This window comes from Amblyomma mixtum, chromosome 6 (assembly GCF_055824585.1).
Source record: "Amblyomma mixtum isolate Tamu chromosome 6, ASM5582458v1, whole genome shotgun sequence".
In the NCBI taxonomy this organism is placed as follows: Eukaryota; Metazoa; Arthropoda; class Arachnida; order Ixodida; family Ixodidae; genus Amblyomma; species Amblyomma mixtum.
The window spans coordinates 76,310,576-76,378,432 of record NC_143017.1 but is presented as its reverse complement, the minus strand read 5'-3'; the positions used below and the strand labels follow the sequence as shown (position 1 = coordinate 76,378,432).

Genomic DNA, 67,857 nt, shown 5'->3' with positions numbered 1-67,857 from the left:
GATACTCCGATACTTTCATTTTTGGGGCAAGCGATACCTAACAACGATACACTAAATTTATCGAAAGATAATGTGTGCCCATGCCTAAGGTTTATACATTAGCAGCCGTACTTGATATATGTTGAAATAATTGGATCAAGACAAAATCTGAAAGCCAGCTCTGATACGCAACGAGGCCCCGCAAGCCAACCCACAGGAGCCGCTCCACTTGCAAGCGCTGTCTTTATCGGGCGGTCGCACACATTGACTGTCTCCAGATGCCCTCCAGGAGTGCATGTAGAGCACACACGTGCGGTGTTCGTCCCATTCCGTTCTGTTCGTGACGCGTTGTAACGCTCTAGCTAGCGGATTGTTATTTTATTGCACAGCTCGGGTGCCGCGTGAAGGTTAATTATAACAATTCTTTCTCGACAATGAAAGCCCTGAAGACAAGACGCGGTCGCTAACTACTGGGTTCCTTCCGACTTGGCGCGAGCCGTCGGTGGCCGCTTGAATCAATAAATTGTGCCGGTGGCCCACCAGAACAGTCGGCATACGCGACGCAAGCAGTACTACGCACGCGACGTGCTGTCGTATACAGTTGATGCTACCGTGGTTACCTATAGCGCTTTCTCAGCGTGCTGGACTCGAGGACCCTTGCACCTTGGGGTGAATCCGTCTTTTGCATGCTTCTGGTTATCACATATATTGCATCATCTTTTCTGTTTTTTGTATGGTTGCTTTTTTTCGCAGGCCGTATGTACACCCTTGCTTGGGCAGCACCTAGTCTTTCCTGTTCTACTGGCGCCGCTTAACTGACGGGCACTGGATCATCATCTCCGTTTCGTCGCCATGACTTCCATCAGATGCTTCCGCTGGGGGCACTCAACACTCTCTGACGTCGCTTGAGAAACCTGTGCTACCGTGGCCCCGATTTACTGTTTCCGAACTGCTTTCTTTATCTAAATTTTCCGCTTGGGGTACGTTCGGTGCGGGCTCTCTACACTTTTATTTTTTTTTTCTGTTTTTGTCGGAGGGTCCTGAACACGGTGTTATGCACCCAAGCGATCATCACGCATCCGGCTGAGAATCGATCTGCAACTTGAGCTCTTAACATCTGGTCACCAAAGGACAGCATCAGAAGAGTCCCTGTTCTTGGATGCCTCCACAAAAACTTCAAGCTGTCAAGCAATCCACTAGTGTGGTGCGTGCGGACGTTTTGCTCGAGGCACTCGTAACACTTGCAGTGGGGTTACCCATGACAGTTGTCTCATCCACAACCATCAGCTGCGTCGACGTCTAAGAACGCGAGATGACACTTCTCACCGTTTCATCTTCAACGTGCACCACTCCACCTGGGTGCAACGTGTCAAACTGAAACACTGCCCGCTGCCACTTCCTTCGTAGTGGTTGAAGCCAGCGTCGTACAAGAACGACAGTCGACAGCATCACTAGGAGCAGGCCAACAAAGTCTCCGTCAAGACGCCTCAACCACGCTTGAAATTTAGGCGCAAGGTGTTTTAAATCGGAGTCGGGAGGCACTTAGCACGAGAAACATTGTGAGTACGCGATCAATGCGCACGGCGATATTTTCCGACAATACTTTAGACTTCAGTTGCATCGCATGAGAGACGGTAGTAAAATAATGGCCCTGAGCGCTATAACGGTACTACTGCTATTATGCGGAGCCTTCGAAGGTGCATCTGGATCAAACAGTCTGTCAAAGAATGAAAGTGGGTTTATCATCACTACGCTGTCTTCACACATGTTGTCTACAGATCAGATCGCGCTCGCTTCTTGTGAACGTCAGTACTTAGACTATTCCTTGCTGCGCAAGCTTCCGTGGCCGGTTACCTTGTGGACATTTCCAAGTACGGGATTGCAGAAAGTTATCAGAAAAAATTTTCTCTGCAGCGTCAGGACAAACTTGCTCGTAACGAATCTTGGGCCCAATGTGTCGACGTGCCTGGCTAGCACCTTCCGTTCGCCAATTTTTCTCTATTTAGTAGATTGGATACTCATTCGGGGAAGTCCTCGAGAGAAGGCTGCAATGAATCTCTATGTGTCATCGTCTGCTGTGAGAAATTTTCATTGTGCCTTCCCTAAATCTAAGAGAATTGATTATAACACGTCTCTCAATGGTGAACCAGGATTGCTATCAGTGTACTCCAGGGGCTGCACCTCAAGGCCTCCTGAGAATCGCTCTTCAGGACCAAGACGAGCTAAGCTAAAAAACACCGAGATACACGTCGGGTGCATCGGCAGCGCTCAGAGAACCCGAGGGCGATTGAGCTGTAATCCTTGGCAGTCTGACTTTATTTGGCGCGCATTGAGCTCCTACAACGTGACAGTGATTCACAAGTTTTATAGAGATTCGCGGCGTCTCCCTATTGACCTCATCAGCGCCAAAGTTGACGTGCACGGAGATTTATCCGCCGCAAACGTGAAAGGCGTCGATTATTACGCGTTTCCCGGGATTGTGAGCTATATGCATGAGACCTTCTATGCCAAACGCAACCACTCTGTACTGGTGTCCTTGTTTAAAGTCCTGGTGAGCTCTATGACGGGAATATCGATCGGGGCGGCGGCGTTGCTTTGTTCCTGCCTGGTTCTAAGCCTTGCAGACTTGCGACTCTTAAGAGCCAGGTCTTTTGGAACAATGCTTGATGGTCTCGCGTTCCTCCTAGCTTCTTCTTACGCAACGTCGTCTCCTCTTCCCCGCTCCAGGCGCTGGTCGTTCGCTCGCGGAGTCATGTACAGCATTTGGCTGATGGGAATTCTTCCGCTCTCAAACTATTTCAGAAGCGAGCTGATATCTAGACTGAGCCTGCGCGCCTGCCCTCACGTCATCGACACCATCGACGAACTTCGGATCGCACTCGAACAAAAGAAAATCGCACCCTGCGTCCCAAGAGGCAGCCTGATGCATCAGGTTCTAGAGGACAAGGTTCCGTCAGGAAGCGTTTACGATAATCTTCGCGAGGCTTTTGAGATGAGCAGAGGCAGAGAAGCGCTCGTGACCAAAGATGTAAAGCATTGCCTATTATGCGCGTATCGACAAGACCGCGTCTGCGTTTTCTACAGGCTTCCGCCTTGGAACGCAGTTGAGGAGAGGCGCCATATCGCAGAATCCCGAGAGATCCTGAAACCGAGGTTTCTTACACTGGCTGTCCGAAAGAATTATCCGTACATTGGCGCGCTCCGTCACTTTGTCAGGACGATCACCGAAAACTCGCTGCTTCGACCCCCGAAAGAGTTTGCGTTACTTGAAGTGTTAAAGGGACACGCTGAACGCAATGACGTCAGAGTAAAACCCGTGGAACTAATTGAGCTAGAATCATTTTTTTACCTTTTCGTTGCATCGCTGAGCGTCTCCATTGTTGTAGGCTGCCTGGAACTCTACATCAGACGAATATAAACAATCGTATAATTAGGCGCTCGCAGGTTTTCGCAAATATTATGGAGGGGCACGTGTCATCAGACACTAATATGCTGCTTACTGTCGAGATTTAAAGTGCTCACAAATGTTCTGTTGGTGTTTAGCTGTCTCTTATTTTCTCTTCCGTAAATGCACATGTGCACCGTTCGGTTTCTGTATTGTATAAGCCCATACATTAGGCTCTGCAACACATATTTTCCGTTGTGCAGTGGAGCTCAAAAGGGACACACCATAACACAGGAATCTATATTTGTTACTTTGTTTAATGTCGTGGAGTTCAGAAGGAACACATAGTCTGTCCATTGTCGCTATCGAGAATTCCACAACATTGAGTAGATAGAAACCAATAATTTACACAGGGTGAATGAGCTTGATCGATACGATGACTTCCGTTTTTTTCCCCATTTCAGAGAAAGAGGTACATTCGTTACTCTAACGCTAGATGATTCCGTCTGGTTAAACCAAACGAACTGAGAACGTAAGAGCAAGTAATCAGTTAACCAGCCAATTATGTTAGACTCATAATAAAAGCTTTCAATTTAATAACAAGCTTTTGGTGACATATAGTGTCAAATGCTTTTCAATAATCTATAAAAATGGCATTGACCTGTATTCACATGTTAATAGTTGGAGCGATATCATATGTGAATTCGATGAGTTGCGACATAGTGGAAAAACCTGCGCGGAAATCATGCTGTCCATTTCACAAGATGTGCGGTTAGGCACTGTAGAATGTATTTATCAGCGATTCGCTCTAAGAGTTTAGAGGATGTGGGTATTTAGGAAATCGTCCTGTAATTGAATATCATTAGCTTGTGACCACCCTCATGTATTGCGATAACGTTCGTATTTCAGAGTGATGATACAGTCGCATATTCTTACGATTTTATAAAAAATAGAGTGAGATGGCGAGAGATCCATTAGGAATACAGTTACAAAAATATGTTGGGCACGCAGCCAGGCCCAGCACTTTTACTTGAGTACAAGTTTAATAAGAGATGTGTACATCGGTAACATTTATGTCAATAGTGAGAAAAGGGGCGAGGGAAGTATTAGAGCTAATTGCTGGAGTGGTACTGCCATCACTAGTAATTGCCGATTGGAAATGATTTCTAGAAGCTTCAAATGTGATGGAGGAATCAGCGCAGAACTTACCATTGCTGATGAATTGAGACGGATTACAGGCTTGGGGAGGTATTCATTTCCAAAATTTAGCTGGATTCTATATCAAAAATGCCGCTAAAGTATTGCTAAAATAAAAATTTCTAGCTTTTGTTATTTTCGTTGTAAGGGTGATATTCAGGGAACTAAACGAGGAGGAAATGACGCTACAGATTCGCCTGATGCGCCATTTTAGATGGATCATTTTCCCTTAGCATTAGTATCAGTATTAGGTTAGTATTAGGTTCGCTAGTTTTAGTATTAGTTAGGCTTAGTATTAGGTTCGCTAGTTTTAGAAGGTACGAAAGTGAAATTCATCTCTGACAATATCATGGAACCTGTCGAGCAGTATGTGAACTGTACAAGAGCTACTGCCCAATAAAAATGTATCAAAAGAGGATTGAAGCGCGTCAGTATTTGCGTTGTCATCAGCACGCGAAAAGTCAAGAACAGTGTAATGGATGCGCGGTTTTACACATGATAAATGTAATCAATACTCCATTGTCGTCAGACACTCCTTCCACTACTCTGGAACTATCAACACTGCGTAGCAGTTCTTAACAAATTCAAGATCTAGTATGAAGGCTTCACGGGTAACCGTGATGACAGCTTGGTTGAGGTCTAAAGAAAGAATCGTATTGGTCAATGAACTGCAAAGTGCCCTTTCGAAGGTTGGAACAAGATGCAGCCTGAACAATGGCACTAAAAAAATTTCACTGCATAGTGTCAGTACGTGATAAAGCAGGCGTTCCGATTCACCGTGTGTATTTCTAAACTGAGCCTTCAAGAGCGGTCAGATGCAACGCTGTCGACACCGAGCGCATCTAGCGGGGAGGAATGGTCGCGGCACTGGATAATATTCTGGTACATTGTATGCTCGTTGAGATAACGGAAATAAGTTGATTAGCACCTAGCCACGGTGGTCACCATTTACTACCCATATGCTCTGGCAGCTGCGCTCACATCGACAACAGCCCAGACATCCTGATGGACATGAGACGTCAGTGTAGTACCAAGTGCTCTCTGTGGCCGTCTACGTGTCTCCCGACGCCTCGAAGGCTAGCTAACACAAGCTGGTCAAGTCCTTCATCTTACATAAACGGCACTCTGTTCCAGCGGTATCTTTGAAAACTTTAAACATAAACTCCGACAAACATAGTTCATTGCAGACGTAGCCACGAAAATGTCATCCTTGGAACAAACCCCACACTACCTACCACGCCTAGCGACACATGTTGATTTGGTGTTCACTAGCTGTACAGCTGTCCGCTAAGTTACACAGGGGTTCACATTTTTCATATCACAAAGGGGTGAGCAAAGGGGTGACCTTGTCAAAATAAACACAGTCATCCACAAACTTGTCATGCACTTGCGAATTAGCGGCACCATGTGTCATCTTTGCACGAACTGGCTGATCCTGGTCACTATAGCACCAACAAGCATTTGTCTCAAGGATAAGCGCACCTGTAAAGGTTTTGACTTGATCGCTGGAGGGATGCGGTCATAAAAATGAGGGATCATCACTGCCGCTTCGTGGGAGCGATAACTCGAGATCGAATTGGAGGCTTCATATGCGATTTTCTCAGCAACGCAGTCATTTTCTGACACAGTAGAAATGGTGCTAGGTTTCCCGAACGGTACCTTCTCAGTCCAGCGCAACTTCTTGTTTCCGTTCATTTGCCCTTTAGCGTGCCGTTAAGGAATAATTGACAGCGCTGGTCGACCACTTGGAGAGGGGCTTTAGCGCGAGAGAAACAAGGACATGAGAGGGACACAGGACGAGCCCTCCAAATCACGCCTTACCAACTAGCCCAAACTTTGGTTTATCGTTAAAAATAAACATGGTTGTAATATCTTGCCCTAAACTTTATTATACTGATTAACTTATGACTACAAAACAACATCACCAATATATTTCAACCATTGTATCCCAGAACTTTTCTCACTGTTCCTACAGCAGCTCTTCGCTATACATCGCTCAAATTTTGCCTGCCATAGATCGCATGCACAACCCCATTATTTTGTTAGAATACGTTGCTTATTACCCATACCCCACTTTCGCTCACAGAACACCCTTCAATAATGGCTATGTAAAATTGTTTCCATGGTATCCGTTCGGAGGCGAATGAATTGAATGTATTGGTTTGTGTATACTGCAGAACTCAAGTGACGCCTTCATTATTGAACCTTGCAAAGCACTGATTAAGTTGTGCACTTTCAAAACTGGCGGGCCGACATGCTCTTGTAAGTTTACCATTTTAGAGAAAGGTGTATTTTTTGTTTGACATGTTTAATTAAGTTCAGGGCAAGGTTATTCCAACGTTTATAAGCAACTTTCAGAAAAGTTAGAAAAATGGACATTAAGAGCAATATATCAATGGTTGTCCGAAACAAAAAAATCAATGTCGTTGTAACGTTTCGGTACTGCCTAGGAAGGTTATAGCACCTAACGATGCTGTGAGCGACAGCTGCATCTCTTGCGCACGGCTTTAGCGGCGACTGCGATGCGAGAGCGCAGTAACCACGGCTAACACGGCCAGCAACAAAGAACAATGCCTCGTGACAAGAGCCACGATCTTCTGGCCGGATGTGGGAACCAGATATTGCGCGACTGCTCTCGACATCAGAGTCGCGTACACTTTGTCACCGTGCTGCGATAGGGTGACTGCGGCGCAGATTCTACTACCATGGATACAACTCAAGAATGAAGCGGCAAATGCTCCTCAAAGGAAGCTCGCAAGCCAATGGCGTAAACCGATTCTCAAGAAACCGCGGTTAATCTGATTAAACCGTGGTTAATCCCATTTTATCCGCCGCCGGCTACGATTTCATCCTGGCAGGTCCGATGGGATTAAACACGGCGTCATGATAATCTTAAGGAAAGTATATACAGCGCAAAAAAACAGGGACAGCAGAGAAGGCACAAACAACAGGACTGGCGCTGTCTTCTCTGCTGTCCCTGTTTTTTGCGCTGTTTATTACTTTTCTTAAGATGAGCCACCGACTAGTCCATCCAACAATTTTGATCATGAGAATCAGTCGACGCCAATTGATTGAAGGGTCTGCTATGAGTGGCATGTGCTGCTCCGTTCTCGAGTTATCCGACAATAGCGCGTAAGCGCGTAACGGAACTTTTGACGCACTTCATATATGTGCCCTCCAGTGCTTTTTAGAGCTGGGTGGGAATAAAGCTTCCCCCTATATATAGACAGATTGTTGCATCTGGCTTGTGTACTGGCTTGCAAAAACATTCTGCGTAAGGGATGGTAAACCACACATTCAGCCTATTTTTTTTTTTGTTCTATACGGGTTCCAAGCGATTTACTCCGTTTACAGTGCGCGTAGAAGAGACTCATTCATTCAGCCCGCGGCCGTATAAACAGTTAATACAACATACATGACATGGAAGAGTGCAGGGAATTATGTGATAGCGTGTAGGCAGGTTGAAGGTTTTTGAAACTGCACTTCTGCTAACAGTCAACGTGCATTCGTCAGAAGTTCATAACCACTTTTCTTTGGGCGGCACACGACAGTCACATTTTCGAGCGTTCTTTAATAGAAACAACCAACTGCAGTGCATCTACAATTGTAGTGCATTTACAATCCCAGGTTTCTTAACAAATGATGCTCAGTATTTTTAATATCTCAGTCATTATGTGAAATTGCGTATTCGATGAAAATTCGGTTTCCGTACAACAAAGCACAATTGCGCTCGTATACGGTGAGCATTTCAATGTGGCTCAACGTACTATCGCGCTAAATATGAGCTGCAACGTGCGGTCATCGACCGGGGCTCGTTCCGTGGTGTGCCTCCTCTAAACAGTCGCTCGGAATTCTGGGAGAAACTTTTTCCTGAGCGGGGGTGCTGTTGTTTCCTGGAACAGCAGTTTCTCCCAGAATTGCGAGCGACTGTTTCGAGGAGCCACACCACGGAACGAGCCCCGGTCGATGACCGCGCGTTGCAGCTCATATTGAGCGCGATAGTACAGGTTCATAGTTTCTGAGCAACATTGCTTTTCCTTCTTGCTTTACAGCTTACCCTACTTCCCTGTCGGTAATGGCAAAGGCACGTCTTAAAAAGTTTGGACTCCTCACTTATGGAGGATACCATAGAAATTATGGGCTGTTCGCTCAGTTGTTACGGTACTCATTACGGTACGGTCAGCGAAAAAGCCCCGCAATCTGTAACGCAGTATTCCACATGACCACATTTGCGTGGAAATTTTCATCTCGTGTGATGCAGAACAAATCAAAATGAGTTCAGGTAATTTACAACTTTGAAAAGAAGTTATCGCCTCCATAAATAATGTCATTATTTCACTGACTCTGTGCCTTATTTTATATAGGCCATGGCCTTTTGACAGCCTGATCAACCCTTCATTAATAATGATTTTATTTAATTCTGGCAAGTTTTGGTTTCTACCTGTTCTATTTCTTTCTCTTTCTCTAAAAAAATATTAAAGTATATCGAACAGCAGGTACCACACGAAAGCAGTTTTGTTGGAGCAAGAACCGTAAAATCACAATCTATACTTACCCCTATACTTACCGCCATTCGTTTTGATTTCTTATTTTGACGAAAACACCGAAAAGAAACTAATTGAAAGTAATCTGCACGGTGCTGTACGGCTGTCCTCTGCCATTATGCGGTTAACGTTCGATGGGCTCCTGAAATGAGCACTACGCACTTGGAATCCTTGTTAAACGGTTTTCAGGCTCTGGCTTGTACTGGTGCGTGGCACTATCCACAAATTTCGGCAGTTTTGAAAAAAGTGCCTGCTCCTGCATACGCACACCCTGAAATTACGAAAGTCTGTCTATGTGCGTTGTCGTTTACGGAGGCTACGCGAAGCTGAAATTCGAATGGGTGTGCTGTGCAGCGCATAGCAAAAAAAAAAAAAAGAAAGAAAATCTGCTTCGCGAATGTAAACACGGAACGGCTGATGTAGCCATTCGGCGCTCGCAAGCCGCCTGGGACATCATCGCCGTTCTCCCCCTACCTAAATAAGATCTCGCAGTACATTAAAAGGTTCGTGCAAACAGCGGGAGTTCAGATCGTTTTCAGCGCTGCCAACAAAGTCTTGCCAGTCTTTGCGTCACGCTTGAGGCGGAAATGCGGATTCCTGTCTTTTCTTGCATTTTTACAGTGTTCGTGCGTATATGTCCGCATAATAACCATAATTTTATCTTCAGTTAAGCGTCTTGTCCCTTTTGCCCCCATTCTGTCTTGCATTTCAGAGCGCATTTTTCCACACCAACCGGCCCACGCAAATAGTGCTTTAAGGTTTATGATTTACACCCTACATCACGTAGCCTAAGGACCACTAAGAATGGCATATTGTTCTGACACGTAATCGGTTATTCAGTGTTCCAGCTCCACAGCGGGTTCGTTGCCACATTTTCGTCAGCGAAATATCTGATGTTTTTGTTTTTCGTCCTTCTGCCTTGAAAATCACTTGAGCACGTGCTGGCGTTGGTAGGCTCACGGTTCAATCGGTCTTGGATTGGGCAGGTTGGCAGTTCGTTTGCTGAATCCACTACTAGTGCGTAATTTTCTTTGTTTCATCCTCCGTCAATCGCCAACGGCGCATATTTTGGTAGAAACTATACGAGAGCCACAAGAGTTCGAAAGAGATTGGCTGAAAGGTATAGCTCATGCACAACTGCGAAAAACGCTCATTCGAAAGCGCAGCACCACCATACTTCTGTCCACGTATTTGCCAAATGCCAGTACAACCAGCTCAGACAGCTGTGCTTTCTAAATAACAGAGCGCTCTGATAAGCACCTCAGTATCAAACGGTTGTGACCTAAACGATAAAACAAACGCAGGGGAATGCGTAACAGAAGGAAGAAAAACCTTAATGACCAAATGGTGAATCTAACAGCTGTCTTCGGCGTCCATAACGCGCGCAGTACTAATGCACAGTACCATAGAACTTTCTTTCTTCAGCGCCAGACTGGAATCACAGTGCCATGAATCAGAGAAGATGACACTTAGGTAAAAAGCACCATCCTAGGTGGGATAACACAGAAACGCAAACTCTGCCACAGCACCTGTCAGACCAACGGCTTCTAATAATAGCGTTGTCCGCTCTCATAAAATGTCTCCTTTCGCCGCTGAGTGGCACTACCTAGCCGGGAGTTGTGGCGCTGTGCGTGCCTTCTTGGGAGATGAATCTCGCCTGTAAAGTAATAGCAGCAGGAAGTCGGGCTTGCAATTAATTCACTGCCAAGATGAAACACTATCGCCCTTTAGAGAGTTTAAACCTGCTCTGCGCCTCAAAAATGCCTGGACGAGGAGAGATGCAGCCGTCATTACTTATTCAAGGAGAACAGGAAATTGGGCGGGGTAGTCGGCGATTCATCTTCATGCGGTGTATAAAACACGGACAAGCGGCAGGAAAGTACACAACGCAAGCGCTAAATTCTATTTCTTTGTCACTCCGAAGCACGCCATTCACCCCCGTTCAACGTGCGCACGCTATCTCGCGCAATACGCTCAGCGAAAGGGGTTGCTCCACTTTCGCACACAGCGTATGCAGCCTACGCGACACATTTCCGACGATATGGACGCATATGGCCTCCTTTCTAGTGTCGATGTATAGAAGCGCACCCCTATCAACGCGGCCTTCCGATATTTTATCGCTGGTTGTTTCGTTTCAATGCAAGGTTGTCTGTGCCTCGTTGTGCTCCCTTTGAGAGCAGCTGTGAAGGCCCTGTATACAAGCAGATGCTCGGGTCGTGTCATGTGAGGTTAGGAAGCAATTGTGAAGATGAAGTAAACAAGGGTGGCGCAGGGCTCGGTAAAGGAGTTCAGAGGGAGAAGCCTCTGCCTGAGAAAGATGTGGCAGAGCAAACGATTAAGGGACGTGCGAGAAGAAGCATGTAAGGCGTACGTGGCAAGACATGCAAAGGAAGACACAAAGCGCTTCTGACCGTTTCCTCTCCCGTGCCCTTTGCGTAGCCGTTCATAACTCACCAAGATGTATTAATTCGTGACCTTCGCACAGGAGAGAATTTAACGTCCCGTGCAGTGGCGATGATGGTGAGGAAAGTTTGGACACAAATTGGAGTGCAAAGCTCTCTTTGTCGTACGCACTATTTGGGTAGGCCGAGATCCGTAGCACTATGGTTGGTTGGTTGGTTGGTTTATGGGGTTTAACGGCCCAAAGCGACTAAGGCTATGAGAGACGCCGTAGTGGAGGGCTCCGGAAATATCGACCACCTGGGGTTCTTTAACGTGCACTGACATCGCACAGTACACGGGCCTCTAGAATTTCTCCTCCAAAGAAATTCAACCGCCGCGGCCGGGATCGAACCCGCGTCTTTCGGGTCAGCAGTCGAGCACCATAACCACTGTGCCACCGCGGCGGCGTCCGTAGCACTATGCTGGCGGCACAAGGCGCTGTATAGATTTCGTGCCCAGCGTCGAAGATAACTGCAATTTTATGCCTAGTGTCAGGACACTGTTATTTGATCAGCTATAACGCGGTATACTTTGTCTCTAATTGTAAGTTGCGTTTGAGATGGAAATGTTCTTTTTGGGCGGCGTCTATATGTCTTGCTCCGTGAGGCACTGTTTTCTTGTTGCATGGTGCACTGCGTTTTTTGCTCTTTTATTTATGTTTCTGTCCATGTTTACTGCAATAAGCAACGTGCTGTGAAATCAGACACCTGCCGTGCAGTGTTGCGAAGCCGAACGGAGACACTTAAGTGCTTTGTTCATGGAACGGCCCCAAAAAGAGGCCTTGTCGGACTTTACAAAAGTCGTGAAAAAGCAAGGCCGTCATTTGTTTACAAACCTACGTGCTTTTGGGTCATTTTTTATAAAGCTCTCTCTTGTGTATGTCGGCGACGTATACCGTTTCATGTGGGAAATACGTTACGGAAAGATGCGGTGGACACCACGTTGTCGATGCTCGGGCAGGCCTTGGAAGCGGAAAGTCACTGGGTCCAAACGGCAAACGACACGGTAAGGACCCCGGAAGACGTGACAGGAGCTTTGTGACACGTCCGGTAGCGCGAAACGGGCGCCGGACAAGGACGAGGTCGCCAGAGTGGAAAGAGGAACGTAGCAGGGGCGGGCGTTCTCGCTTGCCGCTTGGACACGCGCACGATCCCTGAGAATGTTGTAATGGGCCTCAAGGCGCGCGATACGAAGTTGGCGGGCAAAGTAGTGTGGGCACTTGTTTGGCCGGGACAGGCACAGCTGTGCGTCAGGTGGGAGTGAGGCTTCCTGGCGTAGATAATTAGAACGGCATAACATTTTTTTTATGCCTTGCTTTGAAATGTTCACGGTGAAAGCGGCAGCTGGTACAAACCTGTATCAGTATCTCTTGGAGTGGACAGGCGTAAAAGCATGTCTATCAGATCGCGGTTAACACGTTAGCAGGTCTATTACAGCGCAGCAGAAAGAGTGGATGACTCACTCAAACCTCCATGCATAAAACTACTGCCGCGGGCAGTGATTAGGCGATTAGGAGTGCTGTGCGGGAGTACTAGATGCCTCGCGGAGATGTACCATATATCGGGAACAGGCAACGTAACAACTGCCACCAGCGCATATCTATTTTTGTCATGAATTTTCTGGAACTGGCCTTAGTATTCCAAAGGTGAGTTCATAAGAAGAACAGTGCGGCGGAAAGCTCTGCAGCGGGGCATTTGGTGATAGAGTGCAAGCACTTTCTGGTGCTGGCACGTTGCGCCATGCCGGATGCAATGTGTTCTTTGACGTCGGTTAGCATGTTAGGCCAAAAAAATCTCTCCAACACACATGCGTAAGTTTTCCTCTGACCTGGGTAGCGCCGTAAAAGCGTTGTGCAAGCTGCGCAAGACGTGCTTTCGCAGCGTTAACAGAACCATTGTCAACCAAGAGGAAAGTCGACCGCGGAAGTGCATTGCGCGCAACAAGAGGGTATCCTCCTCCATGTGGCTTCGCCGCAGCTTGCGGTAGCGCGTCCTACAAATGATGCGAGGTTGGGTTCGCGGGCCTGCGCACGCTTCACGTCGGTCACAGGTGTAACGGTCTGAAGGCAGCGGAAATATGATCCTTGGTGGGGCAGAGCCACGCCTGTGAACAATGGCAAATTCGTGCTCTTAGCCGAAGAGGTTAGCACCTCAGCCTCGCTTTCAAGTGTTGCGGCGGCTGCAGTCAAGTCAGGGCGCTGCTGACTATGACTTCTCGTCTTCCCAGACGACGGCGAGGTCGTCGAGCTCTGAAGATTGGTGGCGTCACTCAACATGCGAGAGCTGGCGGCTGGCGTAGGGCAGGATTCTCTGGTTGCCAGATTCGTCTTTCTTTCGTAGGACTGTCGCAATTCTATAGACCAGATTTTTTTGCCCTCGCACGCAGGCTGCGGGCGCGCTCTTACTCTCGACACCAGTCGCCATCTGTCGGCGCGCGCGGCCCGAGGGACTGCGGGTCGCGCCGGCGCCGCGCGTAGAACGCATGTTTACGTGTTCGCTTCGGTCGTTGTTGTGCTCCATCAGCTAACGTATGAGGGTGTGTGCTGTGCGTCACTACTCACATTTTCCCTCTTCCAGACAGTACTGCCGTTATCTTGTGCGCAGTTACTCGTTAACGTGACATTCGAGGGTAGTCGACCAGGTAGTGTACGGACTGGAAACCGGCACTTTTAAGCAGATTTCTGCGCTGTCATGTCGTTTGTTGTCGCCTTTTACGTGCGATATCTTCTATGATACTTTTATGCATCAGATTGTAGATCTATTGATTTGATTCAGTGGAGTAGTAACTCGATAGGCAAGCTGCAGACTGAAGGTTGTCCCGACGGAGCGCGTGTTTTCGATCACCAGTACGTGTTCGGCATCCTTGCGCTGAGCTTGCTCTTGTTCCCATTAAACACATTTCATGTACAGGATTGTAAGCACGACCGCTACCGATTTCAGCTGCTTTTTCCGCACGCATGTCAGAGGGATCTGGGGGGTAAAGGTTTATCTATAGTATCTTTCTGCTGTTGGTATCTACCTTAGCTTGGTTTGGTTTATTAAGGTTTTACGTCCCAAAGCGACTCAAGCTATGAGGGACGCCGTAGTGAAGGGCTCCGGAAATTTCGACCACCTGGGGTTTTTTAACGTGCACTGACATCGCACAGTACACGGGCCTCTAGAATTTCTACTCAAAAGAAATTCTAGCCGCCGCGGCCGGGATCGAACCCGCGTCTTTTGCGTCAGCAGCCCAGCACCATAACCGCTGAGCCACCGCGGCGGCTGAAAGCGCTCCTGTGTCTTTTACTCTTTCTGTTCCTGTGTGTTGTGCCTTGCGCTGTATATTTGCCATCTGAATGGACGGTGTTACATTCTAAAAAAATATATAGGCTACCATATCTTCAGAGCTACTCTATACTGCGCATGAATCATAAACTTGGCCATACTTTAGTTTGGTGCACTTTCGAAGCAACATAAGGATTTGTACACCCCTAAATAGAGGTTTGGTTTGGTTCATTAAAGCGACTCAGGCTATGAGGGACGTCGTAGCGGAGGGCTGCGGAAATTCCGACCACCTGGGGTTCTTTAACATGCACTGACATCGTACGGTACACGGGCCTCTATAATTTTTCCTCCATCGAAAGGGCTCCTGTGTCAGCGTCTCTTCCATCAACCTTCTGTAGAAGGGGATTTGAAATCTTTTACCTCCTCACGGCCCCATTTGACGTAGCGCCCCTCTCTCTTTCTTTTTTAAGGCGAAATCCTTTAATGCCTCATACTGTCGTTAGCAGCCGTGTCGGCAGCCGTGTTGACAGCTGCACTCCCTTCCTAGCCTTTCGAATCTACCAAAATTGCATAAGGGTTTGGTTTGGTTTATTAGGGTTTAACGTCCCGAAGCAACTCAGGCTATGAGGGACGCCGTAGTGAAGGGCTCCGGAAATTTCGACCACTTGGGGTTCTTTAACGTGCACTGACATCGCACAGTACACGGGCCTCTAGAATTTCGCCTCCATCGAAATTCGACCGCCGCGGCCGGGATCGACCTCGCGTCTTTTGGGCCAGAGCCGTAACCACTGAGCCACCGCAGCGGTGCGGTATCTGCCTTATTCACAGGAAAATACTATGCGCGATTTCATTACATTTTCCACACTTAGCCAAACAACTACGCAACGCTCTCACACGCGGCGAGAGCTCCTGAATAAAATAACGCGACTTCGGACGTCAGAATTAGTGAAAGCTGGATTAGCTGCTCATATCTATTCAAGCTTTGATAAATTAAGCGAAAGTACGTTTTTATGCACCAGGTTGCATAAACCATGACAAAATTTGTTTTCTGTTGGCGCTGCGACTCAGCTGAGCTCACAGCGGTAATTTGTTGATAAAGTGGCGCGGCGACAAGAAAGCCCTGTTTGTGGAGGGGTGCCTTATGGCCGGCCGGCAGGAAGGAATAAGAGTGCATGGGAATTGGAACTGCATGCTAGCCGCACACCTAATGCTTGATATTGAACAAAAAGTTTCTTTGCGGTGGAGCACTAAGACGGAATTCGATATAAGCATGAGCGCGTTCTAAGCGCCGTCACAATTAACTTGAATGTCAAACTAAATGTCGTTAAAACGCGTCAATGTTATCGCTTTGATAACGTAAATACTTCGTGCAACACAGCCACGCAGCGGAAGTATGCTCGACAATGTTTTTTTAGCGCCCGAAGCGCGGCTATATGCATGCGCGGCCGCGGAACTGCCGCAGCCCCGCAGTCCCCAAAGAAACGCCCGCACCGCGGCGCGCCAGTCGGTGCAAAATGGCCGCGCCCAGGAGAGGCTCAAAATTCTGGTCTATATTGGCTAGCGTCAGTATGGAGAATCGCTGGGGCTGACTCATCGCTGAGGGCGAAAGTGGGTGGCTCAAGGAGGACATCTTTGATGTCGGCGAAGGCTCTCTGTTGTTCATATGTCGAAACCCGCCCAGCTTCTTTAGTGGTGCTATCAAAGGCACCACTGCTCTATGCAGTTTATTCTTCAGTCGTGCCATTAGAGGCAGGCTACGTTTTGTGAAGTCCGGGATAAGGTGATTGAAGTAAGAGGTGAAGCCAAGAATATTTGTAGCTGCCTTTGGCGTAATGTGCGTCCCGCAAGCCGTCAGTGCCAGCAGCGTTATGGGATCGGGGCGAAGGCCATGTTGGTTGACGACATGACCCAAATACGCCAATTCATCAAACGCGCAGAAGCATCTTTTGGGTTTCAAGCAAAGCCCAGCAGCTGAAAGTGCTTGGGGGGCAAACTCAAGGCGTCGTTGGTGCTCCTCAAATGCAGACGCGTAGGCAAACCCGTCGTGAAGATTTACCAAGACCATAGAGTACTTCTTGTGGCTCAATACTAGGCACATGAGGCGCTGTATAGTGCCCGGAGTGTTTGAGAAACCAAATGGCATGCGGCTGCATTGGTAAGGTCCATCATGAGTTACAAAATCTTCTTCGTCCCACCCTTTTCCCTCCTGTGCCTCCCCCTACCTCCTAGTGTGAGCGTGTGACGGCGAATACTAAACTCGCGCGACAAGAGAACAGGTGTGCTTGTGGGGCAGACAGGCTTTTCGACTGAGGTGTTGTAAAAGAAAAAAATATGATCCCTTCTGTGTAATGATAAGCATATTCCACTGGATTACGTCGTAGTGAAGACGGGATGTTCAGTGCGTTGCACTGGAGATTTCTCCGTTAAGCATGGAGGCTAGGGGGTGCCTAAGCTGCACAGTCATAAATAAAAGTATGCGGGATGCGGTCGGGGGGGGGTGGGGGGGGGGGGGGGGGGGGGGGGGGGATTCTACGCAGTCAGGCAAAGCAGGACAACGAAAAGCACGGAAACCTGACGAGACATGCGCGCTGCGTTCATCGAAACTGATACGTGCTGAATAGCTAGCGCGTCAAAGACTTTTGTTCATTACTGTACGTGCTTGGCTTGGTAGCCTCGAATATTTCCATATGGCGTGTAACGGGATCTTAGACTGGGAGTCCAGCCGAGGAGACGATAAGGAAGGATGTACGGTATGTTTTGATGCTCCGGAAGTTCCATTGCATGATAAGGAACCACGGAGCATTTCCCATAACGACATTGTAATTGTGAGAGTGGCAGAATGGGGTGGTAGTGGAAAAGAGGTGCTGTGGCTGCAAATATATTTTCTAAGGAAGTTACGACTTTCCTCAGTTTTCTGCTTGAAACAAGCAAGTTGGCTATGCTCAGGATGTTAGACACTATGTTATGTTGAATGTTTCATCGAACGTCTTATCTTTTTTGCGCGCGAGGAATCAAGTTATCTCAGAAGAAATACAAGAAAAATAGAACATTCTAGACCGAATATTGGTCTAGACTGAAACAGCGAGCCCTACACATCTTGGTGTTCTTACTACCAGTACCATTTTAATAATCGTCATCATTATTATTGCCAATCATTCTGAAAGGATCATGGAACAAAAACTTTTGTGTGATCTCCAATCACGTCTCTCACTTCCTCGTTCTGCGTTCTATTGCTCTTCCGTCCGCGTTGACTCTGTAATGTGATGAGCCCTTTTTTTTTTTTACCACAAGGTATGTTCCGCCCGGGGATATGATTGCGTCGGAATTGTACGTGTCCCCGGTACGCATTTCAGGAGCGTGCGGGGTTGCAGTATTGGCGAACACAATACATACGCCGTCTTTTATAAATATGTCGTTATTTTCCCAATCGCAATTGTCGTTCTCATCACTTCAAGCAATGCGTCTGTTGCTGCTTTTATCATCACGATAAGAAATTCCTATTCCTGCTGCGACAACGCTTCTAGGGACGTCATTCCTAGACAATTCAGGGCTTACAATTCAGAGTGCTTCACCTGATTGTTGGCGACGTTGCCGTATTTGCATTTGCATTTTTTTGGCTTCTCCCAGCGCCTTGTTTTTTTCCGACCTTCTGTCATACTTTCTCCGTTTTTTCTGTAAACTCCTTATATATCTGTTCGTGATATTCCTTCCAATAGTACTTTTCTTTCTTTCCGCTTATTGATAAATCTTATCTCTTCGATATCTGATTCTTTTGTTGATTTGAGACTCTCGTGTTCTAGCACTCTTTTTATGCTTTTCTATAATTGGGGCTTGCACAGACAATGGCTAGCATTGGCTCGCCCGACATTGGCTAGGCAGACATTTTCTGTCTAGCTACCAGACCTTTCTAAGTGAAGACACCCTGATATAGGGGTTCCATGCCTTAGTCCCTCGTTACAGAATACATGTTAATTTACATCCCAAAGGAAATGGCCTCAGCATAACTGCGTAGTTACTCATTTTTTGCTGACTCACAAATAAAATCCAGTGGATATGCGCAATGACTTAATTTCATTTAAGCCTTCTCTGCCTCTTCACAGTGTCTAAAGACATGGCTGGTCACCTTACCAGTGAACGAGTCCGCGACGCTTCACAGTTACCGAACGACTGTAGTAAAAACATGCAACCAATCGGGTGGACACCCTTGCGTGATGGCGCGTGTCAGCAAACGGCGGTTTTGTTCAGTTAACCAGCATCTTTTACTTAGTCGGTATCACTTCAATTCTGACTCGCTAAAAACAATTCGTCATCTTATAGACCACGAGCTTCCATAGCGCAAAATGTAGGGACAACACAGAACACAAGCGATTACTTCCACTGAACGCTTTATTGCGTTCACTACCCACTAGCCCAAACAATCACTTTTATAACCTAGAGACCAATTTTACAACCCAAACTATCCGCTTTGTGTGCATGGCATGCTCATGGCGTGATGAGTAACATGCTGGCAACTTGCACTCGCGGGGTCCCCGGTTTGACCTCCAGCTACGTGGCGAAGTAGGCGAGCTTTGTTTGTTTTCACGACACGTACTACATGGGACTCTTTTTCGCTGGAGTCAAGGATAGGACACATTTGCATCGAAAGCAACCCTCAGAATGGAATGAACGTTTACAGCAGCTGGCTGCCAGAAAAAAAGGGTCAGAGCCTTCAGCCACTGTAGGTCGACCTCTTTCGTAGGGTATGCATGCGTGCAGGTGCATCCTGATCGTGTTTAGCAAAAGGACTACGCGCCTGACAACGCGTCAAGACAGCTATTATTTCTAGCATTGCATAGTTTGTTTCTTCCCGACATTGTGGACTGTCAGACTTGTTTGTCAGGAATTTTAGACAGCCCATACATAATCCATAATGGTTGGATGGACTGTCACTATAGAGGTCTCTATATTTAACGTTGCGTAGCGAGGTCAGAACGTCTAACTGACGTTTCGTCCTGGGTTTCTCACCAGCAGAGCGCGAAGGATGACGATGACGACGACTATTGTTGGAAAATGAAAACTTTATATATTTCAGTGCGACACGGTTACTGCAGTGAAGATAGACAAAAATGGGAGAGCAAGGCCTAATTGGATCCTCCTGAGCCCTCTCTGTCGAAGGTCCTGGCGAGAAACTCCAGTTTCGTGTGAACCTCTTCTTTTAATCTCTCTGATCGTCGCTGATCTGGCAGGCCCCTTATGACGCAACAGTCGCCCCAGTCCCTGTCGCTAGTCGGGTCCACTGTACTGCCAGCCAGCGAGACTTACGTGACCGGGATACAACACAGGAAAAGAAAGGAAAAAGAAAGTTGCTTCGAAGCACCTTCCCTTTGTATACAATCTGGCGCGATTTGAAGATGATCACTTTAGGCTTAACCTACTGTGATCGAACTGCTCCAACGCAGTTTATTTTTGCAAAGATGCTTAAATCAACATACCGAGCTTAGCCAGTGAAAGGATTGCACTGTGCTGCACCGTAATACTTACTGCGTGCGTCTCGCCACGGATAATTTATAGGTAATTGCGGTGAAACGTACGCCTTACCTTTCAAGTCGCCGTAGACTGTACATCGGCGCAGCGTCGGCAAAAACAAAAGCGCCCGCCTTTTAAAAGAAAATCTTGCTCACCTCCGCTGTTTGGAACCTACCAGTATATGTTCGCCGCTCGACACATTAACAATGGTATGGCACCGATGTCATATTAAGCGGAGAAAAAGAAGAAGCAAGGGCTGGCCGATCGGCCAGCGACAAGCTCACTTTAACCGGCGCGGTCCGTGTTTCTGACATCAGAATCATGTTCATTTAACATCATGTCGATGGTGGGTGCGTCGACAGAAAGCCAGTGAAAGGCTTGACGAGGCCGACGCACCCCACAGAGGGTGCGTCGGCCATCATTCGCATCGCACATCATTCGCATCGTCTAGAAGCGGCGCCATTTTGTCACGTGTTGTATTCGAGAGATTCATACTTCTTTAGAATAATAATAACAAAAAAAAAACGTCCTCTGTGGAGGGTGGGCCGGTTGAGACTTTAGTCATGAGAGTGACACGGACTCTCAGCAGGACACAGTCGAAGCCGTCGCGATATACGTATTTACGCGACCATGTCAACATATGGCTCACACGCCGACGGGTTTCGCATGCATCGAGTGTTGCGTGAAAATTTTGAGCTAAGCGGTACAGCACTCGCTATTGAAATTTTTGCGAGAGAATTTGGTACAAGATGGCTACGATAGTGAATAAAAAATCTCACACGTGAAGGCAACCGTGTAACGTTATGCGTGATGCCCGCGGTACCTCATCAGCTCTTCAATTCGTGTATATTTGCATACATATTGCTCAACTAGGAATAGCAATATCCCGCTTGTCATACTCGGTGTTGTGGTATGCAGGCATACATGTAAACAGATTAATCATACTCTCGATGAACTCGCTTCCCAGAGATAGGACGACCGTTCAGAGCAGGAGCTATACGTGTTTCTATAGGTGAGAATAGCAAGGCAGTAAAGCTGACTAAACTGAGTATGACAAGGAATACCAGAGACTGAGCTAGACGGCATAACTGCTGCGGTCTGTTTATGTGATTCGTATTTTCTTAACATAAACGAAATTTCCATTTATAGGTCGGTGCGATTTTTCTTTATTGCAATAAAAAGGAAGGATAGCGCGATGCTCGGACTTGCCTATCTATGAAAGCTGCCAACAGACTGGTCTCTATGTTGGAATTCTTTGCATTGTTGGTCAGCCGTGCGCCTCATCCGCACATCCTGTTGCGTTCTGGCACAGAGAGTAGGATACTTGTAGCAAGTGGCTTCTAATCCTGCGGTCAATTGTAAAAAAAAAAAAAAATTAGCCCACGTACAAATCATACAGATAACAAACGCGCGAAATTTTCTCTAAAAAAAGCGTTACGCAAGAACGGTCCCGGGAAAGCATAGTTGCTTCGCATGCGATATGGAAAAGCGGAAAAAGAAAAGTAACTAAATACTGGAGAATAATGAAGGTGACCATCCTTCCTTGTAGCACGTCGCATAATCACTATGCAGTCGGCCGTAAGCATGCGTGGAGGCTATAGGACGTAAGAGGCGAGGACAAATGTAGATATATCTATGGCGGGATCGCAAGAAAGACGCGCTCCGAAGAATGCTCACCGTCGCCAGGACCTGCGCAGCTGTTTTTCGAGGTTTAGTTTTGGTTTTAGGGGTGCGGAGGGGTGAAAAGAGAGAGAAGAAAGGAATAACGCCGACCAAAAGGGAGTTGTTAAAAGGTGTAAATGACGGTTCGGCTTCGGTACGGAAGCCTTGTTCACTTAGCCAAAAAGCCGAATGCACGAAGCTTAAGCGCATCGCAGTAATCTCCCTAGGCATCTTGCGTACGTAGGCGGGAGATTACCGTCGTTGCTATTTAGGGTCTTGTCTGTAGTCTGGATCATCAAGGACTCCAGATATCGGCGTGGCAGATAATTCTTTTCTCTTCCGATAATCGCTGCTTGTTCCCAGACCATCCTGTGTGTCGTTGTTTTCAAGTGTTCCGCATGTGCGTTCGAAGCAATCTTCTTGTTTGTCACGTCGTCTTTGTGATCCGTGCGATTAGTGCGATTACGATTACTGCGACGCGCTTAAGTTTCGTGCTTTGGGCTTTTTGGCTCAGTGAACAAGGCTTCCGTGCGAAAGCCGAAACGTCATTTACATCTTTTAACAACTTCTTTTTGGTCGTCGGCGTTATTCCTTTCTTTGCGCATATGAATCTACTACCCGACGAGAGGAGATTTCTTCAAACCTTAGATTTCAAAGAGAGAGAGAGAGAGAGAGAGAGAGTTGTCCTCGCTCCTTGTGCGCTATTGAACGCAGGTGACGCCCTTCTGAAGGTAACGCAGATTAAGGGGCCATAACCTCCTTTCGTTTCCTGAGAGAATGAGTACCGTCTTCGGATGTAACTTTTGGGCGATTTCAGTTTGAAAACAAGTCTCGTGGCTAATCGGACTCGTGAAGCTGGCATGAACTTTCGAAATAAAAGATGAAATTTAGATTAAACTTTCTTCAACATCCTCGAACTGGTTGTGCGCTAAAGCATTCAGGTCATGTCATATCAACACGCCCAAAGTGGAACGTTACTGGACGGCCGGCGGTCCGCAGGCCACAGCTCTGCGGCCCGCGCGTTTGAGGCAATATAATTGCAGCGAAACTTGGGCAGAATTACACTACGCCTACAGTTTTCTTCCAACGCCTAAATAATTTAAATTGCATTTCGCCTTTTCCACACGGCTGCTCTGCGCATGCACGCCTCTACATCGCTGCCTTCTCCCGCACTGCGCTGGTTGAAAATAAACCCCCGTCTTGTATGCCGCGTATGCGCGGTTAGTGACGAAAGGCTCAAGCGGCAGCTTCAAGCGCACTCTTGCCACTTAGCATGCGCAAGTGACGATTCGCAGAACCGGATCACGCCTGCGACGTTAACATGCAAATGTTTTAAACCAGTTTCGTGCACCAATTGTCGTGCATTCCCGAAAGCGCGCCACACCTCGCGAAAAAAGATCAATTCCCGCAGTACGATTGGCTGCACTGGAAAGGTAGGGTGCTTAGGAGCATTAAAGAATGATAGTTATGGCATATTCTTCGTGCGCTCAGGACGGCTACTGCGAATGCATTTCCTGACGAATCACGAATGTCGCACAAACGTCCGCAGCAACTGCTGCGGGGTAAGTGTGCGCGAACAGTGATCCGGACGCGTACTGGTTGAGTGCACCTTTTAAAGGAAGGTCTTCAACCGATGTCTTCGCACAAATTGTTCGCATTCATGCCCTGTCACCGGAGTTATATGCGCTACTTGAATGGAGGCAGCCGGAAAGAATGAAGAAAGTGCCGCGTATCCATTCAGTGCCTTCCATCAGCGCTTCTTCCATTGCTTTGACAGTGCGACTCGGTGCTGATTGACTTAATTTGTAGCGCATAATCGGACTGCGTACCCGCCTTTGTTCGGATATTATTTTCTTCCTCATCGATGTGTTCCAGTGGCGCATCTGCAAGTTTGCAGATGCTTGCAGGTGCAGACGATCTAGCGCCAATTTCAATCAAACACATATACACACCTCGCATTACTACATCGTTTATACTCTACTCAATACCAGAAAAAAGTGTACACACTGCGTGGAGTTGTCCTCCCTATACTGTACAACGTGGGCATGCCAACATCACCCAAACCTTTTACCTGTGGCCTCCCCTTCACCTGGGAAGCTGTGCTGCTCATTTTGCGAATGGGTGACCAACGTCACCTAGTGGGATTATAGGCAAGACAGCTGTCCTCAACTCTGCAGCCTTGGACTGAAGGCCCCACTCGTCTGCGGCGACATTCCTCTGTCTCGATAAATGTTTCCGCCAGCACCACCAGGAGGTTGCAACGTGGCATACTAGCTGCATAATGTACACTCTCAGAGGTTTATTGGTGTCCGTTTTTAGCATATGTCATGCAGTATCTGAAAACGGCTGCGTCCACCCGCTAACCACTGCGATCAGGGTGAGAATGGATTAGGCGAAGACCGCTTCAAGATTTGGCTATTACCCGAAGGCGCTTCGCGGAGGTTAATAGGTGGTGGCGTCGTCTATCAGCTTGGCAGCCAGCTAGCTATTCGTGGCGCACCGCACATTCTGTTTCCCCACCGCATATTCTTGTTTTATGCAGAGTCGAGAAGTTCGTTTGAACGACACAGGTAACATGCAAGTCCGCTAACCTTGGTATTTTAGACCAATCATAACTCTATGTTTGGATGCACAAATTATAACTGGTTAAACTGCTGACCTTTGTGGGCCAGGAGGGCTTTGAAATGAGAGTTTCCGTGAGTGGGTGGGTGCGGTCAGTACACAACTATCATTTCCGTTCTCCACACTGTGTAAGCGCCGAAAATCAGGCGCATTTTGTTCCTTATTGAATACTGCCAGACAAACGAAAATCCCGGTGCCTAAATTCATTATTTATGCAACGGGTTCTGAGGCACACGTTATAAGCCACGCGTAAAAACCACTTGTACATTCTCAACTGTTTTTTTTTTCCACGCCGAAAATCCAACACCTTTGAAGTCAGCCGCTGTATCCTAGAAAACAAGTCCAGGTTGCGTAAATATAGGACACCCTGGAGTGCATTCCAAGTTGGGCGTGACCCCGCGCGTGTAACACTTGACTCGTAGTGGCTGCAGGACACTCGACGCTGATAACATCTAACTGATAAGACGGGGCTTCGGGGGACACAAAATATAGCTACGACGTGCCGCGCACTTCACGATGCGTGCACTGCCCTCCGCCACGCTTCCGCCAGTAAACATTCCTCCTCAGCAGAGCGTCTTATATACTGCCTGATGGAACAAAAAAAAGTATTACTTCGCTACTATTGAGACGTCAGAGCAAGCACACGATGCGGCACAGGCCCCTTAGTAGCAGCACCTTTCACACGGCCTCTCCCTTCGGAAGCCATGCATGCGAACGTACGAAAGTTGGAGCGAGATGACGTTCAGTGATTCTCTCTTCTCTTCCCTTCTTCCTCCCTCAAAGAGCTGGTATGGCTCCGCCACAAAAGGTGAACAGCCCGAACAGCAACTTCACAGCGGCATTAAAACAGTCCGCGCTCGCGTCGCAGCCGGCACGAACAAGAACAAGCCGCTTCCGCGACCGACGAAGAAGGTGGAAGAGATTCTTTAGCGCTGCTCGAAAAAACAAAACAAAAGAGGAAACATATGCGCCGCGCTCCGCGATCAGCCAAGATGCGGCCGCTGAAGAACAACGAATGCGTCGCGCCTTAGCTTTCTCATCGAAAGGGCAACCTTGCGAGAAAGTATAAGTAGGGACGCCGAAGAAAAAAAAAAACAAATACATAAAAAAAGTATCCGCGCGCGTCTTCGTCGCCGAATCCCGGGTCTCCCGAAGGTCGTTCACCAAACACAAGAACCCTCCCCCACCCACCCGCCCACTCACTGGCGCGCAGCTGCGGGCTGCTGCCGCGACCTCAGAGTGAGGCACACTGCACCGCGACACAGCCTTCGCAGCCCTCGCAGGCCGCGTACCCGTACCGTTACACGGCGAGACGAGCGCCGCTTCTGCGCGTTCCGCTGGATCGGCACTAGCGCTGCCGACGTCGCACAGCGCGCACCCGAGCGCGCGCTCACTCAGTCCTCAGCCAGAGCAGCTGCGGAGATTGAAGCGGTCGCCACACCGGTGCGAGCGTCATGGCTGCTCTCCCGGGCTCATCGGCCTCCTCACTGTCGGCGGCGCGTCTTGTGACTGCAGTGCTTTTGGCTACACTGCTGCAGGCAGCAGCGGCCGACAACTATGTGAGCGCACGCTTGTTTCTTTTTTTTTATCTTCACTATCAGTTATTCGTATTATTTCAATTTGTGATTACGAACGCAGACGCAGACCGGACGGAGAATACGATACAATGCGACTGTTACAAGCGCAAAGCAAAACATGCATATGTAAATTGTGCGTGGTGTATAATAGGCGGAAGCATTTTAATTCAACGTTCTTAACCAGATAGAGAAAGAGCTCTGAAACGACAGGTTCAGTTGAAAGCACACGTTTGTTTAACATCTGTGCAACATGTCGCAAAGCACAGCCTGTTCATGGCCTGTTCAAGTCTACCACTCCTCTCTTGTTTTCAGTGTCCATACCGCGTGCAGTGTGCTGTAGGGTCCGGAAAGGGGGGGGGGGGGGGGGAGGGGAGTAGTCATATGCATTTGTGCGTAAAGAGCTCCGCACCTGCTGCGCTCACCGCTGATGAACTGGCAGCGGATGTCACAAGTGCTGCGGCGCAGTGTGCTAGACGTGTGCCAACTTAGCTGACTGTGTGCGACGGGAGGTGTCGGCGTTTCTGCCAGACACTCATAACAAGTCGCCCGCACAGAAGGTGTTTATTCCTGACTGCGCGCGTCTCCACGCTTGGGCGTGCGGGATGGCTGGCAGCTAGTCTCACGACAGCGACTTCTCGTGCAGTAAAGTCTCTTACTACTACTCCTACGCGCCTGGCTCTACGTGGTCCTAACCAACTAGAATGCTACATAGTCATCGGTTACTGAGCCGGAGTTCCCTGGTTTGAACCAGGCCGCGGCGGCCGCGTTTAGGTGAAGGCGAAGCACAAGAGGCGCCCATGTGCTGCGCGATGTCATCATCATCATCATCATCATCATCAGCCTGACTACGCCCACTGGAGGGCAAAGGCCTCTCACATGTCTCCCCAATTAATCCTGTCCTATGCCAGCTGCGGCCACCGTACCCAGCAAACTTCTTAATCTCATCCGCCCACCTGACTTTCTGCCGCCCCTTGCTACGCTTGACTTTTCTTGGAATACACCACGTTACACTTAAGGACCAGCGGTTATCTTGCCTTTGCATTACATGCCCTGTTCAAACACATTTCTTCCTCTTGATTTCAACTAGGAACAAACCCGCGATTGTTTCCCCACCCACTCTACCCGCTTCCGGTCTCTTAACGTTGCGATGTTTGTGCGCGTTAAAAAGATCCCTAAGTGGTTGAAATTGTTCCGGAGCTTTCACTACGGCACATCTTTCTACCTTTCTTCTTTCGCTGCCTCCTTTATCCCTTCCGTACGGCGCAGTTCAGGCGTCCACCGAGGTGTCACACCGTTACTGCGCCATTTCCTTTCGTAAAAAAGCGATTTTCAATTTTAATTTTGTGCAGTAGGTATGCGCTAAAAGAACCGCGGTGGCACCCTTCAGTGTTGGGATTACTCGACCCAGGTGAAGAGTGGGGTGCGAGAAAGCAAAGTAACAGGCACCAGGACTTTCGATGTCAACTGTATCAATATCCTGAAGGGGTCATCGTATCGCTATAACGTTCAAGGATGTTTGTTCCTACTCCACTCCACTTGTTTTCTTAGCGGTGCTCAGCCAGATGTGTCCCCCCCCCCCCTCCCCCCCTCCCGCTATCTAGAAAAAATTATTTTACGACCTCGCGAAAAAATTCATAGCTATATGCCTGCATTGAGACCCCATACCATAAGCACGCAGAAAGAGCTGTTGGTCCTGTGGCTGCAAAATTATTTGTATACGTTGATCGTTACCTGGAAATTCAGGACCGCGCCCAGCCAGTGGCGCTAAGCCAAGCGGCCTGTAACACTTCAATGGGAGGCACTGAGTAGTAATTCTCTTTCTCTCTTACGTCACGGATAATGTCAACGCGCTATTTTTGAATGCTCAATGACATGCGCCACTTGGTGGCAGTCAAAGGAACTAGAAGCGCTTGTACCAAATTTCTAGCAATGGGAGGCACCCAAACTTGATAAATACACTCCGATTCACGGTGACAAAGCTAACTTTCACTCAGGTCTCTAGGGTATGTCGCAAAACGGGCATAGTTTGTCACTTCGTTTTTTTCTTTTCCTTTATTCTTCCCCTCGGATTACCCTTTTGCGCTGTCTAGCTTGTATACCACAAAGACAGGAAGTCATAGCGCACTGATTCCCTTGCGTACGTGGGATGCTTTATGGCAGGGATATATGTCGCGAGTTGCGGACATCGCAGCACAGCATCTGACGCGAGCGTCTCCGCAGGCCACGTTGGCAGCACTCCGACGTGAGCGCCATCTGAAAGCAGCCCAGTGCGGAGGTTTTCGCTGTCGTTGAAAAAATTCCAGACGCATTAATCAGGCCGAGCGTAGCCCTAAGTCAGCTGCCTTCAGGAGCTGAAGCGCCACGTTCAGTGCGGTTGAGAAAATCAGGGCGTTCCGGCTCATATTTGCAGCTGGATTGAGCGGAAATATGCGCATTGGCAGGCGCAGCTGTGCACGTTCACTGCAATGAGCATATTTTCTTAGTTTTTCTGCGGCGGAGTGAACTGTACTTGTTATTGTTGCAAGAAAGTCCCCTCACAGTGCCATGCACGTTTGCTGAAACTTACTTTTAGAATGGAAAGACATTTGTGTCAACGGAATGGAACGTCCTGTTGTCGTTCAGGCGAGCAGCATTTATGGCTGTGCCTATCTAGCATCCAATTTAATTTTTGTTTGAGTGAACGGGCGTGTGTGCGTGTGTGTGTCATGAAAAATAAATGCCCGCATCTTATATATAATGTGTAGCGCAAAGCTGCCCAGCGCAGTGGAAAAGAGATAAGTAAGGAATAAAAATGAACGCAGAAAGAGGCAGAAATAAAGCCTTTTCATATTAATCATCCGCGCACGTGGCAATACGATGACAACATGTCGATCATGAAGTGTTTAAATATCTCTTCAGGAATGTTGCGATCCTCATCGGGGACACCAGTATGCTTCCTTAGAACTGTACTGCTTTTTTTTTCGACGTGACGTTGCTTTTGACCTTTATTTTCAGCGTGACGTTGTTCACGTGAATCGCACGGTATGACACGCTTACGTAATTCTGGTAACGTCATTGGTCGCCTTCCCATTTTTATCCTTTCCTCTGCATCGCGTTAGTACGCAGTCATGCTTGAAGACGAGGTTCCCATGGAATTTTCCTCTTCCTTCGGCATTCAAACCCAGGACGCTCGATACAATTTTGCGCATGTTGCCTCAGAACTTACGGTCGCAGGCTTCGGTAACATGACGCTCTAAGCATTTCCTCAATTAATGACGACAAAAAAAGTTGAGTCCTCGGTGTTCCTGTAATGTGCCACGAGCTTACTCGTCAGCTGCTGCTACGGCCATGGTGGTCACGTATGTACATGCAAAGGGTGTATACGGTAAAGAGGGTTTAGAGCAAACACGAAAATTAATAAAATGTGAAGTGACCCCCCTGTTATTCATCCCAACATCCATTTGTTGTATGCCGCAGCGGTGGCTCATTGGTCTCGGCTGCTGACCCGAAAGACGCGGGTTCGATCCCGACCGCGACGGTCGCATTTCGATGGAGGCGAGGTGCTAGAGGCTCGTCTACTGAGAGACGTCAGTGCACGTTAAGGAACACCAGGTGGTCGAAATTATCCGGAGCCCTCCATCACGGCTTCCATCATAGCCTGAGTCGCCCCATAAACCAAACCAACCATTTGCTGCGTCACATGACATGTATAAATACATTGCTTCTCATTTTTCCGCCGTACTATGCCCTTAGCTCAGAAGAAAGCGCTGTACATAGCTATCGTGAGAAGAGGATTTCTATGTATTCTCTGATTAGATCTCATTTATGTAAGTGTGTGACCATATACCGTGTACACTTTTTTTTTTTCCTCAAGGCTTTTACAGGATTCGGCCCTCATACGATAAGTGCATTTTTAAACGGAATTTTGCCGGGCATATTGAAAACCTTGTTACGCCGAATGCGCCTTTGCGAAGACCCGTTAAAAAACGGGGCGAATTCGCGTAAGCTCGGTGGAGCCTTTATCGAGATAACGCATTGAAAGTCTGGATGATGTGGCGACCGGCGGGAGCCTCCCACAACCCCCTTTCACTTCGTTTGTAGGCGTTACACCTCCGGAAGTTATTCCGAACAAAAACGAAGGCGGTGATATGTTACCAAGGCGATCTGACGCTCTACGTCTGTAATGATTTGGCTGGCGGTTCAAAACGACGCTTCGTGCGTGAGACCCGTGGCCGTCGCTACGAGGTGGCTCTCGCCTTGCCTACTTTTCTATCCATCGCTCAACCAAAAGCATTGCTGAAATAGATCATACCGTCATGTTAATGTGAGACTATGTTATCGTATTCTTGGTAGTCCGCGTAGAACGTTCCGCGCGATGATAATTATACACATTTGAAACACAATTCTTTTTGGCAACCGTCCTTGTTTTTTTTTTTTTTTTAATTTCGGGTGCCAAGTTTGGGGGAGCGGCCCACACGCGGTCCTTATACACGAGTGTATGTGGTATACGCGGAGGTTGACGCTAATGGCATATTCGCTAATAATTACTATTAGCGATGTGTTAAGCATTCTTTTAAGCATTCCGTGCTTCTCAGGCCTCTTTCTCATGCTCCGTACATTCGGAGAGAGGCGATCAATGTTTCATCTCGTTATATTTGATTCCAGTCTCTGCAGTGCATCGCAGATCTTCCAGTCCATTGTCGTCTTTGATAGCGACAAATTCACTCGACTGCTGGCATTCGTGGACACTATCGTTATTTCTTCGTTTATTTAACACGTGGCGAATTCTTAGAGGTTCGTTAGCGATGCCCGCTTAGGAAAGACTCTCGTGTCGATATTCCGCTTCTGCCTCGTAATGAATAGCATCGCGAGGTTTCAAGCATCGTGCGCAGCAAGTCGGAATCCAGCTGCCACGAACCCACGGCAGAGACGGGCGACCTTTTGCCACGCGGTAAACGCTGAGAAATTCCGCGGGCGCGCACACTTCTCGCGGCAGAGAGCCTTTACGACGGCACTATAGAGAACGCAGTCTCTTTTGTCGCTTGTTTCACGTCTCGAGAGGTGGCGGTGCGCGAAGACGTTTATGACATGTTTTGGGCTTACCCTGAGCGATCTTTCGGGGTTTCTTTGTCGGATAAGAAGGCCGGTAACGCATCGGACGCCTTTATAGGGCGTCATATGAGAGTGCCGTCCGGCGCTGCAGTACCGCTCATCTAAGCTAAGAAAAAAAAGAAATAACTGCCGGACTCGACAATGGACTGAAGCCAAGCAGCACGACGACGCACGGAGGCGCCGCAGATCAGCTAGTTTTTTCTTTTTTCATTTCTCAGATTTTTTTTATTGCCTGACTTTGGCAAAAATTCTACCGAAGCAGCAATCCAGAATAAAATGAAGCACACAATATACATTGAGTAGACAACGTACAGTATTTGTAAAAAGTAACCAGGCTGCATGGTTTGCTTCTGGCTCGTATAGTGGAGCCCTTGTGACTTTCCTAAAGACCAAAAGTCGTTGGAAGGTAAGAAGACCCCCAGTTCTTACCTTTAACGACCATTTCAGCTTCAGGGAAGCTGTAAGCGCTCCACAATACCAGCTAGAAGCAAACCATGCAGCCTAGTTACTTTTGACAAAGACTGTACTTCGAAATCAACCAGCTAAAGACTGGCTTCGTCCAACTAAAATTCACGCAACACCACAAACGGCTCTACTCTTGATAGTTACTCAGGAGGTTCCGCTGCCGATGTTTGCACAGCGACAAACAAATCCATGCACTCTTGAAAATAAATCCTAGCCGGTCTGGCGTCTTTGTCACAATCATATCCGGCCATTTTCGAGCGCCATATACAGTGGAGGCCCAAGGGCAATATGAGATCAAATGATACGCCATCCTCATTGTCAATGCTGAAATAATGGATTCCCTGCACGACAAGTTGTAGCTCTTTCTTTGTTGTTCTTTGTAGTGCATCCCAAAAATCAATTTCTTCCCATCAGTTAGCTTTTCTCGATAGTGTGTTTTTCTAGAATTTGGACGATTACTAACAACGCAAAGCGCGGGTTTTCCTCAAAGGATGCAAACATTTTATTTTCTTTTTACAAAATGAAGAACCTCTACCGGCCGAAAAAAACAAAACAAAAAACAATACAAAGCCAAGTATGTGAAAGAGATGAACTGTAAATCTACTGGGCTCCATTTTCAACACGCAAATGGCAAGGTCGACTGACCCTTTATAATGCGGGCTGGACATTTTATTTAGGTTCACTTTTTTTGCAGTCCATTCTATCTTACGTCCATAAAGAAATAAGAAAAATGGACGTCTCTTATGCATTGGTGGTGCGAGAGAGGCTCGTTACTGTTATTTATTCATGCCTGTAAGTACCAACAGACCATTGAGTTTTCGCACGAGACACCTTTATTTTTCATTTTCTTATCCGTCCCAACAAAATATTTGTCCATTGCGCTCATACAAAGGGAACAATTTATTTTTTACTCTTTTTACTTATCCCAATATAGCTTTTGCCCATTGAGTTGAAAGGAACCACGTACCTGAAAGCAACAGCTGCGTCACAGTCATTTCATTTGTTAAAAATAATTCAGGGTAGATGAATGTCACTGCACTTCCTGTGCGACTGAGTTGTTTTCGCAAACAAGATGGGATGCGAAGGTTTTTCCGAAGCACCGATGGAGAAGAAGAATGAAAATAAATATCAATACATGTCATTCAAAAGCTTATAGAAGTCCTTCGACTTTTCATTTCATTCAGCCATGTATCCACAGCGGCGACTCGGGCGCTGATGCCTTCTGCTATTGAGTCCAACGTCACGGGTTCAATCCGGGTCGCGGCGATGAAACAATAATAATAAAAAACCTCTATGCTGACAGCTCTCCTCACGTCAAAAGCCCCATATGACCGAAGTTATTTCAAGTTATTTCAAGTAATATAATACGCTGTTCCTGATACAAAAAATACTATCACAGACAAATATCGTCGACTTTGGCGTGTAAAAGTTAATTAAGTATATATTAGGCTGTGCGGCACTGCAGTGAATAAGATAAATGACAACCAGGTGACTCACTAATGCTCTAGGAGCAAGTTACTGCAAAGGAATGGAACAGTAACAGAAAGTGATAGGACTTTAACGTGGTTAAACCAGGCAGACGAGCGAAAACAAGTGTGTACCCTGGATGGCTCATTGCTGAGTGTTGGCATCACACCGGGTAGCCAGGCAGTAACGGCGTATATTCCCAACCTTGTGGCAACGGATCCACAAAGGTGGCCTTCCTGGCACTAAAACCAGGCTCTGTGGACCGCAGACTGTCAATTACACCAGAGAACATCAAAAATTGGTAGGGTTTTAACGTAATTAAACCGAGTAGACGTGCGAAAGCATGTGTTTAGCCTGGTTGGCTTATGGGTTTGCTTTGCTGGGTCGTCGGCACGTCTGGCGACGATATCAGAGTTTTTGTGGTGGTGTGGTTGGCTGCGGCGATAGCGTAGTGCTTTCGCGCAGTGGCCAGCGAAGCTGATCTGTTCACACCGCCGCGGGTTCGAAACCTACTCGCGGCAATATTCATTTTATTTCTGCCTGGTCTCCTGCTATGCTAGGTTTCGCCAAGGTCACCCCCTCATTGGCTACAGCTGGCGCGACGCTCTTCCAACTTACCCGAGCTTCCTCCCATTGGCTGCAGCTTGCGCGACGCTCCTCCGAACTTACCCGAGCTTACCCGAGTTACTCCGAGGCTTCACACAAGATTCTTGGTTGGGACCGTGTTAAGCAGTGCTTTCGCACTAAAACGCCAGAGCTTTTCATAACGCATTAAAAGAAAACATTTATTAGTCACATTCAAGTAGGCAGGAGTGTTTAAGAAGGAAGCTGGGCTAAAGTGGCCGCAGCTGGCACAGGACCGGGTTAATTAGATGAATATTGGAGAGGCCTTTGTCCTGCAATAGACGTAGTTATGCTACTACTGATGATGATTGTGAAACTCGACAGTAATGTGAATTCTAGGATAATGTGGGCTTTCAGCTCTAATGACACTCACTGGAGTGATTATGCGATGAATGTTTTCATGACTCACTATAGCAGTGAATCAAAACAAAGGCGCCCTTTATCAGTGACTCGCTCACAGTTCAGCAACTTGATCGCGTTGAGCCTTCTGAGTGGCATGAAGGAAGGGCAGGGGAATTTACTTATTTACGGAAAATGAGCATGTGGTCGGACATTCCTCCGTGCATTTTTGTAACGTCATTATTGTCGACAGTGCGATTGCGGCTTCTCGACGTATATTGCAAGTGCATGAGCCAACGTTAACGCGCCGGGAGGTATGGAACAGGCTTTCCTATAAGCCCTTCAGCTGTACTGTGCTCCTAAAATGGAAACTAGACCTTTTTTTTTTATCCATTTCGGTTTCATGGCACACGCCTGGCTGAATGAACGTTCCGAAACCGCACCTGTACGCGGTGAAAGACACTGTAGTGGAGGACTGTCGGTGAATTCCGAGCACCTGGAGTTCTTTTAAATTCTGGTTTCAAGAGCGAACACTGCCACCTTATGTTCAGAATAATTCTGCAATGCTATACGATTTTTGTGTCATTTGCGCAACCAACTCAAAATTTCGCGAAACTTCTCGTTCGGCATGTTATAGCGGAGAGCTGACTGGCCGGGGAAATGTTTTCGTGACATCCAAGCACAGCGCTCGCATCCAGGAAGATTAGAGAGTTATGTGCTTTGTTCAGAAAAGTAGACATAGGACACAGTTTCCTTCGCTCAAGTGTAGCAAGGCTTATCGGTTCTGACCGATATGATATCAACGAGCACGCGCTTCTCAATTCGTGCCGTTTAGCTATGTTGCGCACTGATAGCGATATCGTATAGCCCGCCGCCCGGCAACGATGGTCTTTTTCTATACTGAGTGGGAAGCCGAAATGTATGCACATGCGGAAAGCTGAAAGTGGCACCAACCGAGCATGGAAAGCAATACAAAAGATTACAAGTGAGAGTGCAGCGCTTTCTACTCATCAGTTCAGTCTGTTTATCTCTTGGCAAAAAGAAGAATGCGTGCAGGGAGTAGGGAACCAGTGTAGGAGAGATAAAAGCAGCTCCCCAGCAAACGCCTTTCACATTGTGCACGCGGAAACAACACTCGAAAATGTAGGGCGAACGCGTGTCGTGGGTCGAGTTGAAACCTCCACCCAGAAAAGCTCGCGTATGCAACCTTCGTCAAAAATATACACCCTATTGGGTTTCTTTTGGGCGATGCAGTGCGGTTGGTCTCACGTCGTCAGCATTCTAAACCTGCCTAAGACGAGAGGAACTCTCATACTCAACCCTCACTAACTGAGAACTTCCTTGGCTGCAAGGGAGCACCGTTGCATGGCTTAAGTAAGCATACCCTTGACCCGAATATTTTTGGCTAGGGCTGTAGATTCAACAATGCACTAAAGAAAAAAGTCGGTGAACTTTGCAACATGTAGTGCGTGGGGACTATTGGGGACTATAGTTCTAGAAATTCGGGGTTGGAAAGATTGGTTTGGTTTATTGGGGTTTAAAGTCCCAAAGCGACTCAAGCTATGGGGACGCCGTAGTGAAGGGCTCCGGAAATTTCGACTACCTGGGGTTCGTGCGAAATTTGAAGACGCTGGCGCCGTGCAGAGGAAAGAAAATGGAGTCAGGTGCCCCAAAGGCTTACAGTGAAAATGTTGCGTGTCATACGGAAAACAAGAATGCGCAGCTTTATGTAAACTAGTCTGGATCAGAAAGAGGAAATATAAATTCAGACTTGTGCGTCAAAGCGGCTGTACATCAGGGAACAATGCACTGAAAAGCCCGATGTGGTGCGAGAATGCATCGAGTGTCTATATTCGGTCTACTGAACACTCAGCCTTCCAGTGACCTTGAGTCTAAAAGAAAGGCTAAGGCAGCCCATCAAGAATTGGTTGGATAAACTAACATAGCTTAACGAAGTGTGCATGGGCTTCTAACTGTTGTTCCAGCTCTTCTCTCGGAAAATCTCCCAAAAACATTTTAAAACGCATTCCCCTCACTACCCGGGTCGTTAGCACGCCCCAACAATGGTTGCCGCAGATGGGAGCGACTTGTTTATGCAACATAAAAAAAGAACGTGCAATGCGCAGAAATGGCAGGCCTTAGAGGAAAATAGACGCTGCCAGTTTCATGTACAATGTTAACATGCAAAAAAAAAAGAGGCAAAGACACGATGAACGCACTTAAATGAGAGGGTACCTAGGCGGATATTCTTATTCACAGACTTGCGCTGTTTCTCACTACATCCCTTATAAAAATTTTTTAGATGGTTTATATACTTTCCATAGACTGCTGTCTATAAAATCTATGGACTCTCTTGAGACAAATCCTAGAGGACAGTCTGGAGGGAATACAAATGCTATAGACAGTCTATAGACAATCTATATATTTATGGCCACACACTTTTAGTAGACTTTTGTGGATAGACAGTCTATAGGCTGTGAATAGACAAAAATAAATATCTATAGGAAGGCAATAGAGTCTATAAGAAGTCTATAGACGAGATCTGGCGTAGGTTTAGCGAAACGCTTGCGTCCAGCTTACGAACCGCGGCGAAGGTTTGGAAAGTGGCTTCCTCGACCGTAGAGGTTTTTTTTGTGTGTTCTCTCTTTTTTTTTTTGGTGCGTCTGACGGTGCAGTATCTTTAATTATTTTACTCACCTCATCTAAGCTGCCGCTCAGAAGAGGCTTCTGGCACACATGGGATTGCTCTCAGTGTGAGGTGCGAAGATCAAACACTAACCTCGACATTGTTACTCGTAGGTTCTTACTTTTAAGTTCGAAAGCCACAACGTCAGGGTCGGTAATGACCTAAGTTATGTGAACTTGAAATCTAAGCACAAATGCACGAAAACGGGTTTTGCCGTGTATGTGATAAAGGCTAGTCATATTTGTGTAATTAGTAACAAATTTTATCTTTTTCCAATAGCCGTAGTACATCTCGTATATTTGTGACAGTATAGGCACTTATTATTGTATCTCATTAGCTAGAAAAAGGCAGATCATTTCGGGAGCTTTGTTGCTTAAGGCACAACATAAGGAGATATCTTACAAAATACCAGAGCTCCATGGGTCCTCTACGAAGTGTATACCTTGAAGTGAAATAACCCTTATGGCTAGACCACCAGAGTTATGAAAGAAAATAAAAACGTTGTCGAATGCAAATCTAGAAAAGCCCATGATCCTGCCACATTCTTGGATTGGAAACATACGGAGAGAAAGGCAGAAGTCGTGCTCAAAAAATTTATCGTGTCACGCAGCAGGGCTGTCAGCTCGGCTGAAACGAAACGAAATCACCAAGGAAGCGAGGCAGATGCTAAACCTGTGATCCCTAAACAAAGCAAACGCAGCTCACAGGAAATCCGCCACATGAACATTATGACGTCGCCAACCGACAAGAGAGTATATCCGTGCACTTTTCACAGCTGCTTCGGGCGCATGCTCCGAGAGCGAAATGTGTAGGCAACAGCGACGTTCATCAGCTGCAGCATCTGAACCACCCTCCTCTCGCAATTTGTTTCCTTTTTCTTTTATTTTAATTTCTCAAATGAGATCTATGAGTGTAGATAGTGTTCCTGTATATGCTCCATAGAGGAACACAAAGTGGATGGATAGATGGATGGAAGATAGGAATCGTCCCCTTTGAAACGGGGTGGCGACAGTTGCCACCATGATCGGATTTTCTTATTTTTGTTTCTTTGACGGTGTTATAAATTGTTCTATAAATTCGCCAAGTTTATTAAATGCAGTTTTTAATCCTACACTTGTAGGTGTTGACGACAGCCATCTAGAGGCAAACGGCTGTGTACTTGCACGTCAATATCGTTTTATCTTTTGATTTCCAGAGCATCGGGCGCGCCAGAAAAATCAAAGGGGATCTAGAAGTATTAAACTTCAGCATGGCTGGCACTATGAGCATCCAAGCCGAAATCTCGACAAGCGCCTCTAGTTCGCACGGTCGCCCCATTACGTGATGCGTGATGGCTGCGTGATGGCAACACGTACCATCGGCAGGGTCCCTGGATGTCCGCACCAGAAGTGCTTTGTCAGGTAGCTCCCCTATGCAGTGCGGCATAGGTCGAAATTTGAGGGGGGAGGTGGTGGAGCCTTACTTTTGCCCCCAATGCTGCAAACACTCCAGGAATTTCGAATATCAGGTACATCCCATTAATTTTTTATGGCCGTCGGAAATAGTCGGTGGGAGCTCAGGAAGTATTTTATAGGTCAAATTTTACAGCCAGGAGAGAGAGAGTCAACCGGGACAACCCTGTGCTCGCGCACAAGATCTGGGCGCTCTGTAACTTTTTATTTTTTTAGTTACAGCTACAAAATGTCCCCATTGAGTTATGGGATGTTCGTTACTGGCGGCCAACGGAAGGCGCTATCAATCAATCGTTTTATTTCTGTTTTCTTTACAAAAAAAAAAAAAAAACTGAGGGCGGAAGAAAGTCGCTGAATGATCAAGCAAGCGGGGCATGCTTTCACCCTTAGCTTTTAAAAAATGTGTTGAGCGCAGGTCACCAAAGAAACCGCCGCAAAGTATATACGCCAACATACTGTAGCAAAGTCTGTCACTCCGCGCGCAGAAATCCAAGTGACACAGACAAGGGTCCTCCTTTTCCCGGCTTTCGCCGTACGGTAGTTATGAAGCTCCACGAGACGTTTATTTTTTTTCTTTTTGCATGAAATAAGCCAGCCACATATTTTCTCCTTGTTCTATAGGAGCACTTCTGAACTCGTGCAAGAAGCCTTTGAATCGGACTTCCATTACTCGCTTTATTACTGAGCACGTCATAATACTTCTTCTAAATGATGTCCTTCTTTTAATCGACCAGCGGACTCAAGTAGAGAAGAAAGTTTTTGAGTTTGTCATTATCCTTCTGTTTAGGGGCGCAAAAAAACGTTTATGAAACCGTCCTGTCCTCGTAACCAAGAGCATAAGTGGCGCGTAATGAGAAAACTAATGCATATCACGATACCACAACGCCTCCATATCAGTCCCACGTGTGTAGGCGTATCCAAAAACGTAGAAAACCGCGATACGTAGCATCTCAGTGCAACCTCCTCAAAAAATATAGTTTAACTCCTAATCACAGCAGCTTTGCGACAAAATGAACTTTCACTCTATATGGTACGCACCACGCCCACATATCAGCGTCAGCCGCAGTGGCGAACGCTCGGAGTCACATGTGATATCTTGGGTACTTCCTACGTAAGCAACTTTCTGAGGCATCAGGTCTGCGCACTGTAATAATGACAGCATAGCTCTCGCTAAAAATGGAGTTCAGAAGAGTGAAAGATCAGGCTAATTGTTGCATACACGTCACTTTCGGGAGCGCTTCCGAAAATGAACTGCTACTGATTTCACGTAAAGGAATGAACGTTGGGAGGAGCAGATTGAACTGTCCGTTGCTGCTACACACACGCAAAAAATAAAAATAAAACGGCAGCAATGGGGAAGATGGATTGCGCTTGCACCGCCTGTGGGCGGAGCCTGCAACGGTGATGAGTCCGCAACCGCGAATCCCCGCTTTGGTACTCTTGCTGTTGCTAACGAGGAGGCCAGAGTTGCGCGACAGCGAACCGTCAATCTTTCCTCTCGTCTCCTTCCTTTCGTGGACGTTTATTGGTAGTTAGATTGTTAACTTGCCGCGCGCCAGGCACTGTCTCGGGCGCTGTGGCTCGACTTAATTTAAGTGAGCATGGTTCACACTGCGTCTTCTTTATAGACTTAAAACTATTTGCTCCTTTCTACCCCTCAAGAACGCGGAGAGGCTGAAAATGATGCGCTCGTCGGAGAGAGCTCCGAGAACGAATCCTTTCACGTGTGCATCTGTGTGCGCTCGGAGAAACAAAGGCATTGTTACAGTAGACGCGAATGCAGTGACAATAGAGGCCTTTAGCATAGAGGCTCATACTAGCGTAGACTCATATCGGTTTACCGGATGCCGCCTGCGCACGCGCAGTGGAAGGGATGAGGCCAGGCTGGGCCATGGCGTGAGCGCTGAAGGTGTCCGGTAAATTGGTATACACCTACGTTAGTACGTCTCCACTACGATAAAAGCCCCTAATACGACGTAATTTCAATTTAAAAGCTTCTCTGAGCCAGTCTCTGCTTTCAGTTAAATTACTGTAAGATAGTGTCATGTTGTAGTGACTTAACTTTCAAATAAGGCGCCTAACACATCGACAGTGACCTAGAACGTCGCACAAGCTGTTCCCTGTGATCACGGTTGATCTGTACACTGACCTGGTCGCATACTGTGCAGAAACAAAAAACGGGCTATGGCCGCGTGCCAGCAGTGAAAAATAAATGTCATAAAAACGAATACCCCAAAGCTTTGGGGCAAGATTTTTGAGAACTGTAGGACGCGGCCTCCCGAGCCTCGGCCAATCACCTCGCAGTGTGTTATGTGCCATTCGTCATTCGAGGACAACAACAACGACAAATCTGCTCAGGCATAATGCGCAGTCTGCAATGAAACAGAAAGCGTAAAATACAGAGGACGAAGGAAGGCGCGAACACAACCGAAACTTTTCTACTCCTTTGTGCTCTCTTTTTCGCTTCTTAATTCTGAGATGCGCCACCACCAACTCGCCCAGATTGCCATCCTACCTGCAGGTGCCTGCATAAAAAGCTACAATATATGATTGGACTGAAGAAGCAGGAAGCCCATGCTTGTAACATATTTTACTCATCGGCACTCGTGACGTTTTCATTCCGCGAAACGTAGCGCGAAAACTCAAAAGCGAGGACGCAGAAGAAGGCAAAGACACGACACGTCATTCGTCACTCGAGGACAAAAATGGCAAATTTAACTGATCAAACAAATCTAACAAATCTAACGTGTCGTGATGTGCCTTCTGCTGCGTCCTCGTTTTTTTCGCGCTACGTTTCGGAAAATGAAAATGCTCCAACTCGCCCAGTTTACCATACTTGCGCACTCGTGACCTTCCACGTAGATAGATGGTAGCAGATGCAGAACAGACGAATATACGCCGCGGAAGGAGCGAGAAACGTGTCAGAATCGTGATTGCGGGCGGACTCAGCTAAAAGAGAACGTGAATAATAAGTTCGCGTTAAGAATTTAGAAAAGAAAATTAAAAGCCTGTCAACGCTCTTCGTCTAAAGAAACAATGTTTTCTGACTTCTGCAGCTGCCGCTCGAACGTTTCCTCGTTTTTTTTTTCTTGTTAGATGGACGAGGCGATTCAACAGAAGCGCATAGCGCAGAGCGCATAGCTTCGCATAGCTCTTAACGCACAACGCCAATGAGTCACACAGTCACACAGACTGCATGCAAGAATGGTATGCAGCAAATCGAGTAACAAAAAAAATATCTTTGGCCAGTAAAGGTCATGTATCTACTCTGCAATGCTATCTGCTAAAATTCCAAATTCAGCCGTGTAAGACAAGAAGCATGAGACACTGACTGTGCAAGGGAAGAATAACTTTCACTCTTCGGCTACTTCCACTGGAACTGGAAAAAAAAAAAAATAAATGAAAGATCCTCGCGCAAAAAAGACAAAAGTACCCGTATTTAAATTTATTTTGTTGCTCCTGTAATGCTTAATGAGCCGCATGTTCGTTTAAGTGCGGAACGCAATTTATGGGATAATTCACTTCGCTCAGGGTGATGCTGGAATAATAATCACTACGATCGCCTGCCGAGTTTTACTGCAAAGTGGGAAAGGGTTATGACACGACGCTGTGCAATTGTGCGTAACACCTCTCGTAGCAAAAAAGAATAATATGCTGTTATTTTACTATCCGAAATAGGAGAAGAGCTAATGGTTCTTTATCATGGTGAAAGCGACGCAAAAGAAAATAATTTCGAGACATTTCCGAAAAACGCTACTCCACTACTAGATCATACTCGGAGCGTGATTATATCTTTCATTTCATTTCATTTATTTACCTTAAAGGCCCCTTTCGGGGTATTACATAAGGGGTGGGTTAATCAAAAATTGGTACATTTTTTCACGATCTCTGATAAAGGACATGCGTTTGTACGTGGTAAAGGACACGACTGCAGCGCTCTGGATAAATGCCGAGAAGCACTGCCAAGGAATAATGCTAAGGAAGCGTTTTCAATCGCGTGACCTAAATCTGGCATAACGCGTTCGTTTCACATGAATACCTTCTTCGACCAAAAAATGAAGTTTCGGTTTGGTTTGGTTTATGGGGTTTAACGTCCCAAAGTGACTCAGGCTATGAGAGACGCCGCAGTGAAGGGCTCCGGAAATTTCGACCACCTGGGGTTCTTTAACGTGCACTGACATCGCACAGTACACGGGCCTCTAGAATTTCGCCTCCAGCGAAAATCGACTGCCGAGGCCAGGATCAAACCCGCGATGAAGTTTCCGTGTCATTATAAAACTATACACTAGAGTCCCAGGTTTGCGAGTGCTCACGGGTCTGTCTTGGTACCACGGACCACAATATACAAGCAAAGTTTCCTGCGTGAGAGGCAGGGTGTGACCTTGTCTGTATTACTAACCAGGAAAGGATCATCCACAACTAGATGCGAAAGGCGCTTTTGTAGATAACTAGATACACAGTGCTGCCAAGTGCCAGTTTCCGAAATGATAGCTCTGAAAGGAATGTTAACTTCATGAGTCTTGGCGGAGAAAAACAGATCTAACTTATCGCCTTGTGCTTTTCTAACAGCCGCCGCCAGCGGTACAAGATTACATTGGTTCAGTAACGAAACGGCCTGTTCCTTAACACTCTGGGAATCTACATGGACACGAGTAAGGCACTTACTTACAGCCTGTGAAGCCTTTTCAGCAGAAATGCCTTCGTGTATAACAACAAAATGACCTTCTTTATCAGATAAAACCAGCCTCAAATCATTGCACTCGAAAAAATCCACTAAAGACCGTAAGTCCTTACGTCGTCGAGGCGCCCCTGGGGACGCAACCAAGGCGTTGGCGCTCTCTTCAAGGAATCTCGGGCGCACCCCTTCGACGACTTCCCTGGAAACGGTTCTTGAAAGGGCCAACCTTTCCACCACTGACATTAGCGGTTCGTTGGCGTACTTTGGTCCGCGCTCAAGGGTCTTCAGATGTTGCGCCGGAAGTTGCGCGTCGCCTAAAAGCTGTACTTTACCGGCAGGAACCTCCGTCTTATTCCTAGGAAGGTGTGGAAGGGCAGATGCCCACAAAAACTCTGTCGTCTGCTGTGAAGTGTCGAACCATTCCCTGCACATCCTGGCTCGCTGACGTTCGTCGCCGTACCCACCACAAGCCACCCACAAGCACTCCTTGAAGTAGCGAGCTTGTCGCCAAAGTTCGGAGCGCAGAATGCGGCACATCCTTCTAGAATGCCCCGTTGCTTGTGAGTGCTTGTGGGTGGCTTGTGGTGGGTACGGCGACGAACGTCAGCGAGCCAGGATGTACAGTCAGGCCGGAATGAAACGCGAACAGCGCATGTCAAGAAAACAAAATATTTTACCTGCCTACTTTCAGCTGTAGTGTGCAGCTAGCCTGATTCATGTGTCTGGATAAAGGGTGTGCCGAAGGGCATAATCGTAAATAGGCTGTAAAGGAATAGTTCGCTGCAAAGTAGAAATGTATGACATATGCGTGTTCGCGTTTCATTCCGGCCTGACTGTACAGGGAATGGTTCGACACTTCACAGCAGACGACGGAGTTTTTGTGGGCATCTGCCCTTCCACACCTTCCTAGGAAGAAGACGGAGGTTCCTGCCGGTAAAGTACAGCTTTTGGGCGACGCACAACTTCCGGCGCAACATCTGAAGACCCTTGAGCGCGGACCAAAGTACGCCAACGAACCGCTAATGTCACCGGTGGAAAGGTTGGCCCTGTCAAGAACCGTTTCCAGGGAAGTCGTTGAAGGGGTGCGCCCGAGATTCCTTGAAGAGAGCGCCAACGCCTTGGTTGCGTCACCAGGGGCGCCTAGACGACGTAAGGACTTACGGTCTTTAGTGGATTTGCGGCTTGTTTTATCTCATAAAGAAGGTCACTTTGTTGTTATACCCGAAGGCATTTTTGCTGAAAAGGCTTCACAGGCTGTAAGTGCTTTAATCGTGTCGATGTAGATTCCTAGAGTGGTAAGGAACAGGCCGTTTCGTTACTGAACCAATGTAATCTTGTACCTCTGGCGGCGGCTGTTAGAAAAGCACAAGGCGATAAGTTAGATGTCTTTTTCTCCGCCAAGACTCATAAAGTTAACATTCCCTTCAGAGCTACATTTCGGAAACTGGCACTTGGCAGCACTGTGTATCTAGTTATCTACAAAAGCGTCTTTCGTATCTAGTTGTGGAGGATCCTTTCCTAATTAGTAATACAGACAAGGTAACCCTTTTCCTAAAGCATAGCAACCCAGGTTGTTGTACAGGCTTCAGTATTGACATTGAAGATCTTTACTATTCACTTCCTCACAATGGGATTATGAAAGCAGTTAAAAAGGGTGTGACTTAGGTTTCTCATTTCTCTCTTTTCACGAGAGTGTCGTCCTCTCGAATTACTGTTACATGGTCATGAATTTATTATGCAACAGTCTGGAAGCTGGGAAAATCTGTACTCATGAAACAAGACTGCAGCGAATGTTTTCTCTTTTTTTACTATTTCAAAAGGATACCTACTTGGCCACTTTGAAAAACGTGTCAGCCTTGATCACGAACGAAGACATGGGCGTTTCCTTCATCGAAGACCTGGAAGCCCCGTACACGACGATGGAGCACGTATCGAGTTCTTCGCAATGGGATTACGCCACCAACATCACTGAGTACAATGAAAACAACACGGTGAGCTGAGACTAAACATCGGCTTCTTTTTTTTCTCTCCGTATCGCAACCCCACGTTTCAAGCGAACAATTTGGCGCAAAGAACGCAGTCTCCGAGAATCCGCGTAGTGAGGCTCTACCGCCGCAGTAATCACAAATGAATGGAGCAACAAAATTGCGCTAAAATGTTTCGGGACTGTTCACCAGTACTTAAAGAATGTTGTGCTTTAATTACTTTATCAGGCAGAGATTTCGCCTATGCGTACCAAAGTACGGTTTATCGAATTTATCCGACCTTCGCAAGAAATTTCGGAGACAAAATGAATTTTAACGTGGGGCGCTTGCGAAGGGGATAAGTGCCGGGGATGTATGCGCTGTGTTCTGGAAACCTAAGCCGTAGTCTTGAACCACTACATCTATGTGGCTAAACAAAAGAAGAAAAGGTTTCCCAACAGTTTAAAAAAAAAATATCACATTCAGGCAAATCTTCGGCATTCCTAGTCATCTATCTTGCTTCCATTTTGTTTTACTCAGTAAATCGTCTATGTCCATTGTTGCTACGCTATCAGTTCCTGTGTGCAACTAGTTTTCAAAGAATGAGTTCTGTCTGTGACGTTCCTCTGCTTTACTTTTTTTTTTTAGCGTTCATCATCTTACGAGCGGGTTTCCTTTCTATTGCTCCATCACTTTCACTACTGCGTTGGGAGACAGCAAAACATTATTACCATTCACGTGTTGCGGTCTACCAAATATACTGAACGTGCCTCTTTGCCATTTGTCACTGTTTTTTTTTTTTCAGAATAAAGTATCCAACGAGAAGGCCAAGCTTGAGCGCGAGTTCGGCTTGACAGCAAAACGCTTCGATTGGCAGAGTTTCAAGAACGAATCCCTGAAGCGATTGTTCAGGCACGTAGCTACACTCGGATTGGCTGCACTTCCCGACGACAAATTAGAGAACGTTAGTATCACTTTTTATCTTCGAAAGTCTTCGCTGACGTTGTATCACTTCTTGCGTTGGAGCTGAGTCCTCCGACGCTCAACTGCGCGTTCACTTCACTTCATGGGCGTCCGGAGGGGGGGGCAAGGGGGGGCGGCTGCACCCCCCTGGAAAATCACTCACTCGAACCGTGAGTGATGGCCGCACGCCAGGGGCGGTGGTGCGCTCAGCCAAAAGGGTAAAAGCAGCCCCGCTTCCACGCTTTGGGTCACATCTGCGAAATGCCGCATCCGGGCACGCGTCTTTACGCCGTTTTCAAACCACACCATCGTTAGCTCTGTTGAAGGGCGACCTGTTGCAGACATACAGCGGCACCGGCGAGCATGTGTTTCGAGCCGCCTTGAGATGGGTGTCTGTTTCGTTGATCTCTAGACAGATAGCGACACGGAGGCAGACAGTGCACAGGGCATCTTGTTTTCGCCTTCGTTACGCCGGCCACCGATGAATTCTTCAGGAGGGAAGGACAAATCAGCCGTGTCCACCCCGCTTTGTCGGGCTGCTCAGGGGCAAGCGGGCGATGAGTGGGCGCCGCCGCTCGCTGTCTCCTCCGATCCACGGGAGAGCGCAGTTCGGTAGAAGCGCCGCTTTCAGAATCTTCGGCAAAGGGGATTAGCTGCTTTTGTTCACGGCGACGCAGTCTCTAGAGGCGCCCCCACACCAGCGTTCCTTGCGTCTTCTCCGAAAACCAGCGCCTTTGGTCAACGCAGCCCGATGGCGCCTGCCTGGCTCGCCTGTCACCTCTGGCTGGGTCTCAAATCACAACAGCGCTCATGTACTGTGCGATGTCAGTGCATGGGAAAGAAACCCAGATGGTCGACATTATACGAAACTCTGTACAACTCCGTCCCTCATACTGGGCGTTTACATGAGCCCGACAAAAGTCGGGTTAAGCAGGCTGTCGGGCCGAGAACCGGTTGTCGGGCTCATGTATACGCTAGGGGGTCGAGCAAAGGGACCGTCGAGTCGAGCTGGGCCAGCCCGACTGCAGGGGGTGGGTTGGCTCTGCCCGACCCGGCTGGAAGGAGCATGTATACGCTGCCGCATCGGCTTAGCGCCTCCTCTCCTGCCTCCTCTCCGGTCTGGCTGGCGCTGTGCAGGAACTCGGAGCACTCGGCGCGCGCGCTCTTTCTTAACGGCCTGTGCATGAGGGGCAGTTGCTATCTACCGCCGCAACTCTCCGGGGGCTGGTTCGGTTACTTTGCACATATTGCTGAACGGCTGCTCCGAGTACTGAAGAAGAACTTGACGACCATATCTTATGCAGCCACTGCTATCGGCACGCAAAGCAGGGAACTAGTAGATGGATCTCAAAACATTGAAGTCGGCATGCAATGATGGCGCATAGTATTAGCGAATAGGGCTGTATCATTTGCGTCTAGCAGGAATAAAAGTGAGGCAAGATATTACAGGGCGAAGCCACGGTTAGGAAAACATTTATTTTCATCTTCAGGGCTGGCACAATCTCTGTTCATACTTGGAAATGTATGAATAAAATAATAGCACTTGCCGTTTGAAAACATTCGAAGTATCTGTGCCATCTGTTCTCACTGCGTGAAACACACCAGATCAGAAAGATCCTTTGCTCTTTGGAACTCCGATATCGTTTCACATACTTAGAAGGACTGAAAACAATAACAGGCGCTGCTTGTAATGACCTATACAACATTGTTGTGCGGCTCGCAGTTCAAGGGATGTCAGTTACAGCCTTAAATGCTTTCGCGTTGGCTTGTGGATGAAACCAGATGGCTTGTCATCTTGGTTTGTCAATTTCTTTGTGTAGTTGACGAGAAAAATTCGGAGAAACTTCTCAGAAATGAGGTGTGTTAAGCATTTGGTGTGGCTTCTGTCAACCCATTCCGGGCAGCATAGGACGGGTGAATCTTCTAGATGTGGTTCAATGATTAGTTACAAGACTTTGAGAATTTCCATCGTGGGAGATACTTGACCGCCTTTTCAAAAAAAAAAAAAAAAACGCCTGAATCACTAGAAACCCCGGCTTTGGATAGTGGTTTTCACCATGATTTGTTTTCTCGGCACCTGCTCAGGCCGTAAGAAGAGAGCGAGAAAGCGCGCGCGTCGAGACCGGCCGTGCTGGGAGATATTTTTTTCCGGCAGCGGAGACACCCATTAGAAATCAAAGCGAGCCGCTGCCGGCCTCGAAGACAGCGCGCACGTGAACGGACGAACCAACCGGCCGGAAAGAGCAGCAGCGGGAAAGGGAACTTTTCGTCTGGGCATCTTTCCTCCTCTAGCATGCGTGTAGTTTGCGTGCTCGACGCTAGGGGTAGCGACGGTCTCTGCCCGACAGAAAACCGGTTCATGTATACGCGGTAGGGTCGGTCTGGTCAGCCCGACATCTGGCGCACCCCGACCCGACCCGCAATGTCGGGCTCCATGTATACGAGGCTATAGCCTGAGTCGTTTTGGGGCTCTGAACACCATAAGAACACACAAAACAAATTTTCCGACCGGAGTGGCGAGTATCCCTTCCCCTCGGAAGTCGCGCGGAAGTAAGCCCTTGCACGTGTGCGCGCCGCTGTGTTTGTGCTTCGGTGTTTTTAGTGGCCGGTTGTCAACGAAGCTGAAAACAACCAAGACAGCGGACGAGAAAACGACGAGCGGCGAGCAGTGTGTGTGCAGTTGCTCGACTGTGCGGATGCGCGAGCAAGATGGAGCGAGGTGTATGAAGCTGTGAGCGTGCATTTATCTTGTAAATAAGTTTTCGTTGTATATATAGTCATCTTTTGTTTTCAACGTACGCGTTCAACCGTTTTTCCAATCAATGTGTATGATGAGTGCGCACCGAGAGCGTGTAATGAAGCACAGAAATGAATTTATCACCCGCGTAATCACGCAATTCGCCCAGAAAAATCCGAGGCGCCTAGAGTTGCTGTTCAAGGAAGACTGACTGAGTGACTGTAGTTGCGTGTTTGTGACCATATTGTGCTGTGTGCTGGTCATCAATCCGGGTGAGTCTTGAACCCGTATGCAGCAAGACTGAGCACTCTTCTCCACGAAGTGGCAGTATCTTTTTGCATTTTTATTAATTTTGATTGTTTCTTCGTTGATAAACTCCAATGTATCTCTCCTAGCCACGCTTTAATTTGCTGTTTGTAATTTTTCTTTCATGTGTGTATTTAACTTATTTTTTATTTATATATAAATAAATAAATATAGTCCGCAAATAGTGCCTTTTTGCTACGAACATACCCCCCCCCCCCCCCCCTCCGGCGCCAAAAACCAATGGGGCCCCCCCCTGCAAAAAATTCTGCGGACGCCCTTGCTTCACTTCCTGTACCCACTCCTGGTATCCAGGCCACCAGTCTAAGCTCCAAGATGGCTGCCATCTACGGATCGACCAAAGTGACTGTCGGAAACGAAAAGGATCTTAGCTTGGAGCCTGGTAAGAATGTCGACACACTATCTACACAGCCCTTACTCTGATCCGCAAACAATGAAAACTTACAAATCGTTCTTGTTTCGCATAATATATGCGTGACTATTTGAAATAGTGTTCTCTTACGCTGTTTAGAACTTGGCGAAGAATTTCCAGCTTGTATTTTTGACAAAGCAATAGATTGCGTGCTGTATATAGTCCTTAAAACTACTCATCGGCCGATTCGTCTAGCAGTGCTCCAGTTAACTTTCCAAAACACCGAATGTCTGCCGAAGCTTTCAGCTGATAACTGTCGCAGGGAGTTGTTTGCATACGATAAGTGTAGCTATGGAAAGTAACAGCGAGCTGCCGTTTCCTAGACGGAGGAGATAACGGCGTAGCTGTTCAGCGCGCAAAAGAACAACATGATAGGGTGCCGTTTGAACTGTTTATCTGCCGAGTGATCTCAGCCGCAAGTAGTAGTGTTGGGCTAAATATAGGGTGACCCAAAACTCAGACTGAAACTAAAAATTCTATTCAAGAAAACTTTGCGCGGATTAACACAAGACGGAGAGAGAAACACGCATACACACACGAGCGCTCTTGTGTGCGTGTGTTTTTTTCCCTCCGTCTTGTGTTAATCTGCGCAAAGTTTTCTTGAATATGTCGCTACACCAACTGGCCCAACGTTCTGCTCTACTAAAAATTCTATAATTCGAATTGTAAAGGTCAAAGCGAGGCGAGGTTTTCATCGAAATGAACAGAAATGCACGTAATTATTTTTATTCACACAACAAATTTATTGTAACATTCTTCACCGAAAGGTGGCTGTGAAGAGCAACTGTACAAACTGTTGACACAACTCAAAGGTTAGACCGGCGCCTTTCGACGGCAAATAAAACTACACTGGGAATAAAAGTTTTCATTAGTAAAAAAAAAAAAAAACTTCCTCGTTTTTCTGCGCATTTCTGTGTAAACAGCAACGCACCACTGTCTGTACTTTTCGAATAATTCGATTAGTACTTTCTTTTTCACATTTCAATCACCCTGTATCTGTTCTGTATTGGTCACTGCTAGCAGTGTTGGACTAAATATTTACCCCGAAAACCTTCCGTGAAGAGACCAGGCGTCCTCGTAAAACTTCCTGATTTGTTTCGCTCGCGTCCGCGATGCGACTCATATAAACGATGCGATTAAAGCTTCTTCCTAATCTTCGTTCTTTCCGCGTAGACCTCGTTCGCATGATGAAAGAAGTTGGTGACTACGATAAACTGCGTGAAGTTTGGCTGGCATGGCACAACGCCGTCGGTCCGGCCGTGAAGGAGTACTTCATTCCCTACGTCACACTGGCCAACGAAGGAGCATCACTTGACGGTTAGTATGATAGTATTTTTCGGCACTTGTCAGTAGTGCTTGCCCATACTTACTAGTGGGTTGTCATTTTAAACCTTCAGGTCATGATAATAAAAGTTAATGTTACCGGATACACCCTGCAATGAATTGTTATCTAGCGAAATTTGTCCCTTTCTTTCAAGTTCTAACGTTTTTGGCTTATCCAGAGCCTAAGGCAGATGGCTCAGAAGCAATAAATGATACGTGCGCAGCGTGAAATCCATTGCTTGTCCCGAAGGTAAAATAAACATCTGCCACCTCCTGTTTTTTTTAATTACGGTTTATCTACTCTACTGATCCTCAACTTCAGTTGTGACTTTTTAGACGTTTGCCGCTGAATTAGACTGCGACTTCGTATCGACATCGCGCTCATGAGCATTTATCCTGGCTAGACTGTGAGTGCCAGCTACCATAGCTACGGTCTTCGGGAAATAATAGAGCACTTATTATCCGAAAACAGATGGTACAGGAAGGCAGCACCAAATTTCAGCAAAATTATGGAATATCTCAGTCATAGTCATTTGACTCTTACACCCATGTTACACGGGCGCAAGGAATGATATTAAGCGCATATTTCCTAGGGGTCTATAACGCAGTTATTTTGAAGGCCTCTTTTAACGTTTAGTGTCATTCATTCTGGGCCATGCTGGCAATAACGTGAGGACAGACACAAAAAAAGTTGGTTTAATATACACTGCCAAACATGTCTCTGAGCTTGATGGAGTATAAGATGGAGGTGAAGGAGACGAAATTCACGCTAGTGTATGCATAGATAAATGCCTCGAATGAGAGCTTGATTAGGTAGAAGTTCCTTGACCTTCTTCGTTGGGCAAGCGCGGAGGCAGTGGGCCAGTTTTTTATACTTTTTCGTTCGAGCGCTTGAAGCGTACGTGGGTGGATGACAATGGTGGTATGCGAAGATATGCGTAGAAATCACTTCGACTCATGTTAGTACTGGGTAGGCTCGAAACAGTGCCACTCTTGTGCAGACGTGCATGACACTACGATTGTATTGCACAAAATGCTGTCTATCGTTTTTTTTTATTCATTAATTGGAAAAGCAATCATATGTCCCGTCCACAAGTGGCCACACTATCGAAGCTGTCAGTTTCAGGTTATGGATAAAAATGACGCCCGCCATATAGATGTTGCAGAGGTGCCTTGTTTGGCTCAAAGTTTGGAATAATATGTTATTAAGTTTATTTTTTAAATAAATAAATTTAGTATGCTGTATTCAGTATGCCATTCATTCTACGCAATATGAGGCAACAGTCGGCGGTGTTGTGGTGAGCTTAGAAAATTGTGAGCGACGTTAGGCCTTAGGTTCGTCCTCGTGGTACCTCACACTTTGGTTTCAAAGCTTAAGAATTCAAGCTCATGAAGCCACTCTTTTGCGAACAAGCAAGGGTACCGGTATTAGATGTGCGTCGGGAACTCAGTCGAGCTGGTAATGACATGTCAATTTCTCGCCTTCCTTCTTTGTAACTTTGATGCCCAGTCGTGCCAATCTAAAAAGTGTTCTGTCCGGAATGCGCAGAAACAAATTAAAACGATCAGTCGCGCATTTTTAGATATTTACTTTCTGATTTCCACCTTCTAAGGACTTGCATCTTCTCCCTATTCAGGCGAACGTACGTCGCCAGAACCTGCTAGCGTTTCAGTGAACAGCCTCACGCTTACAGCCCGAACACATGTACAGTAATCTCGACATGCTTGGTTGAATGTCGAACGGCTTTATTTAGCAGCAAAATGAAAAACCTATGGAATAGTCTAGAAGTAGTTAGCTGGGTAAAACACTTTGAAACCGAATTTAGGAATTTTGCGAGGCTGGTAAATGCGGTATTATTCACGCTGCAGCGTCAGTGGTCCTTCTACGCAATTATACGAGGCGTGTAGTCACGTACGCTTATGTGCGAGTACAATTTTTTTTCCGCTCACTGCACCCTGATCAGAACTGCGTGGCTGTTGTGTATTCGACCATTCTTTTTCCCCTGCACTTGAACTGCAGGTTATGCAAACCTCAAGGACGCCTGGCTCAGTGACTACGAAACTGCCAACATGACGGACATCGTGGATAAGCTGTGGGAGGAGGTGTCCCCTCTCTACAAAAAACTGCACGCCTTTGTCAGAATGAGACTCAGGGAGATATACCCAGGCCGCCTGCCGGCGGATGGAACCATACCAGCCCATCTCTTAGGTGAGTGCGTTGAAGGGCAACTGCAGAGATTTTAGAAATCGACGAGCTTAAAACGGTCGATATGCGAAACTTGCAGGTAAAACATGCGGAGTCCTTTTGGGCTAGCGTTCGAAATGCTGACGTAATCACCAATTAAAATCACGGCGTCCTTCAAGCTTCTCCGCAGCGCACGATGCCAATTGGGTGACGGCTGAGGACGTAATCGAAGATATTGGTAAATTTCCAACGTTTAAACCCCTGCTGTGAAGCAAAAAAATCCAACGCCACAGAAGGCAAAGCCCGCCGAGCGTTGGCAGCATCCAACGAGACATGATAGGGTGTGGTTGACAGCAGCGGTAATTTAAAATCATACCTTCCGTGACGTCACAGTGAACTTCCCCACACTCCTCGCGTGCTTTGAGAAAAAGCGCAAAATTCAGTCGTCGATTACGTCATCATATTAAATGCTTGGGCAAAAACTCTTGGCATGCTTCACCTCCAGCCTATATAGATTTCAATCCTTGAATATCGCGAAGTTATCAAAAAGCGATGCAGTTGCCCTTTAAGCGAGTTATAGGGCTTGCAAGTTAACAGTGTGCTTAAAAGTGCTGCTTCTTCCTTCCAGGTGGGGGGCATTAAATTTTTATCTTCTACATTCCTTTGAAGAATGAGAGTACATAGATTTAGCACAGCGTATGCGGCCTTGACCTACCGCCTACTGCGTACCGCGAGCCGCCAATGCCCGGTTGGCAGTATGCGGTAGCTCTAGGCAGGACCCGCTGTGCTAAAACTCTTACATCAAATCTCTTATCTCTTACGTCAAACTTGCGATATAAATATTAATTTGAATATTGCTATCAGAAATAACCCATGATTGCTCAAAGCCTGTTAAGTCCACCTGGACATGCGCCCAAAGATGGGAAACTTACGGCGTTATATAATTGATCACACGCCGCGGCATTCATTTATGCCCCCGGCAAACAGATCACGAAGGAGGGAAGGCAGTGAAGCCTTCCATGCCCATGCAGAGTAGCGGCCGGCTAAAGCCTAAGTCATGCAGATAACTTGGAGTGCCGCACCTTTGCTATTGCATGTAATGATAGAAATGTATTTCCTCGTGTGCGCGCACATATTAAACTGCGACTGTATGCCAATAACGCAACTATGGACGATCGTATTATTTGCGACGAGACCGATTCATGAAGCTAGGCTTGGCTGTAGGATAAGCGTTGCAAGAAAGAAGCGGTACAAGAACTGAATAGAGCGCAGAGTGAGCAGGAAAGAAAAAAAATCGAAGCTAAGAAGTTTGAGACTGAAACATGATCGACCACAAAAACGGCAGCAGTGCTGCACACGGGCTGCAAGATGAAGATACAACTGATGTATTCTCTTCATTACACATTCTAAGAGGAAAAGCGTAAAATCTGCCGTTCATTTGACGAAGCTACCTATTTCCTAAGTGTGCACTGAATTTCAGCTGAGACCTTTCTCCACTAGCACAAAATAAACGCCGAGTGCGTCTTTTTACTAATACTGTCATACGCCTGTGAATTTAATCCAGCGTGATGAACTTTTCGAGGTACTGTGGGGCACTTGTTTTCATTACGTGGCGTATAAAATTTGCTGTCGCTATTTATTCGTGGTTCGCATTGTAGGTCACTTGCCGCGATTCGTTTTTCACTGCAGGAAACATGTGGGCGCAAGACTGGAGCTCTCTTTACACTAGGCTGTCGGAAGAAAAAGAACCCCTTGACATCACAAAAACAATTCAAGAACAGGTGCGTTCTCTACGGGAACTTCATTCTCTTTGTAAAACATTGAAATGTCATCGGGTTTAATTCGCTGCGGTTACTTTACCTCCACTGCAGAAATGGAATGCTTCAAGGATGTTCCACGCCGCCGAGGACTTCTTTACAAGCATAGGACTTGAGAAGATGACGCAAACGTTCTGGGAAAGGTCTATCATAACGAAGCCCGACGACAGAGACATTCAGTGCCACGCGTCTGCTTGGGATTTGCATGACGGCGAGGACTTCAGGTAAGCGTGAAGAACGATCTGTGCGCTCGTACGGTGTTTAGAAAATGAGATGTACGGGAATAAAGTAAATATTCTGCCACCTCTCAGTGGCTTTGAGTTGCCGTTGAAATTGCCTTCTTGGCGAATGTGAAGGTTATCTTGACTACTGTCCAAAGAGGAACAGTGAGAAAAGAAGAAAACACGTCGTTTATGCGAGTTTTCTGGGAAAGCCCTGGTGTAACTTGAGAGCAGCTACTTTACTGGTTGCGTTGCGCAAAAATATTGTAGGAAATAATTCACAGCTTGATAAAACGGGTACTTAAGGCTATGGATTCTGAGCGTGTGCTTTTTTTTTAGTGGTGCATTTAGAAAGCAAAGCACAAACGCCAACAAAACAGAGTAAAAAAAAAATGTCACAGACGACCAATGCTATTCGTGCGGCAGAGTATGCGTTAACATTAGTGTTCCCACATGACGGTGGCGTGATCCAGACCATCAGTCACTGTGTGACATGCCGTACACCCTTTCCACTCGATCGATCCAATCCAGCAATCCCAGTGTGCCATGACGTACGCCCTCGCCACTCTCCCCACCCCTTGATTCTGATTGGTGACCGCGGTTTCAGTCTCGCCACCCATCGCCTCCCACCGACTCGCCCTCTCCTAATCTCCACCTTCCTTCCTTCCTTCCTTCCTTCCTTCCTTCCTTCCTTCCTTCCTTCCTTCCTTCCTTCCTTCCTTCCTTCCTTCCTTCCTTCCTTCCTTCCTTCCTTCCTTCCTTCCTTCCTTCCTCCCTTCCTTCCTTCCTTCCTTCCTTCCTTCCTCTCACCGTTTTCTTCTCTCAACTTTGTCTTCTCGCTCCCGAAGCTTCACAGTGTCATTCCGGGAAACCCGCCCGGATTCCAATTCTGCCGGCCGCTAACTTTCTCCTGCGAGCGTCCCTTTTGACAAGCCCTGGTGCTGCGCCGAAAGGCACGCGCCCTAACGCTCCCTGACAAGCCACGATGCTGCGCCGTACGGCAGCGGAGTCCTAGGAGAAGCATCTGCAAGCAACACGCCAGGACCTGTCGCAAGAGGCCAGACAGCGAGGCGCCAGATTCCTTCTCTCCCGGACGCCACCGCGCGCGGCAAAATTTGAAGCGGTTGGCCCGCGCGATCGCTGATTGGTCCTTTCGGACTGCCGTCGAGTGCTGCCTTTGGATTGGCCAGTTCTGAGGGGCCACCGTTCCTCAGGCTATAAAAGCCCCAACGCTGCAGCTTGGAGGTGTGTGACCGAGTGACCGAGAGTCCGACCCACCGTGAGTCGAGTGCTGCTCACGAGTGGAGTCGGATGGTGTGACGTGCTGGTGTCTCGCTGATCGTCGCTGTGCGAGAACAGTCGCGTTGTATAGCTCTCGGCCCCCGTGCCGATGTTGAACTATATTATGTCCTGTACATAGTGTATAAAGCGTTTTCTTAGTCTCACCGACGCCTGACTCGGAGTCTTCGCTACCGCTAAGAGAGCTGGCAACGCTCAGTCACGAAACGGGTGGCGAGCGCAACGGGACCACCTCTATGGCACAACAACAGGCAGTCGCCGCCAATGCCGGACGCTTTTCGTGCTAATGGAGTTCTAGTGCTACGCGTTAAAAAAAAAGCAGCCACATAAGCTGCGCTGTGCTCTGGACCGCCTGGATCCTCGCCCTTTCACAGAGGCCAAGATCCTCGGTCCGTGGCCACAACAGTCAACTGCCATCAAGGCTTACAAGGCACTCTTTTGTTTTTTGAGAGCGACTGCCTTGATTGACAGACTGTGATTATTTCCCGTTACTTCTCTCTTTCCTCTTTAATTCCCCTCATTCCCTTCCCCTGTGCAGGGTAGCCAACCGGAATCCTTTCTGGTTAACATCCTTGCCTTTCCCTCTCTCTATCTATCTATCTGCCACGGGGTCGTGACATGTGGCCGGTCCCAGGCACGGATTTGATTTCGTGATACCAAATTCAACGGCACGACTCGTTCGTTCAACTGCGGGCGTCTAGGCTAGAAGGAAAACCTTTGCGCACCAAACTGACGGAGTAGAAACAATTGCGAATGTACCTGCTATTCGGTTGCGTCAGCGAAGCGATACGGCTACAGTGGAGTTTTAGAGAGTGGATCTCAGGCACTCGTTCCTGCGTTGAGCGGCGTGAACGAGCACTTCGCAGGATAAAAGAGAGCGAATGCACAGCGCACAGGAGGACGAAAGACAACGAAAGCAAAGAGAACGCGAGCAGGAAAACGGTAGCGTGAAGGCAGGTCATGAAGAGGCAACCTGTGCCAAAAAAAAATGTTGGAAAATAGTTTTCTTGAGCACGCTCGAAGGCTCGGGCTCCGTCTCAGCTCACGACCCTGGTCCTCCTCTCCCCGCAACCTTGGCGCAGCGGTACGCGCGGACCCATGGTTCGAGATGGTTCGATCCCTCTCGAGAAGTCAGGGGGAGGGAGATGCAGCTTGCCGCCAGCGGCGGCGCCTACTCGGCACCTCTGCCCATTAAAAAAAAAAATTGTGCTTGGTCTTTCGACAGCGCTATACGGATATGCATACACACTTGTCGATGGCTTGATTAATGTGCTACCACGTTCGGCGTGCTGCGATCGCCTCTCTTCTCTTTCCCTCCGATCTGTCTGAATGGACTTCTTATTAAAATTATAACGATGAAAGGTAGCTGTGCCGGCCGTTAGCCGTGGCTTTTTGTCGTGCCGTTTTAGTTAGCATATACGGAATCGTTCTTCTCGCGTTTGTGACCGTTTTTAACCAAACAGTGATGTGTGGCGTTTTGTGTTAAATGATGTAGCGTAAGACCAAATAGCGTGCAATATGGTTTGTTACGTGAGCAGCTAGCAATCCCTCGAAATTTTAGGAATCTGGAGGAGAAGAGGGGAGATGGAGAATATGGCCCTCAATTGTGCTACATAACTCACTAAATTCCAAGCAACTAGAAAGCCCGTGTCAGGCGCCGAATTTAGTGTCATTTCCGACGAATCACATTAGCCTTAGTTGATGTCCTTGCTTGCGTTGTTGTCACGTGACTAAAGCTGTAATGTCGTTTGCAAATTTTGCGAATGAGGATTACCAGAGGAGAGGCTCAGCTATGAGCTGAGCGGCGGCGGATTGCGGTGCGTGCCGCCGAAACTTAAACCCATGTCTGCCTCCGTTCGGCGTTGCGTCTGCCGTCGCGTATGGTTGAGATACTGCAGCAGCTGAGCTAAAGAATCGCATTACGAAGAAGTTGACCAATTTTTATAGCCCGCTGAACGATTTCTTCACTCCTGCGATTCCAGGATTAAGATGTGCACCGACCCCAGCATGGAAGATCTGCGCACCGTGCACCACGAGATGGGACACATAGAATACTACATGCTGTACAAGCATCAACATGTGCTCAACCGCCAAGGAGCCAACGAAGGTTGTCTTACTCGCTCTGTTGCAACGTTTCGCTCTTCGTAACCACCACGAGTCAGTGTTATGCGACTGCTATCGAAGTGCCTGCTTTATTTCATACGAGCATTGCAAGTTTGTTTGTTAGACCGCATTAAAGGCATAGGCACGAAAACAGCTTAAACCATACGATGGATTTACTGTGACTCATTACGGTTCACCTTTCTTTTTTTCTGTTTTAATTGAAGATCATTTGTAATTCGCATGCAGGACAGGCCTAGAAATTTCTGGCGCATAACGTATTACATGCTTCACACAGCGGAGGATTTATGGTCAACTAATGGGGATTCGGGTGGATGAGGGGGGGGGGGGAGGGGGGTGGTCCTTTCTTTGTCGAAAAAAATTGGGTCTTTCTTGGGTTCTTGATTTCTTTCTCGACGTGAATAACTTTGTTAGAACAAATTAGCTGTGGGGAAAGTTTATCTTCTTCACAAAACATTATCTAATAATTTCGGTTTATGGGGTTTAACGTCCCAAAGCGATGGAACCGAACCGAAACCGACCGATATCTAATTAATGTTTCAAATGGCAACCGCACTCACAGTTGAGAAACAACCGAAACAGGACCACTTCGTTTAGTATTCATGTGCATATAGGTGTGCCTGATAATTGTGATGATGACTCCGTCACTTGATGGATGCTCTATATTAACCTGAAATAATTTTTTTTTTAAATGCCGGGTTATCAAAAATGAACTATACGATAACAAGGCGGCGGAGATATGTGACAGGAATTTAACTTTAATGGACGTTTTATGCGTTTTTCAAAATGGAAACAACGCGTAAGGGATTCTTGTGCTCCCACGGCAAATTTGTATGCAAGAATGAGACATGAAAAAAAAAAGGAAAATAACGGAGAAGTCACATAAACAGCTGAAAAGTCGAAGCGATAAGGGATGACCTTCATTAAGGAGACCACTCGAAAGACAGCAGTTTTATTGTAGAGAAAAGTAATCTTGGGCTCCTCGAAAGATGTCTCCAATTATTATTGCCCTGTAAGGTCCTACAGCCGCTGTGAAAGAAACTTCTTGCAGAGGAATGTGCTAGCAGCTTATAAAAAACGTCTCTTAATGCAGCATTTCTGCATATTCTGTTGACTTTCACCGCACAGGATTCCATGAAGCTGTCGGAGACCTTATTGGGCTCTCAGTTGCAACTAAAACGCATTATGAGAAGCTTGGACTGATGAAGCCTACAGACAAATACAGTGAGTACTTATCATCAGTAGCATCTTTTCTTTTAATATGTACAGGTGCTCTTAGTCCGCAAGCTCGTGGAAAGGAGTTTCATACGTTTTCGTTTATTCTCTTCTCTCTGCGTGGTGTCTCCTCCACGGGTTACCTTGATTTCATAGATCAATTGTCCAATCAGCGTCAAATATGGTTTAAATTTTGTTTTTCAAGGCGACAGCGTCGGAGCGGATGTTTGAACTAAAATACGCACGCGTTGTCCCATCTATCGAGGATTGTTCCAGAGTGTTGTGACGTCACATGTTGAGTTGTGGAATGAAAGCGAATAAAACCCAGGTTAAATTGTTATTATGAGGTCTTAGCATGGCTTAGACGTCATTACCACATGCAAGAATGTAAAGTAAATTAATTACGCTGAAAACAAAATTGAGATTATTAGTTGGGAATTGAACCCATGAGGCAAGTACGTTCGATTTGGTTAGAGAGTTTGTCTTGTGATGTACCACGCGGTCTAGTATGTACACTGATGTACTGAGCTAACTGAGCTAAAGAATGTGTGTAATTAGCGAGAGATACTAATTAATAAAGATAGCAAATTATCATTAACGCTTTTGCGTTATACTTATAACACAGAGCTTAAGACTTCCCATAATCTGCCTTTTATTGCAGACCCTACTGACATCCTTCTCATGTTGGCGCTCACCAAAATTGCCTTCTTGCCTTTCGGGTACATACTTGATAAGTGGCGGTGGACTATATTCACCGGGGAAACGCCTTTCGAAAAAATGAACGAGAAATTCTGGGAGTACAGGCAAGTATTTTGCTCTCACAGATGAGGGGCGTGCTCGTCGCACATGCACTCGTAAATATTGTTCCCGGTTAAAACACCTGCTTCTGCACTACTGCTCCATTTCCTAGCAGAGGAGACTCTTTAAATGCTCGCCTGTTCGATGACCACCTGTCACACTTGTTCGACAGGCTGGAAATTGCCTGCCGAATTTGAAGTCCACAGGGGCTTCAACAGCCGTGTTCCACGAAGCGTTGCTTCGATGGTGTGGCTTTGCTGCAGCGAAGTCACATATGGCAAAGGGCTTTACATATTTAAATTGTACGTAAGGTTAATCACAGCAAACCTAGCAGGAAAAGCATGAGCTGTGTGTAGCGAAATTCTGATTAAAAGTTCTGGCAGCGCTAGGTGGTATGCATCCACATATTGAAGTGTTGTATTTATTTGTCTGTTTATTCATCGGTTCTCCCCTTATCTGTATCTGAGTTATTTTTCGATTAGGAATGCAGCAAATCATTTCGGCCTGTTTCTGTCTGTTGATGTAAGTAATAACTCGAAGCAATTTATTTCAGTGCGAGATTTGAATGGAAAACCACAAGTTTGCACCGCGTTTTCGCAGTAATTTAACAACAATTAATTTATACACTTTCTCAATGTTCAATTTTTTTCACCGCACGTTTTCTCAATATGATGCACCTTGTACCCAGTGCACGACCTCGTGAGAGCAATGTGTTAAATGGGGTGTTCTTCCTGCAGGATCAAATATCAAGGCGTGTCCCCTCCTGTTAAACGCAACGAGTCTTTCTTCGATGGTGGCGCCAAGTACCACGTAGCGCTTCATGTTCCCTACCTCAGGTGGGTGCCGCGGGCGATGGGCCCGAGTACAAGAATCAAGAACTGAATGTGGGCTCTTATAGGGTGGATCTTAGGGAATCGGCTCACCCACCCTAACGCTCAGCTGGGCATCATGTGCTGTAATATATGACTTCTAAAATGGTTCCTGAGCTCTGACCGGTCAGTTCTAACGAGCATCAAACATCAATGGAGCGCACCCATGTCCGACATTCCCGGACAAAAAATTTGAAAATTGGAAAATTGTAAGATACTTGATGGAAATATCGAAGGTAATGGTCCATTCTTCTGATATGTTGCAAAGTCTTTCTTTTAAAGTGTTTCCATCGACCGCATCGAACAGTTAAGGCTGCCATAGAAAACCGACGGGGAACGCTTGTGACGACAGCAACAATGTTAATAGAAGGAAAAATGTAAGACTGCTGTCGGGTCGTCCGGGGATATATTGATTGCTATATTGAAATATTACCTTATATGAAACAACTGTGTTCATGAACGATTTTCCGCTCAAAAAATGTATTTGTCTTGAATTGTTGAGTATATCTTGAATGCTCGACACCGTGTAGAACGTGGTGCCAGCCGCGCAAATTTAAAGCATTTTGTTTTGCTGATTTTCTCCGCGCGCCAGGGAGAGATTTGCTATGGAATGCTTACACTCACACTTTTGAAGTCTTGTCTATAGCTTTTTTATAAAAAAAAAGCATGGTTCATAAGGGACAGCCGCATCCCTCCAAGCCCCGGTCCAAGAGTCGCCTGTAAATCAGGCTTAGATCTATAACGGAGGCTTTGTCAGGCTGCATTGGCTGCCCAAACTGTTTTGGTGCCGTTCAGGAGAGAATCAAAATTACTTGAAGAAATTTACTCTTTCTCAACGCTCAACCTGTTCTTGTACACTTTGAAAATTGTGCTCTGATTTGTCCCCCCCTATGTAATACCCCCAGTGGGCCCTTAGGGTATTTGAATAAATAAATAAATAAATAAATAAATAAATAAATAAATAAATAAATAAATAAATAAATAAATAAATAAATAAATAAATAAATAAATAAATAAATAAATAAATAAATAAATAAATAAATAAATAAATAAATAAATAAATAAATAAATAAATAAATAAATAAATAAATATAGCTCGATGTAAGCTCTTTGCAAGCATCTTTCCTCGCTTCCTTGATTTTTATCTGATCGATTGATTTTTATCTCATCTGGATGCACCTCCTGCAACAGCCAGTTATTTTGTTTCATCTGACTGTGGTAAGTTTTGCAATGGAAGGGTGAAATTGTTGTCGCTTATCTGTAGCGCTTCATCGCGCACCTTTCATATCTATTCCGTACAAATCAGCGATCTTTAGCTTTAGTCTGTATTTATCTGTGACTCTATTTTGTTTTCTTTTTCCTTAACAGGTACTTCGTGTCATATATTCTGCAGTTTCAATTCCACGAACATCTCTGCACGGCTACGAAAAAAATTGACGGAACCCACCCTTTCCACGAATGCGACATCTATGGAGAGCACCCCGCTGGTGAAATTCTCAGGTAATAAGAATATGTGCATTCGCATTAGAGCTTGCGCGCACATTGCCTCAAATAAAATGGTGCCAGAAAACTCCCTAGGTGCGACGAAGCGACAGCTAGAGTTGAGCCGCTTTTATAAATACATAGGAAGGAGTGTCGGCATGTTAGCCTGACGCACGGCTAACGACACGCCTTTAGTGGCACCGAGAAGCACTTGTCGGTAGCCGAGAGGAAAATTTAGCACTTCTCGGTACTTAGCTTGTCATCAAGTACACTGTGTTCGGATTCATGAAGTACAACTATGGCTATAGTACTGTTCGAGCGCCAATGAATGACAGCACTCTTACTACATATAGGTACAACCGCTCGAAACGATGACTATGTAATCATATATCTGGCCCGGGACAATATAGCAGTTTTGTCCCGATTATATTTTTACTCTAATTTCATTCTTCGTGTCGTATGTCACTGGCTGAAGCCACGCCATGCCTCCGCTCTAGTTGGGACCTGCCTTTCAGCGCAGCGGAAAATAAGCTTTGGTTTATTGGTTGGCGGGCATAATTTAACAAAAAAGGCATAAAATAGCAAAACATAAGAGCAATAGAAAGAACACAAAAAGACATCAGATAACAATGGGCATTGAATAAATGCAGATTTATTCAATGCCCATTGTTATCTGATGTCTTTTTGTGTTCTTTCTATTGCTCTTATGTTTTGCTATTTTATGCCTTTTTTGTTAAATTATGCCCGCCAACTATTGTATAACTTATTCATTGCCGCAAATTACACTAATAGGTCTTAACTTCATTGTATACTTTTATTCCAGCTCCTCTGCCAAACTTATGCACTTTCCTTATGTATTCCTGATGGGAGGTCCCCCAGACAGTTTTCACTTTGGGACCTCCTACTGTACTAACTTTTTTATGAAACTTACAACTGATTTGTATTTCGTTTTAATAAACCTTGAAACCTTCAATTAGGGTTTAACGTCCCAGAGCGGCTCAGACTATGAGGGACGCCGTAGTGGAGGGCTCCGGAAATTTTGACCCCCTGGGGTTCTTTAACGTGCACTGAATGTTCAATTTATTTTCCCCGTGCGTTTTCTCAATATGATGCACGGGTCTCTAGAATTTCGCCTCCATCGAAATGCGGCCGCCGCGACCGGGGTCGAACCCGCGTCCTTCGGGTCAGCATCCGAGTGCCATAACCACTGAGCTACCGCGACGAGTGGAAAAATAAGGATTGATTAGAGTCTGAGAAGGAGAGGCGATATAAATGCACGGGCTGTTAAAACTGCTTGCAGGCAGACCAGGGGGAATGAGCTACATTGCTTCGACGAGGGTTTTTTTTTTTTTTTTTGCGCCGTGATTGGAAAGACGTGTACGGCTTGTTGTCGCCCATGAGCGCGTACTAGCGGTGGTCATTTTCAGGAACGGATTGTCGCTGGGCCGCTCCAAGCCCTGGCCCGACGTCCTCGAAATCATGGCCGGTACGAGGCAAATGTCAGCCTCGTCTCTGAAGAAGTACTTCGAGCCGCTAGAGAAATGGCTGGATGAGCAGATCAAGAACGAGAAGGTTGGCTGGGACGATGCAAACGGTGAGAATCCAGAGCATCGCGCTGTCGAGTAGCTGAGCGTAAATTGACGCAAAATGATCCATGCATGACCACTAGAGTAATCTCCCCGCTTATTTTCAATTTAAACTTCCGTCAGCTATATGAAGGGTGTATGTCATAATTGATATCCTAAACATCAGACAATGTGTGACAGTGTCAGCGACTGGCACAGTACTGGCTGCAGGGCTTGTGAGGTAAAGGGTTATTAACCCCGCGTGCGCATTGCGCTCATCTGCTCCTACACTTAAAACATAAAGGAGTAAAGCGTGAATAAGCTCTCCTCTGCTCTCCTCCCTTTTTCCACCCATATAGGCGTACTCGAATTTAGAGTGTATTCGCAGGAATTGCCGCACCCTGTAGAGTCATCACTCGTAATTTTATTTAATGTGTGCTCGAAATCTTCTGAGCCACACAGAAAACCATTAGAACAACGCATTATACACTTTCTTCGTTCACTTTTTTTTCGCAACAACGAATGCTATCTGTTTTAACATAAAATGTGTCGCCTTCCTTTGTTTTCTTCCACAGTTCAAGACTACATGGGCTCGCCTTCATTCGCCAACAAGGTTAATCTCTCGGCAGGGACAGTACTGGCTTCAGTGCTGGTCGTATTGTGCTGCCGGGCGTACGGGTCGTTATGATGCACTGGAACGTGCACGTTCGGCAATACTGCTGTGGCACTGCCCATGGAAACCAATGTTTTTTCCGTCCCCATCAGTGATGACACTGAAGGTGTTTTTCCCAAGTTCAGTTTTACTTATCATGCTTTATCATGCTCATTGCGGTGCCTGAGTTGAATTTCTGTATACGAAAAGCGAGTTTTTAATGCTGTAACCTACATATAGAAACGCGGCCTATTACGTTATTCTACGTGTCTACAGCGAAAGGATGCGACGATAGTAACGGCAGACATAGCGCGTCCTCTAGATCTTCCGCTTGGCTTATGAATTTTCGACGTATATTATTTATAGACCATACTCAAAGTAAGGTTTTACTAAGGCAGCATTAAACTAGTGTAATCTGACATTGAGTGAGATAGTGTGGTTTACGACATCTCGTTTCATTTTTTGAGGAAGCGCTATCATGTAGATTTTAAGCCCTACTTAAACGTGGAGTCAATTGCAGAATTCAACTGCGATGCACCTCTCTATCTGAACTGCAGTTACCTATTGCCCCAGTGCTTAAACTGCCATATATAACAGCCTTGAGCTCTGAAAGCGATCTATGCAAATTGGTTATTTTTACCAAACATCACCAACAGTTATCCTGTATTGTAGTAGAACAGTGATGCAATAGTACTAGTCATTTCACTTGTGCAAATGTAAAAGTTCGCAGTACCGTGACTTCGATGGCCATTACTCTAACCTGTTTATGGGGAAGCATGAATACTGTGAACCGTCGAAAAAGGAATACTTATATACGACTGAATCGCCGGGTAGGGTTTGGACAAAATTTCGAGTATTTCTCGCGTAGTACCAGTCATTTCACGTAATTTTTCGCCGCGAAATCGTGCACGAGAAGGCGAGAACGAATTGATGTTCTAAACTTACAGCAAATATAGATCATTCTAATGTGTTTCATTCCAGGAGCGGCTCATGGAGAAGTGTCTTGTAGTTCAGGTGTTTGCATGCTTTCTTAATGCCGCTGCGAAGGATTTGCTGTAATCTGATGTGGCATGAGCTAACTTAACATTTATTTTTTTCTTCACATGCTTCAGTTTGCTTTATCATGGGTTTGTTTGTGTGTTATGAGCGTTATCTTTTCAGTAAGTCACTGACTACTTATTCATCCTAGTTATAAAATATAATTAAGTTAGTGGTTTTGCGTATCGTGGCACATCATGATGCAGAAACGGTTCCTGGGAAAGCATGTAAACTTTGTGATGCGTGCAGATACAGAAATGGGTTCAGAAATATGTTTCAGGCCGTTTTCTGTCGCACTGAATAGAATTCCAATTCCACAATTATTAAAGAGCGTAAAAATACTTGTACTTGCGCGATATTGAGCCTGGCCCTCAGAAAAAAAGAAAAATTATTTGTTTTTATTTGATTAGGCGATTAATAAATTTATAATTCGGTTCGGCTTCGAAAATTGCTACTCGTGCACGCTGCACTATCTTGAAACCAACATCCGGTTTTTGGTTCAACTGTGCAAGCATCCCGTTAGTGTAGGTAAGCTTGTTGTCGCTGTCGTACTTACAGTAAGCTCTGACCTGATGCACCTGAGGAGCTCCTTATAGATGCAGGTACCTGAAAGCTTGATCCGTACGTAGCACACGTAGGTTCAGCCTTGTGAACATTCTGTATCGAAAATTTCCTTTCAGTCCAGATAAATGAGTGTTCTTGTCAAGTACAACGCCTGCAGTGCAAGGCTATCTTATCGAAGACTGTCGCTGGGAATTGAAAAAAAAAAACATCACGCTTTTCTTATGAGGTAACCAAAATTTCAGGCCAAAGAAGTTGTGTTCTCTTCGGGTTGTGTTCCCCCGGCCTCGGTTGTGTTCCCCCGGCATGCCAGAATGAGCATCTTTCGCTCTTTATTGTTTTAAAAACAGTCTCCTAGTCACGGATAGTTAAATCACCAATGAAAAAAAAAAATACAGTGGTTATTCACCGCACGATGTGACTTTTGCTTCAAGTATGCTTTCAGGTGTAAGACCGAGTTTATATCATGTTTCTTCTTATTGTCCTTGGAAATGTGAGATGTACTGGGCAATTCTAAAGAAAATAAAGATTTTACAAAATTTCCAGTCCTGTGTCCTTCAGAGTACAACCGACCGCCATGCCAGCTAATATTAGATAAGCATACCTGGTAAGTTAACGGCGCTCAGGTCGGGGAGGTCAATGTTCTTATGAGGATTCAAATGAATAAAATGAATGTGTTTTCTGATAAGCTTCGTTGGAGACATACTCATTCTCATTGCTCGTACTGAACAAAGCAGCTACGAGCTATGGATGTTTTACATGCAGATAACCTCAATATGTGGCTTTTCGCTTTGTCAAGCCGGTGTACGTAGCCCGTGCCGAGCGTATACACTGTAAACAGAGAGGAGTAAGAAGGGAATAAACTGTCCTTTATTGAACTCCCTTTTATAAAATGGTGTGCCCTAGATGGCAGCTTTACTCCCTTTTTACTCCCATATAGGCATATTTGTGTTTAGAGTGTACAACTGATGATGATGATGATAGAGAATTTTTATGGCGCAAGGGCATCAGCGGCCAAAGAGCGCCATGGCACAAGGTATTTTCGTTTGCTCAAGGTGGGGTCAAAGACTCATTTCCCAAGCATTTCACCCTGAATAAGCCGAGCACCAGGCCAGGGGAAAGCTTGCACCCATTGTATCACCGGTGGGTACTCTGCGGCAATGGGGATCGAACCCTCGCCCCTCTCGCATGCGACGCAGATGGTCAACGTACTTTGCCACCGCTGCGGTCGAGAGTGTGCAATTACTGCGAAATTAACAACCATCTATCTCTGTGGTCTAAATTACCAGAAGTATAATTTGGATTAGCAAAAAAGTGCTTTAATCGGTGCTTCA

General features: G+C 46.6%; 1 protein-coding gene across 1 annotated transcript; it reads left to right on the top strand.

Annotated features, from left to right (window-relative positions):
- Positions 1-25,868: 25,868 nt before the first annotated feature.
- LOC149339428 (angiotensin-converting enzyme-like) lies at positions 25,869-67,068 on the top strand. The gene is made up of 15 exons (XM_089548216.1): positions 25,869-26,158; positions 44,798-44,968; positions 45,747-45,905; positions 49,260-49,347; positions 50,551-50,694; positions 52,721-52,909; positions 54,575-54,666; positions 54,757-54,926; positions 58,205-58,329; positions 59,472-59,567; positions 60,220-60,361; positions 61,094-61,192; positions 62,594-62,725; positions 64,135-64,301; positions 64,848-67,068. The coding sequence occupies exons 1-15, from the start codon at positions 26,054-26,056 to the stop codon at positions 64,958-64,960; spliced, it is 1,992 nt and encodes a 663-aa protein (XP_089404342.1). The 5' UTR covers positions 25,869-26,053; the 3' UTR covers positions 64,961-67,068.
- The last annotated feature ends 789 nt before the right edge of the window (positions 67,069-67,857 follow it).

Coding starts and splice junctions, on each gene's coding strand:
- LOC149339428 (XM_089548216.1), top strand. CDS start 26,054: ATGGCTGCTCTCCCGGGCTCATCGGCCTCCTCACTGTCGGCGGCGCGT. Junction 52,910..54,574: donor CATACCAGCCCATCTCTTAG/GTGAGTGCGTTG, acceptor TTTTCACTGCAG/GAAACATGTGGGCGCAAGAC. Junction 62,726..64,134: donor CCCGCTGGTGAAATTCTCAG/GTAATAAGAATA, acceptor GGTCATTTTCAG/GAACGGATTGTCGCTGGGCC.